This window comes from Hemicordylus capensis, chromosome 1, assembly GCF_027244095.1.
Source record: "Hemicordylus capensis ecotype Gifberg chromosome 1, rHemCap1.1.pri, whole genome shotgun sequence".
Classification (NCBI taxonomy): Eukaryota; Metazoa; Chordata; class Lepidosauria; order Squamata; family Cordylidae; genus Hemicordylus; species Hemicordylus capensis.
The window spans coordinates 289,025,937-289,098,025 of record NC_069657.1 but is presented as its reverse complement, the minus strand read 5'-3'; the positions used below and the strand labels follow the sequence as shown (position 1 = coordinate 289,098,025).

The window sequence follows — 72,089 nt, the reverse complement described above, 5'->3', positions numbered from 1 at the left end:
AGAATTTCAGTTGTGCAGCCCCAATGAACAAAACTAGACTGCTTCAATTTCATCTCTATATTTATTTAAATCAGAGGATTCTCATTGATCTGGGTTGTGTATTGGATTGATAATGTTCCAAACCTATGTCTACAGAAGGGCAACTCAGAACTCTTGCCTTGTCAATGGGTATGTGCGTATGCCCATCACAATTCTTAGCATTTGTTTCTTAACTGTTTTCATTGTTGTCTGTATACATTTAACTAAATATTTCCTGTGTTCTATCCTATCCAGGGGTGCAGCTATAATTGAGCAGTTGGGTTCAAGGAACCTGGTTCCCCAGCTCCTGAGGGGCCCCCAGCTCCACCCCTCCCTATTATCTTCGTTTTCTCCCTCACTCTGAGGGGCCGCTGGGGAGAGGAGTAAACATGGGCCCCCCTCTCCCCTAGATATGCCCCTGATGCTAGCTACACATTTGTTTTGCTTCTATTCCAGTTTAACTGTCATACCGTCCCCCAAAGAATACTGGGAAGTCTGTGAATGAATGCAAGTCATTCTGTTAGAGATTTCTAGGCCAGTTTCCAATTTTTCTTAGGAGGAAGAAACGACTCTTAAACATCCTTCCATCTGTGATATAGATATGTCCTCTGCCTTTGAGTCTCGGAAGTACTGCAGGCTGCCTCACAGGAAAAAATGGGACTTAAAAGTATTTGGGGCCAAATCACTTGATATTAAACATGTTGTTGACTATAGATGGTCTCCATTTTTTTCTTTAACCAATAGCAGCTGATGTGGAAGGGAAGCACTGGCACCAAAGAGAGCTTTCCTTCTAGGGCAGATAGCAGTTGTGGGGGTGGGCAGATTGGGATCATAATGGGGCCCAAGGGCTAATGTTCTTACCCCAGCACTGCTGTCCCAATCTGGAGCAGGTCCCCCATGGCTACTATTGACTAAAGAAGAATGAAGCCTATCAGGGCCAATGATGCATTAAATGTCTTCCTTTGTCTCTTCCCTTCCATCCCTTCCCTTCCCTTCCTTCCTTTTCCTTCCCCTTCTTCTCTTCCTTTCCCTTCCCTTTCTTCCCCCCTCCCTCCCCCTCCCTCCCTCCCTCCCTCCCTTAGATTTAGCTGAATTGTGTACTAACTAAGGGCTGGTTTGAATGATACATCCCCACCCCACATACTTAAAAGGGGGAACGTGCCAAGTGTGCACTCATCGTGACATCTTCCACAGATGTCCTGACACCTACCCAGGGCATATCTTTATCACCTGGGGTGACTATTAATCTGAATGGCCCCTATGCACACACTCCAAATATTTGGAGTGCATGTGGATATGTATGTGGAGCGCATGCAGAGCTGCAGCCCCTCTCACATGCGATAAAGGATCACAGAGGGAGGACGTCAGAATGTCTGCGGAAGATGTCACAATAGATATGCACTAAGCATGCCCCCCTTTTAATGGTATAAGCCAGGGAGGAATCGTCTGGACAGGCCCTGAACATCCTTTGAGCTGTAAACCGAACACTATGTAAATGTACACAGTGTAAGTGTAGAAATTTCATTTCCGTTTTAATGCATTTTTTTTTAAACCATAAGGTGAGCATTATTTACTGTTAATAATACTAAATGCCTTAGACAGTCTGTCAGCATGGTGAACTGACGGCTTATATTTCCTGTATTCACTCATGCCATCCCAGCCATTTGGGTAGGAGGAGGAAGCATTTGTCCTTAGAGCACGGACAGACTCCAGACCTCCCAACGAGAGAAGAATCTCCTCTTATATTTCAGCTCCACTAAGCTTTGTTTTGTAAACACGAAGACCTCAATAGGTAGTGTGTGTTGGGAATGAGGAAAAATGTGTACCAGTGAGTAGTAAAGAGGAGGCTGATTGTTGAATTGTGTATGTGAGGGGGAGGAATAGAACAATAGTAGAGCAAAGGCAGCTGCCTTTGGGGCCGTGACATTTAGGAGAACATTCATCTAACAAATAACATTTCACAGGATTCAGAGGGCAGCATTACAGGGGAACAGGTGAGCTTGTCACCTGCTTGCCTTGTTCCAGTTAAGCATCTGCCACTATGTTTTGTACCGGTTTTGTGTTGGTATCACTATCAAATAATGGAACTCACTAACTTAATCAATTTAGCACAATGCTATGTTATTTGTTGTAAGATACATAGGTGCGTGCGCGCGCGCACACACACACACACACACACACACACCACATACTGGTTTTATACTAGTTTAAGAGTGATGGCTTCCCCAAAGAATACTGGGAATTATAGTGAGGATGACAAGAGCTGAGAATGCGGTGACATTGTTGTAGGGCTCACTATCATTCTTCACAGATCTGCAGCTCTCCAGATTCTCTTGGGGGAGAGAATGAGCCTCTTCTCACATGCAGCCTAACCCAGGCTAGGGAAACCCAACCTGAGTTAGGTTGTGCATGAGAACTGCTGGCATCGGGTCTGATATCGGTGGGGCAGCGCTGCCTAGCCCAGTTTTTAAACCTGGCTTTTAGCCAGGGTTAAAGGCACAGGTAAGCCCTTAACCCAGGCTCTGGGATAGTGTGTCCGCTGAGGCTGAATTCAGCCCCAGCAGACACAGAGGTGGGTGCCTAGAGCACACATCTCCTGGGAGAACTCCCCCCCACCAATGCACCACACATGTTGCACAGTGCATTGTGGGATATCCAGAGGCCAAGACATGTTGTCCTGGCCTCTGGAGTGCCATGCAGTGCAGAGCAGCATGAATCATCTGGGAATGTAGTCCCCGCATAGTCCACACTCTCAGCAGCATCTCCTTGCATGTCTGGGAGGAAGGTAAGCTGGAGCATCCTTCCCTCCCAACACTCACCCCCCCATCCCCCAACATCCTCCCAACACTCACCCCCAATGACTATTAAGCTAATCTAAAGCTAGTGTGTATGTCACATACCTGATCCATGATCAGATCTCTCAAAGTAATTTTAATATGAAAGGAAAGGCAATTTCAATCAGGGATGTGCAGCTAAAGGTGGGAGGGTTAACTCTTTCCCCTTTAGATTTTCCCAATCTAAATAGTAGTGGTGAGTCCGAACTGGTCCGGCAGCAATTCTAAGGAATGGCCGAACTGCCGGACCGGTTCGGCTCTTGGTGGTCCGGGTCCGGGTGGGGGGTATGACTTTAAGGGCGGGAGGGCTTGCTTACCCCTCCCGCCTCTTCGGCCCCCTCCAGTGCCAGTATTTAACTTAAAAGCGGGGCGCTGGAAACCAGCTGCCCCCGCCGCCGCTACCGCCGCCCCCCCCGAGCAGATTAACAATTAAGGGTGCCCCTGCCGTCGCCCGCCCGCCAGCCAGCCAGCCCTCCCTCCCAGCTGCCCGCCCGCCCGAGTGTGTCCTTACCCAATGCTTGAAGTAAACGAGAGGAGCTACCAAACGGAGCTCCTCTCGTTAGCAAGGCCTCCAGAAGACTGAAGGCGCTTTGTGCGCGCGCGCATGCACACGCCACAAAGGACGCCGGAGGCCCGGTCTACCCGCCGGGAAATGGCCGGGTAGACTGGGCCTCCGATTGCCTCATTTCCCGACCGGGCCTCCTTTCCCGGCAGGTAGACCGGGCCTCCGATCGCCGGAGGCCCGTTCTACCCTGCCAGGCCGGGTAGACCGGGCCTCCGGTGATCGGAGGCCCGGTCTACCCGCCGGGAAAGGGCCGGGTAGACCGGGCCTCCAATTGCCGGAGGCCTGGTCTACCCGGCCCGGCAGGGTAGACCGGGCCTCCGGCGATCGGAGGCCCGGTCTACCCGGCCTTTTCCCGGCAGGTAGACCAGGCCTCCGGCGTCCTTTGTGGTGCGCGCATGCGCGCGCGCACGCAAAGCACCTTCAGTCTTCTGGAGGCCTTGCGAACGAGAGGAGCTCTGTTTGGTAGCTCCTCTCATTTACTTCAAGCATTGGGTAAGGACACACTCGGGCGGGCGGGCAGCTGGGAGGGAGGGCTGGCTGGCTGGCTGGCTGGCGGGCGACGGCAGGGGCACCCTTAATTGTTAATCTGCTCGGGGGGGGCGGCGGTAGCGGCGGCGGGGGCGGCTGGTTTCCAGCGCCCCGCTTTTAAGTTAAATACGGGCGCTGGAGGGGGCCGAAGAGGCGGGAGGGGTAAGCAAGCCCTCCCGCCCTAAAAGAAAGGGCCCCCCGTCGGTGCCGGTCCAGACTGGGCCGGACCGTGCACATCCCTACTAAATAGCCCTTTCCCCAAACGAACAGCAGCTGGAGAGGGCAATTTAGATCAAGAAAATGGCCAAGGGGAAATAGGTTATACCCTTCTCCCCAATTGCCACTGTCCCGATCCAGTTCAAATGCCCCACAATGGCTGCTTTTATTAAAATTAGGACATCTGATCACAGACAATCCTTATCTCATCTGTATATATGTCTTTAGGGAAGTGTTTCTCAAATTTGTTGCACTTGGATTTCCCTTCTGAATTTATTTTTCCTTGGTGACCTCCCAACCCAGCACCAACTATCTTTTAAGGCAGCATGTGAAGTTGCAGGCAACCTACTCCTATATGTGAGAACCTGTGCAGGACTAGCTTCAGGTTTAAGGACACAGAAAAAGCAAAATGCTCTGCATGCAGATCCTCCCACCTGGGTGGGACCCAAGAGAGTCGCTCTGCTAACACTAGGAGTGTGTGAGCCGGCTTGATTCGAACTCTGTTTTGAATTGAACTGGCCCAGTTTGGGCGGTCCGAGTTTGAACTGGCCCGGCCCCCCCTTACTGGATTCCCCTTTACCAGTATACCCCTGAATCAGTCCGGAGATCAAACTGAACCAGGTTTGGTTCAACTGGAAACAGAACTGAACTGGACTGGTTTGAATCCAGTTTGGCTTTGAACTTAACTGGCAAAACCAATTTTGTGCACACCCCTAGCCACCACCTCATGAAGACTATGGACACAGGGGTGAGGCTCAGCAGTGGACCATTCTAAAGACTTCAGGCTCTCAGCAGCTGTCCAGCATTATCTATCTCTGACAGTGGCCCTGGATCTATGCGTTGGGGTAATAGCTCAGTGCTGGCATTAGAATGGGATATCTTCAACCTCCTCCTAAAACTAAACACAGGGGTACATTGGTAGTGCAAAGCAATTTCTGAGCTACCTTCTTCTCAGATCAGGATAGAATGATGGAGCAGTGAGGATGTTTTCAGCCCACAAGTCCAATTTATTTATTATTATTATTTATTTACACAGTCAGACAGATGTTATTGACTGGTTTCTTTTATCCAGACATCGAGTCCTTCCCAAGGACCTGGGATGGCTGAATATTATTGTCAATGTTGTTGCTGTTGTTATTACAGATATCGTCGCAGAATATAGGCTGTTCCCAGTAAAGCTGCTTTTTGTAATTGGCTGATGGTGATTTCTGTGGCCCCTATGGTGTTGAGGTGCTCTTCAAGGTCTTTTGGAACTGCATCCAGGGCGCCAATTACCACTGGGATTATTTTGGCCTTTTTCTGCCACAGCCTTTCAATTTCAGTTTGTAGATCTTTGTATTTGGTGATTTTTTCTATTTCTTTTTCTTCTATTCTGCTATCCCCTGGTATTGCTATGTCGATTATTTTGACTTGTTTTTCTTTCTTCTCGACTACAGTTATATCTGGTGTATTGTGTGGCAGATATTTGTCTGTTTGTAGTCGGAAGTCCCATAATATTTTTACATCTTCATTTTAAACCACTTTTTTAATGGTATGGTCCCACCAATCTTTGGCTACAGGTAGCTTGTATTTTTTGCAGATGTTCCAGTGTATCATCCCTGCTACCTTGTAGTGCCTTTGTTTGTAGCCAGTCTGTGCGATCTTCTTACAACAGCTGATCAGGTGGTCCACTGTTTCATCTGCTTCTTTGCAAAGGTGGCACTTGCTGTTTGTTGTGGATTTTTTGACTTTTGCTCTTATTGCATTTGTTCTTAGTGCCTATTCTTGTGCAGCCAGTATTAAACCCTCTGTTTCTTTCTTCAAGTTGCCATTCTTAAGCCATTGCCAGGTCTTGGTGATGTTTGATTTTCTACTTTCACTGCGGGGGTGCAGAGCATGATTGATGGTCATTATTTTCCTGGTCTTACGATCTAGCGTCTCTAGCTCTGCCTGGGTCCAGTCTATTATTCCTGCAGTGTATCTGATAACAGGTATAGCCCAGGTGTTTATGGCTTGTATGGTGTTCCCGCCATTGAGTTTGGACTTGAGGATTTTTCGAACTCTCCTGATGTATTCACTTCCTATTTTTCTTTTAACTTCAGTGTGTGCGATGTTATCAGCCTGGAGAATGCCCAAGTATTTGTAAGGTTCTTTCTCTTCCAGGTTCTTGATCTTGCTTCCATTGGGCAGTTCTATTCCTTCTGTTTTTGTTATTTTCCCTCTGTTCATTATTAATGCAGCACACTTGTCTAGTCCAAACTCCATTGCTATATCGCTACTGAATATACGGACAGTGTTTAGCAGTGATTCGATTTCTGACTGGGACTTTCCATACAACTTCAGATCGTCCATGTACAGCAGATGGTTGATTTGACTTGATGTTTTAGATGTTGGGTATCCGAGGCCTGTTTTGTTTAGTATTTGTGAAAGTGGGGTCATGGCGATTACAAACAACAGAGGGGATAGTGAGTCCCCTTGGAAAATGCCTCTTCTATTGCTAACCTGTCCAAGTGTCTCGCCATTGATTGTTAACTGTGTACTCCACATGCTCATTGCTTTTTTAAAATAAATATCTGAATGTTTTTGCTGATACCAGTTGTTTCTAAACATTTTAGTATCCATGTGTGAGGCAATGAGTCGAAGGCTTTCTTGTAGTCAATCCATGCAACACTTAGATTGGTTTTTCTTCTCTTGCAATTTTCTAAAATCATTTTGTCAATCAGCAACTGGTCTTTTGTGCCTATGGTGTTCGGGCAATTTCCTTTCTGTTCAACTGGAAGCTGTTTGTTAGTTAGTAAGTGTTGCATCACTTCATCTGCTATTATTCCAGTTAATAATTTGAACATGGTTGGCAGACAGGTTATTGGTCTATAATTACTTGGAACTGCACCTTTTGCTGGGTCTTTCATGATGAGATGAGTTTTCCCAGTTGTTAGCCATTGTTCAATATCACCTCCTTGCAAAATGTGATTGAACTGTTTTGATAGTTGTTTATGAAGGCTTATTATTATTATTATTATTATTATTATTATTATTATTATTAGATGATGATGATGATGATGATGATGATGATAATGTGTATCAGTGAGGGCCCTCTGCAAGGGAACCTGAAATTCACTCAGGTCTCAGCTAATGAGGTAGGAGTCTCCATCTGTCTCAGGATGTGTCCTTCCCTGAAACTTCATCCTCTCCCTTTTTAGGTGTCCTACGCCTCCCCAAGAGAGCCAGCCCCACAGTTTGAAAGTCACAGAAGCTATTCTCACAACCAGGCAGGTGAGTGTAAAGGCTGGGTGGAAACTACCTCTCCCCCAGACGATCCCCAACATCTTCTTTGGTGCACTGCCACATGCCCACATGTTCAGTGCGGATCTCTGGAGGCCAGGAATCTTTGTCCCCAGCCTCCAGTAATCCCACAAGGCACTGCACGATGAGCATGGTGCATGCAGCCCAAACACCCACATAACCCCCGTACATAATCCTGTGCCTGCACCATTTAGAATCCGGGCTTGCGGGGGAGGCAGCACCAGGATCAGGTGACAACCCGGCATTGCACACGAGCAGTCCCACCCAAGCTGGGCTTCCTTAACCTGAGTAGGGCTGCTTGTCTGCACAGCCTTACTGACTTAGAGCCTTTTTCTGCAACTCAGTCGTCTCCAACTGCAGTGATAGGACAGGACAAAGCAAAGGAGTAGCCCCTTTCTTTGTTTATCACTAAGGCTGCCTTCATACAAACACAGGGATCCTAATTAAATAGTTAATTAGGATTGCTGAGCCCTGTTGTGCTGATTGTGAGAAGCCAGAATTTCCAGGCAATCCTGGTCAAACCATTGAGGTTAAACCACTTTTGACTAGGTTAGATGACCCGGGCACTTTCCAGGTTAGCTGCTCAACAGCAGCAAAATGCTTCTGATTAGGGAAATTGCTTTCAAAACATAAACAGCAGGGAGAGCAGTCTCGCAGAAACTAACAACCCGGGAAAACAGCAACTTTTTTACGCTGGATATACGACGTCTTAGCACTATATCTCAGTGATTAAATTTCAAACAAGGCATTGGAAATCTGAACTGCACCCTGCTGTCAGCGTAGGGACTGCGGTGTCACAACACAGGGAGTGCGGAAGCACACACCAGAGATTTGTCATGACCCTGTTGCAGGGTTTAATCTGGAAAGTGCCTAAGATCACATCTTTTGACCTGGAATGCATCTTTTAAGGCAGATAAGGATTTTTTTTTTAAAGCATACTTTTAATAGCTCCCCCCTCTCATTCAATTTTCAGACAGAAGAAGCAAACACACAAAATTAAGTATCACTTGTAAAAAAATGTAGTTACTATCCTCTGCCATATCCTGGCATATGTAATTATTATATAAAATGCAAGAATCTGGGACCACAAAGAACTCCTTGTATTCAAATCCCATGACTATAAGCCAAAGGGACAAGCTGGTTCAATAAAAGAAACCATGTTTTAATTTAAGGAGCTGGCTTTAGTGCTGAAATAACTGTCTACAGTTCCCAATGGAAGCAACGTTTCTTTCCCCCCAGATGTCAGATCTGGATTAGGTTTCAAGTTCTTTTGTAATGACTTCTGAGTAATTTGGACCTTGCATACGGACTCTGTGTATCCTGCTTGGTAGGAGATTATTAACCTCTTTTCTTCTCCTCTGATTGAAGAGGATGAATTGGTTCAATAGGATGATTTCCCCTCCATTCTGTTCATAAATTGATTATAATGAGAGGACCTGGGCTTGAACTGGAAGATTTGAAGGAGAATGAATAAATGTTCTCTATAGAGAAATACTGGGCATTTTAAACTTTTAAAAATAAAAGATGGATTCAGCCAACCACTGCAGACAATTTCAGACTGCTGAAGGATATCTATGGCTGTTAGATAGACTGACTGCACACTGCACTGAGCTGGGGCACCCTAAAACTTAGAAGCTGCCTGAAGAAAGCAGAACTTAAGACAGATGACAGTTTTTGTAGAGACGTGAAGGTAGCACGATAGGGTCATTCTTGTCCATAGCAGGGTTTCTCAACGTGTGGGTCCCCAGATGTTATTGGACTTCAACTCCCATAATTCCCAGCCCCAGTGGCCTTTGGTTGGGAATTATGGGAGTTGAAGTCCAATTACATCTGGGGACCCACACGCTGAGAATCTCTGGTCCATAGCACGTGTGCTCATCCTTCTATTGCCTAGGGTGTGTTGCAGGGAGTGTGGTGCTATCAAAACCAACACAACCTGTTTGACCAGAGGACATAAGACATGCATGTTTACATGGGCAACTGTCACGCCATCTTCAGTTCTTTTCAGTTCAGTTCATCTGAGGGTGCCGGCTCGCCTGATGGCAACTCAGAGGCCATCCTTCTCTGTAGTTGCCCCAGAGCTGTGGAACGCACTTCCTGCTGAGATTAGAGCTGCTCCATCTCTGTTGGCTTTTAGGAAACAACTAAGGGACACATCTCTTCAGCCAGGCCTTTTAGCGATTTGGTAGATTTTAATAGGTATTTTAATTTGATCTTTTTATATGTTGTAACTGTTAAAGTTTATTGGTTTGTTTTATTGTTGTAAACCACCTAGAGACTTTGTTAGTGGGTGTTATACAAATGTGTTAAATAAATAAATTAAAACTCTTGCTTCCAGCCAGGACTGGGACAGGGCCTTCTCTGTTGCTGCCCCCAGACTTTGGAATGCTCTCCCAGTGGCTATTTGCTCCTCGGTCTCTATCATGGCTTTTAGAAAACATGTGAAGACTTGGCTTTTTACTCAGGCTTTTATGTGATCGTCTCCATTGCTGCTTCTTTGTATATTGTATGGTTATTTCTATGTATGTTGTTTTTTTTTAAAAAAATTATTAGATCTGTTTTTATATTTTAGCACAATATTTTAATCGTGTAATTTTTATAGCCTTGTTTTAACTTTTTCTATGTGAACCACCTTGTGATTGTTTTAATGAAAGCCAGTATATAAATTTAACAGTAAAATAAAATAAAATAAAATAAAATAAAATAATGACTTGGAAGGGTTCTCAATCATTGTCCTTCTGCTCCTAAGTGTTCTTTGAAATGTTCTTCTTGGGCCAGTCTACTAGAACTTCCTCCCCACAGTCTGTTTCCTTGATTTAAATGGCCACTGTGAATCTGTGATTAGTGATACAGCATGGGGAAAGACAGGTACTTTAATTCAGGGGGAGACTTAAGTTGAGGAAATAGGATGGTGAAAATCATGGTCTAAACTGGGGTCGCCTTCAGTGTTCCCTCTAACAGGGTTTCCCAGATGTTGTTGACTACAACTCCCAGAATCCCCAGCTGCAATCACTTTTGCTTGGGGATTCTGGGAGTTGTAGTCAACAACATCTGGGAATCCCTGTTAGAGGGAACACTGGTCCCCTTTTAGCTGCTTATAATAAGAGAAAACACTGTCAGAAGATCTGATCACGGAGCACCATGTGTTGTTTGCCCTGCAAATGAAAATGCCTTAATGGCTGAGATATCAAATTAATCCAAGCTTTAGTCATTGTTCTGATTGTAGATAAAGGTTCATTTGGAGCAATCAAATGTGAACATGACAAACAGAAAGATAGAGATGAGATGAGAAAGCTGCTGCAGCTGTCTGCTAACAGTACATGCTGTGAAAAACCAGGGTTGCTCTCACATAATGCAGGGATTTTCAGCCTTGTGTCTCCAGATGTTGTTGGACTATAACTCCCATCATCATTGTAGTCCAAAAATATCTGGAGACTCAAGGTTGGGAATCCCTGACATAGGCTCCCATTTGCACATAATGGGAAACTGTAGTTGGAGGGACCAGAGGTTGCCAATCCTGAATGAAGTCATTCTCACGATCACTGAAAAGCGGGCTAAGGGAGTTCAGCCCGCTTTCTAGGGATCGTGGGAAACACCGGGCTCGCAGGTGAGCCCAGTGCTCCCAAGGCGGCTAGCCCACCTAATTACTCCCCCCCTTAGACGAGGTTAATAGAGTAAGTGCTCCGTTAACCTCATCTTTTTGCTTGTGTGCCGCCGCAGCATGTGGCAACACACGAGTAGAACCCCAACCGCAGCCTCCTGGGCTTGGGGGGTCTCTCCAGGATGCCCAGCGTGCTTGCGCAGGGCTTCTTGAACTTCCGGGGGCCATGCGGGCCCCGATCCCTGCAGCCCCCACTGGCTCCATGACGGAGCCGGCAGTTGTGTGCTCGGCCAATCCAGCCTGCCAGGGCTGCCTCTTGATCATCTGCTCAGCCCGCTCTCCTTTGGTCCTGTACGGAGAGTGACTTGAAGTTATACTCACCAAACTCCAATTTGAAACCTTGGCTTGTAGTGAGTTCCACTGCTTGTACCTGAGGTTTCCAGCTGCCTGCAGTAAATCTGAATCTGGAACTGCAGCTGGACTGGCTAAAACTGGATTTGAGGGAGGGAGCTCCTCCCTCTCTCCAGCTGTGATTGGCTGTGCGGGCTGTCCTTCATGCAAGGAGGAAGTCCACCCAGCCAGTTCCCTCTCCTAGCTTCCTGTCCGTGGCAGGATGCATAATGCATGAAATTATCCTGAAATCAAAGAATGGCCAGGAAGCTTTTTATTCACATTCTGGATGAATTATATTCACAAAAATGCCAGTCATTTTCCTCCCAGGTGATTGTAAATTGAATTGTGCAATTGCTGTGGCTGATTAGCTTGTATGAAAAATAAACCTGAATGCCACTGCCCATGGTTGAGCAATGAAAACTTATCGTAGCTCTTGAAAGTGGATGAAGGTAGGGAGGAGCTTATGCATTCCAGTAAACTAGCAGTTTGGCAGAAGCAAATAATCCCATAACAAAAAGGGGCTGAATTCACAAAAGTAGGCAACTCAATTTCCTTTGAGCAGCCACATCTCTTGCTACATTGGCATTTATAAAACTCACCATTCAGCTTACCAGACACTCCCTTAAATTTACTTCTAGATTACCAATTCAATGAAAGATCATAAAAAGAACACTATGAGGACAGATTAATAATTAACTAAGGCCGGCATCCTGCTTTCAACTGCAGCTAAAAGTGAATGAAAGAATAGCCTACTAATAAAATATGTTCCCTGTAATTCACAATGAGCTTCCTGAATTTCTCGCTTGAGGATGCGCTGACTTGATCATCTTAGTTACCTGCCAACTATACCACTTCCATGATACCAGAGGCTGACCTTCAGGAAGTAGAAATTGTAATTGATCAATGTTTATTGTTCATTGTTCTAAGATAACAATGCCATACCATCTATGGTTACTACTGGCTAATATCCAGACTAATGCTTATTTGCATATAAATGTTGTGAGGAAGTTACACTAGCTAGTTTTGCCAAGTTTGGAGTTTGCTTTTTGGTCTCATGTTGCATTGCACAATGCTGTTGCTTTGGCACAAGGCTACTGAAAGGAGTGTCTGTTTCAGACTAGTCTTTGTGTTAGTGGAAAATATAGACATGTTGTACAATGTGTTGCACAACAGGCTGCATAACTTTGCACTACATATGGCCTGGAGAAGGGCTTCCACTAGTGGTTGTGCAACATCACAGAGTACCACAACTTTGTGCAGCACTGCAAACTTCTTAAGGGTGCACAAGTTATCCCATTGGTATTAGCACAATACTTGTCTGGATGTCAGCCCCTGTTCCCTTATCGTTATTGTGCAAGGGCAAGCTCGCACAAGTGGAATGACAGTGCAAGAGACTGAAAATTTTTGAGCATCTGCACACCAATACAACCTTTTTGCACATGCACAAGTTTGTTTGTTGAACTAGCACAGGATTAGTTTGGATGTCAGTAACTATTTTGCATTATTATTATTTCTTGTTTACACAGTCAGACAGGTGTTATTGACTGGTTTGTTTTATCCAGACTTTGAGTCCTTCCCAAGGACCTGGGATGGCTGAATTTTATTATCAATATGGTTGCTATTATTGAAGATATCGTCTCAGAATATAGGCTGTTGCCAGTAAAGTTGCTTTTTGTAATTGGCTGAAGGTGATTTCTGTGGCCCCTATGGTGGTAAGGTGTTTTTTAAGATGTTTTAGAATTGCACCTAGGGCGCCAATTACTACTGGAATTATTTTGGTCTTCTTCTGCCACAGCCTTTCAATTTCAATTTGTATATCTTTGTATTTTGTTATTTTTTCTATTCCTTCTTTTCCATTATTGTTGTTGTTTACACAGTCAGACAGGAGTTATTGACTGGTTTGTTTTATCCAGACATTGAGTCCTTCCCAAGGACCTGGGATGCCTGAATTTTATTATCAATGTTGTTGCTGTTTCTGGTCTTATGATCTAGCGTCTCTAGCTCTGCCTGGGTCCAGTCTATTATTCCTGCAGTGTATCTGATAAGAGGTATAGCCCAGCTGTTTCTGGCTTGTATGGTGTTCCCGCCATTGAGTTTGGACTTGAGGATTTTTCTAACTCTCCTGATGTACTCACTTCCAATTTTTCTTTTAACTTCAGTATGTGCAACGTTATCAGCCTGGAGAATGCCCAGGTATTTGTAATGTTCTTTCTCTTCCAGGTTTTTGATGTTGCTTCCATTGGGCAGTTCTATTCCTTCTGTTTTTCTTATTTTTCCTCTGTTCATTAGTAATACAGCACACTTGTCTAGTCCAAACTCCATTGTTTGGACTATATAAGCTACTGAATATATGGACTGTGTTTATCAGTGATTCAATTTCTGACTGGGACTTTCCATACAACTTCAGATTGTCCATGTAGACCAGATGGTTTATTTTATTTGATATTTTAGAAGTTTGGTATCCGAGGCCTGTTTTGTTTAGTATTTGTGAAAGTGGAGTCATGGCGATTACCAACAACAGAGGGGATAGTAAGTCCCCTTGGAAAATATCTCTTCTAATGCTAACCTGTCCAAGTGTCTCGCCATTGATTGTTAACTATGTACGCCACATGCTCATTGCTTTTTAAAAAATAAATATCTGAATGTTTTTGCTGATACCAGTTGTTTCTAAACATTTTAGTATCCATGTATGAGGCAATGAGTCGAAGGCCTTCTTGTAATCAATCCATGCAACACTTAGATTGGTTTTTCTTCTCTTGCAATTTTCTAAAATCATTTTGTCAATCAGCAGCTGGTCTTTTGTGCCTCTGGTGTTCGGGCAATTTCCTTTCTGTTCAACTGGAAGCTGCTTATTAGTTAATAAGTGTTGCATCATTTCATCTGCTATTATTCCAGTTAATAATTTGGCAGGAAGGTTATTGGTCTATAATTACTTGGAACTGCACCTTTTGCTGGATCTTTCATTATGAGATGAGTTATCCCCATTGTTAGCCATTGTTCACTATCACCTCCTTGCAAAATGTGATTGAACTGTTTTGATAGTTGTTTATGTAGGCTTGTTAGGTGTTTAAGCCAAAAGCGATGCAATTCCTTGTTGCCTGGTGCAGTCCAATTTTTAATTTTCTTTCCTCTTTCACTTATTAATTCTGGTGATATTATTAGATCTTGCATTTGTTGGTTACATTTTTTGACCTCTTTCATCCAGCCTGCTTTTTTATTATAATCTATTTGAATGTCCAATAATTTCCCCCAGAATTGCACTGTTTCTTCTTTATTTGGTGTTCCTACATTTCTTGCAGTTTCTCCTTCTATGCTTTGGTAGAAACGTCTCTGATTCGACTGGAATTGGAGATTATTCCTGTTTTGTGTAATTCTGGCTTCATATCTGCTAGTCTTCTTTGACACTGCTGTTATTTGCTGCTTTATTATTTCCAGGACTTCTCTAATTTTCCTTGATTCTAGGTGGTATTTTTGGATCAGATACTGTTTGGTGTTTTCTTTCTTCAGCTCCTTGTCTTTCATATCTTTCAGTTTACTAGCATCTGATCTAAGCCTGGCGATTTTATTTTCTAATCTGATCTTCCATTTAGGTGATGTCCTACTTTCTTTTTTTACAGGTCCATTGATCTTATATCCAAGCTCTTGTGTTGTTATTGTTGCTGCACTGTATATTATTTGGTTTGTTTCTTGCAAATTATTGGTTGTTATTTCTGCAAGTGCAGCATTGACATCTTTTAATGCCTGAGCAAGTTGTTTTTTGGCAACTGTTTTTAGAGCTGGAAGTCAAACCCTGGTGGTTGTTTGGTTCATGTGCTCAGTTATTTTTTGCTTTAGTTCTTGTTGCTTTTCTGTTAAACAGCATTCAGGATTTTGAGGTGAAGGCAAAGGGGAGGTTTCCTGGTTTTGATTTTGAAACAGTTCAGCAACGGTGGTATCCTCTATTTTTGACACCTCCCCCACCTGAGCCTGAGCAACTGCTTCAGTTGGTGGTAATTCTTCTTCCATATCTTGAGCCTGTGTTGCTCTTTGCAGTTCTTTCAGCTCAGCTTCTATGAATACTTTATTTCTGATTATGAATCTTCTCTGGTCTGCTAGCCTTTGTTCTGTTATTTCTGTATGTGGGTGCTTCTCTTTCCAAATTTGGTACATTCTTTTTAAATAACCTCTTCTAGTTGGACTAGACTTGTAATAGCAGATCATTATTTCCTTGTTGGCATTTTTCGCATATTTTTTTCGGTTAAGCGACGTTTCTTCCAGTAACTTTACAGTCTCCAGCCCTGGTTGCTCAACTGAAGATCCTGAGTCCTGTAGCCCACTTGCCACCAGATGTCCAGATTATTATTGTTGTTGTTTTTGAGAGAACCCAAAGGGCTGCGGGTTCTCTCCTTTCATGTCATAATCATGTGAGACAGAGACAATAACTGACCCAAAGTCACCCAGTACATTTTCTGGCTGCGCAGGGATTTGAAGCCAGGTATTTCTGGTCATAGCCTGACACTGTAAGCACTACACTATTATTATTTATTTTATTATTTATCCTATTTGTATACCACCTGATATGTCCATCTCTAGGTGGTGTACAAAATTTAAAACAATATAACAAGTCACAGATTAAAATCCACAAAACACAATAAAAACAATAGCATAGAACAGTTATAAAAACAAATTCTTAAAATTAATTCTAATTTAAAACCTGCAAGAACAGGTGAGGGTCTTCCTGAAAACAAACAGAGAGGGAGATACTCTTATTTCAGTCGGGAGCACATTCCAAAGCCTGGGGAGCAGCCAAAGAGAAAACGCAGTCCCAGGTTGCTACCAGATGAGCTAACCCTAACCAGACCTCTCCAGAAGATAGTAACAGGTGGCAGTGTTCATGACAAAGAAGACGCCCTCTTAGGGATTTATAGGTAATAAGTCCTCTTTATGGAATACCTTGCCTCCTGAGATTCATAATGCCCCCTCCCTGTTGCCCTTTATGAAGCTTCTGAAAACTTATCTATTCTGCCAGGCTTTTGGTTTTGTGTGGGTGTGGGTTGTTGTTGTTTTCTTTCTCCCCACTTTCCTTCCTTCCTTCTTCCTTCCTTCCTTCCTCTTCCTTCGTTCCTTCCTTCCCCCCTCCCTCTCTATCTCCTTCCTTCCTTCCTTTTCTCTCCGCTGCTGTTGTTTTAATTTATGCAAACTAATTCTAGTCTAAGGAAGTTAGAGGGCAATAAATTTGTTAAACAAACAAACAAACAAACAAACAAACAAACACTTTGTATTTTGCCTGGTAACATATTGTCAGCCAGTGCAGTTCTTTTAAAAATGGTGTTATGTGGTCCCCTCATGTTGTCCTGGAGACCAATCTGGCTGCTGCATTCTGTACCACTATGCTAGCTCTTTTATGTTATCGTCATACTTTTTATGTTTCAGACTCTCAATTCTTTATTACATCCACAGAAAGCAATGAGACATACCAGTTCCCTATTAGGGCTGTAAAGCTAAGCAAACTTACTAGGGAGAAAGTTTCAGTGAATTCAGTGGGACTTGTTTCTGAGGATCACACTTGTTTAGGATCATCCTTGTTTAGGATCACAAAGGTAAAGTGTGCTGTCAAGTCGATTTCAACTCCTGGCGCCTACAGAGAGAGCCCTGTGGTGTTCTTTGGTAGAATACAGGAGAGGTTTACCATTGCCTCCTTCCGCGCAGTATGAGATGATGCCTTTCAGCGTTTTCGGATCATAGTGCACAATTATTTACAGCATGTGAGTGAAACAGAATTTGCCCAGGAGTTAATCACACATTTTCATGGTTCAACAGTGGACAATTGCATCCACATTTCTCTCTCTTACAACCTAATTCAACATTACACAACCAAATTTTATATTCTCCAAACGTCCAGGAGCAAATTTATTTTCTCCAAAAGATTTGTAACAAATGCAACCTGAATATGAGCCAAATTACTTGTAATGTGAGAGATCTGTGACTGGATCCCTTGATGTCCTTACAAAAAAATGCAGTCATGGGAGGCAGTACAATTTGGATCAGGACAACAATGTAGCCAGTTCCGCAGTGCAGATCACCCGCCCTCCCTCAGATCTATTAGCCGCAGAGGGAAAACGTGTATGTCTTCTCCTTTGCAGCTAATGGATTGAGCGGTGACAGATTTAAATCAGGGAGTTGACACAGGAGAATGGTATAGCCCCACTTCCCCCACACCACAGCCCAATTCAAACTGGGCTATGCCTGCAGCTGCTTTTAGGAAAATAAAAATATATGTTAGGAGGTCCAGTAATGGGCCACCTGTAGTTTGGCCTTAAGAAAAATGACTGACCTTTGGAGAATAATTAGCATGTTTCCCAAACCCAAGCACTGGAGCCTTGTAGGGCATTACTATCAATAGTTGCTCATGTTTGTACTCATCTAAGTGTGTCATTTATCATTGACATAGGAGAACTCGTTTGCCCAGTAGGTAAGATAAGAACAGCCCTGCTAGATCAGGCCCAAGGCCTATCTATTCCAGCATCCTGTTTCACACAGTGGCCCACCAGATGCCTCAGAGAAGTCCACAGGCAAGAGGAGAGGCTTGCTGTAACTGTTATTTAGAGGCACTGTGTTGCCTTCCCTGCAACTGGTATTTAGAGGCATCTTGCCTCTGAGGCTGGAGGTGGCTTATAGCCACCAGACTAGTAGCAACTGAAAGACATGCCCCCCATGAATTTACTTAAACCCCTCTTAAAGCCATCTACGGTGGTGGCTGTCACATCTTGTGGCAGAGAATTCCATAAGTAAATTATGTGTTGTGTGAAAAACGACTTCCTTTTGTCAGTCCTAAATTTCTTGGCAATCAGTTTCATGGGATGACCCCTGGTTCTAGTGGTATGAGAAAGGGAATTTTTAAAAAATCTCTATCCACTTTCTCCACACCACACATGATTTATAGACCTCTATCATGTCTCTTCTCAGTCTGTCTTTTTTATCTCAGTCTTCTCCTCTCAGTTGTCGGGGCTACAAGCCCCAGGTGTTGTAGCCTTGCCTCATAAGGAAGGTGCTCTAGGCCCCTGATCATTTTGGTTGCCTTCTTCTGCACCTTCTTCAGTTCTACAAAGTCCTTCCTAAGATACGGTGACCAGAACTGAACACAGTACTCCAAATGTGGCCACAACATAGATTTCAAAAAGGGCATTATGATATTAGCATTTATATTTTCAATCCCCTTCCTTATGATTCCAAGCATGGAACTGGCCTTTTTCACAGCTGCCACACATTAACTTGACACTTTCAATGAGCTGTCCACCACGGCCCCAAGATCCCTTTCCTGGTCAGTCACTGACAGCTTAGACTCCATCAGTGTATATGTGTAGCTGGGTTTTTTTGCCCCTTTATGCATCACTTCACATTCGCTAACATTGAACTAACATTGAACATTGAACGCTAACATTGTAAACTGCCCAGAGATGAAAGTTTGGGGCGGTATACAAATTTGATGAATAAACAAACAAACTGCTTTCGCCATTTTGTCACCCACTCCCCCAGTTTGGAGAGATCTTTTTACAGCTCCTCACAATCTGTTTTGTATTTCACTACGCTAAATAGTTTGGTGTCTTCAGCAAATTTGGCCACTTCGCTGCTTACCCCAACTTTTAGATCATTTATGAACAAGTTAAAGAGCACCGGTCCCAGTATAGATCCCTAGGGGACTCCACTTCTTCCTTCCCTCCATTTAGAGAACTGTCCATTTATTCCCAATCTCTGTTTCCTATTTGTCAACCAGTTACCAAGTCACACATGAGCCTGTCCCCTTATGAAGTAGTAAGCAGGCAGAAATCTGCACAACCTGTCCCCCAACCAACAGCAATAGGATAAACATCAAGCAATTGTAAAGGAAGAAAACAAATTGTGTGTGTGTGTTTATTTATTTTATATACAAATAGAATATTTTTTTTCTGAACAAAACCATGCAAACATGAATTCCAGTCAGAACCATACCACATGCTGCCCGCAGAGAAATGTGCAAGAAAATGCATGCTGGAAAATAAATCGCTAAAGGCGTGTAATTCTACTCATCTCATCTGTGGCTAACTTTTCCTCAGGAGCGCATAGATGTATATCCCTTTCAAAAACCTTTACTAGCCAGTAAGGCTCTCCACATGAGCAGCGTGGAGAGTCGTGAGGGGGTTTGTGGGGAGAGCGGGCTTGGCACACTAGTAGTCAGCTCGCCCTGGGCAGCCCAATCAGCCGCCCACATGATTACTGGCTCCATCACGGAGCTGGTTGGGGTTGGGGCGGCGGGAATCAGGGACCTCTCGGCCCCCGGAAGTACCAGAATGACCCGCGAGAGTGTGCGGGGCATTCTGGGGAGCCCCCGATACTGGGAGGCTTGGTGTAGCTGCCCGGTCGGGGGTCTCCTCATGAGTCGCTGCAGCACAGAGCCACACCACGGTGACTCACGATCACAAAAATGGAAGCTTGCTCCACTAAACCTAGTGTGGGGGGTGCATTTTAGAGGCCACACGGCTCCGGTGGTGGCACACAACCAGGCAAAACAGGGCTGGGCTCCCTTAGCCCACTTTTGGCTGGTCCTGGGAATAGCCTCAATATGTAACAATCCTCACATGAATCCCTGAGCCTTTCCAGACAGGGCTTTTACCGCGAATCTCCACCAGAAGGGAGTGTGTGCATTCAAATCTGGGAATTCAGCCAGATTTACCCCAAATTCCATGCAAGATCTTTGGGAGCACTTCATACAGAATCCAGGCTTTCCCTTCCGAGTTTCAGCTCATCCTGATTTATGTCTGAGTTTTTAAAATCCTGTATTTTAATGGAGCTTTCTGGATAAACCAGAGGGGCTGCAGCAAGGTGCTGACGTAAATGGTAAAGTGTGCCATCAAGTCGGTGTTGACTCTTGGTGCCCACAGAGCCCTGTGGTTTTATTTGGTAGAATACAGGAGGGGTTTACCCAGGGGCATAACAAGGCTGGAGTGGGCCCAGAGACAAAATTTTAAAATGGGCCCCTCGCTGATACACACACATACACTTCACAATATATAGTCATGTGACTTGCTTCATGTGACTTGCCTCTGGGGGGCCCCTCGAGGCGTGGGGGGCCCCCAGGCAGCCGCCTCCCCTTGCCTAATGGTAGTTACATCCCTGGGTTTACCATTGCCTCCTCCCATGCAATATGAGAGCATGCCTTTCAGCATCTTCCTATATCGCTGCTGCCTGTTATTGTACCAGCGGGGAATCGAACCAGCAACCTCTGGCTTGGTAATCAAGTCATTTCCCCGCTGCCCCATTAGGTGGTAGAGTCTTCACATTAACATGGTAAGAGCAAGTCAAATGCAAATAGGGAAGCTGCCTTGCCTTCACCCAGAGTCAGAGTATAGAAAAACCTGTTTTCAGGCAGCATCGCAACCTTTTTGCTCTTTGAAAGTTTTTGGAGGGGGGAGATTGGGAGGAGAGAGGATTTGCAGAGGGCTCTCCTTGAAGAAATTGAGCATGCAATCCAAGCTGGGAAGTGGGCTGCAAAAGCAGAGGTGACACTGCAGGAGAACTGACACATACACGTGTGTGTATGCCTGTCTGTGTGTTGGCGTCATGGTGGTGGTGGTGGAGTAGAAAGACAAGGCTGTTTTAATGACTAAACCCTTGGGGGAAAGGGAGGTGTGGCATCCTGTCTCCTCTAAGAAGTCATTGGCCACACGCAACCCAGAAGCAAGCAATGTGAACTTACACACACACACAAACTTGGAGAAGAGAGAGGAAGGGCTGCTTCGCTAATGCTGTGAGTCTAATTCGCCTTAGCTCGTTGGATATGCTGAGAGCAGAAAGCCCTGTCTGGAAAGGCTCCCTGTAATCATTACTTACGTTATATTGTATGGGACATAATCTGCACCCAATGCTTTTATTGCAAGAAGAATGAGGTCATTCACACAATCAAAAACTGTGCCAGGCTTGGGAGCTGTGTGTGTTCCCAATTTTCAGTTGTGTTGCAGCAATGTAAGAGGAAAACCTACCCAGGCTTTCTTCCTAGCTTGCTTTCACACAACCAAAAATTGGGAGCACACACAGCTCCCAAACCTGGGTAGAACACAGTTTTTGATTGTGTGAATGGCCTTACTATGTGCAGAGTGAACATGTATGGGTGGGGCTGGGATCAAACCCAAATGGCACTGCCTCCAGTATAGATGTGTTCAGTACATCATATGAACATATCTGATGTGTGTGCAAACTGGACCTAGGGCTTGTCTGCATGACTGGAAACCCTGGTTGGTTGGTTGGTTTTCATTCAATAGATCTTGGTAGGCGTGAACAGTCAATTCACAAATTATACTGAAAGTGTGCAGACTTGGCTGAAACCAGTGGGTTCAGTCCTGATCCATATATTCACTCTTCAGCATATCATATTATGTGATAGACTATCTTACGTTGTGGAAAGGCTAGGACTATTTCTGAATACGTTGTTCAAAGGAACCCATGGATTTTCAGACACAGGTTTGTCACATTCAGACCTTATGTTGTTAGATGGACACATGAAACACCTCACATATATGTACAACTAAAAATATAGTGTGGGAATCAGCCATATTTCTTACAGTTTAAAAAGAGAAACCCTTTTGTCATTTGCTTTTTACGAAAACCTAAATAATTGACTTCTCTGCAAAGTGTGTTCTTAAACAGGGACTTATATTTCTAGATTATCATCCCAGAAAGTGCAATTCGCGAGGGGGGGGGGGGAAGCCAGCATACCAGTGGGTATCTTACATATTAAGAGTATTCTCTTACCATATTAATAATAATAACATAGTAATCCCTCATCATACTAAGAGTTTTGGGAGGGGGTAGGAATCACTCATGATGATGTTAAAAAAAAAAATCTTACTAGAGAGGAAGAACACATTTGTTTCACAAAGCACAGAATAGAACACAGTACACATTTTGAAAGCTTCCTCTTGGCCAGGAGAAATACTTTCAAACTACACCACTTATATACATTTTTAAAAGACCATTTAATTAGACACATAATGAAGCTATTCACACGCGCAGGCAAAACTGGGCTAAGGAAGCCCAGCCCGGTTTTGCCTGCCCATGTGTACGGCCAGGACCGGGCCCGATCCCAGGGGCACCTCAGCAGCAAACCCATCTCCGCAGCCACCCTGTGAAATGAGGTTAGGAGAGTGAGCGCTCTCCTTAGCCTGTTCTTCTGATTGTCTGCCAGCTGCGGCTGCTTGCAGCCATGGCTGGCAGACTGGGAGATCCCAGCCAGCTCCGGGGAGGGGGATCCCCAACATACTCGTGCAGTGCATTATGGGCACTCCGGGTGGCGAAGCAACATGGGACGATGAGTCAAGGCAACCCGAGCCCCCTAAGCTATGCGGCAGCAGCCAGTAATTGTCTGGCGGACGCTCTGCCTGCCAAAGAGGCAGCCCTCGATCACCTGCGGGGAGGTAAGCTTTTTAAGGCTTCCTCCCTGCTAACCCTCTTGCCCATCTCTCACTGCTCGTGAGAAAAGCTCAATGTGAAACAAGCAGGGCTGCAGTTCTTGCAGGCAGAGCTTCTACCTAGTGACTCATAACTGCGTATAAGACTGTGCTTGTTAATCAACATTTGTAGGGTTGGTTTAGCTTCCCGACATTAGAATAAATTAAAATATGAATTATTTCATCCTTACCATCATGCAGACAGTCCTGCACTACAGAGTTTCCACACATGTGCATGTGAAAAATGGTTCCCACCAATTTCAGTGGTGGGAGATGCTCTTCTATTGTACAGACATATGCATAAGAGAATGCAGGATCAGAGCAGTGGAATCTACTGTACAAGAACCCTCTTTAAATTCCTGCATCAGGAACAGATGATGGGATTTGGGAAGCAGGATGATGTGAACAAAGTATCTCATTCAACACATTTGATTATCTTATTTTCTATAATGAAAAAGATTTTACAGGACTAACAAAAGTTATACAAAAGTGCTCATTAGGTGCTTTTCACTGTCTGCATTTCAGTAAATTTAGCTTTTCTTTGGTGCAACATGGCAAGTAACTGGAAAGAGCTCTCTCCTTATTGGACTCTAACAGGAATTTAAAAAACAAATTCTACTTTAATCCATGAGTTACTATACTTGTCTGAGAGCCAGTGTTGTGAAAAAAATCCCCAGCAGTCCACTAAGGCTTTCATCTTGGAGACAGTGTCCTTTCTCCCATTATAACAAGAACTGCAGATTAACATGGATTGTCAAAAGAGAGTGAAGCTTCTCCACAATTCAAATGATTTGCCACTGCCTTGGAAATAAACACTGCCCCGAAGGTCATCTCTGACTAAAACAGAGATTGAAGAATGCCCAAGTCATAGGTGCTGGAGCAACGTTTTAACAACTAGTCATAGGAGTGATGGTCTGTTTGGAATAGGGCCACTGTTATGTTTCATGGAGCAGAGAGGTTTGGGCACTAGCAGTCTCCTTTTAGAATAAAACACATTTTTAAAACATCTAGCAGCCATCCTAATCCAAAGGCCTCAAGCCACACTTTAAACTTTCACTGACAAGGATTATGAATAAGAGACCAACTTTTTTTCCTGATCTTGTGATGGCGTATCCATTTGTCATGCCTGCAGCGTGAACTTTGTTTGGTGTTTCCAGTCGATGCCTGTCAAGCTCGGACTTCCTGGCTGGATCATCCAAGGAATGTTCAGACCTGTTCCTTTTGGAGCTGGTCTGAAATTCGATGGTATACCAAAATGTCAATTAATCCAGCAATTTTGACTGTAGCAAGTTGGGTTACAAAACATTTTTTTTTTAAAGGAGGGGGGAGAAAAACAAATCCAAATGCCAATGCTTTCAATTTTCCAACAGTAAAAATTCATGTTGTGGATTTGTGTTGCATTAGGGAGTGCCAGGAAAGGTGTGTGTGCATAAGATATAACAGGGGAAGACACGTTTGCACTTGCTTGCTGTTGCAAAAATGACAACCGCTCCCAAGTGGCAAAGAAGCAGAGCAGACCCAGTTTGGAAAACCATAGTCAGAAGCTATCTTCTCTCAGACACTGTAACTACCCCAGACAGCTGTGTGCCTGCAGTCCTGTCTAGACCACACATTTTACTTTGCAGCCTAGCTGTGCTATTAAAAGCCTTCTCTAATAACGAGGTGCACTTACATTATGTCTGAAGTACCATTTAGAACCATGTCAAGACCTATGGCTAGGATCCAAAGAACCCTGTGTATAAGAAGTGCTTCCACCCAAGCATGGCAGGACGGATCTTGCCAATTTCCCTGTTTAGTGCAGGGCTAAACAACTTCAACCCTCCAGCTCTTGTTGGACTCCAACTCCCATCATCACTGACTTTTGGCTGTTGTGGCTAGGTATGATAGAAATTGTAGACTGCTAAGAGCTGGAAGGCTGAATTTGTGCATCCCTGCTTTTATGTCACCATCTCTGACTTTCAAGAGTAGCTTTTCATGGGTGCAAGGAAATTGAAGTTGGAAGGGGTGCTGGAAAGATGGAGCCTGGCTTATGTCTACACCTAACCCTTCCCAATCCCAGTGCATTTTTCTGCTATTCATAATAGGCCCCCTTTTGTACAAATCTCTCTGCATGGATCTGGAATAATAGATAAACCATATACACCCAACATTAATATAATTGTCTTGGGAAGTAGTGAAAGCTCTGTCATAGGACATTCCAACCTCAAGGCCACTTCATACAAAATGCCACTCCCTTGTAAGACAAATCCATAAACAGAGTTAATGGGAGGCAATCATACACTTCTATTTTGCTGTACATACACAAGGGGCATATGCTCCTTCCCACTACATGTCCACATAGCAAAAGAGAAACATACATTTGCGACACAGGCAAGTAGTATCCTTCTGGGAAACCATCTTCTATCGCCAAGCATCAGAGGTAATTATAATAGGATTTCTGCTTTGCAGAATCATAATCAGAAAAATTGAGGTGTTCAACCAGCTGTCTCCTTCAGTTTGTTAATGACTGCATTATGGGGCAATGACTTCTCCACCCACTTCAGCATGGTAGTTCCTTCTTCCCCAGTAACTGTGATTGATGCCCAACTTCAGTCTGCCGTTTCAGTCCTTAATGTAGTATCATTGTGTTCCAGGTCACACTTGCGCAGGTGTAGAGGAGGGACAGGAATGGCTGCTGCAAGTCCACAGTCAGTTTTGCTCGCTTCTCTCTCAGTAAACACCTCAGTTCTACAAAAAGAGAATAATGTGTTATTGAAATACGATGAAGCACTTCACACTGTCATTGAGCTAATATTTTATTCACCACATAATGGGATATTTTATTCACTGCATAATGGACATTTTAGAAGCATTTTTTAGGGCTTGCCTGCATTGATGGTCTACCAGGAGTCCCTGCCACTTTGATGCCTCCTTAATTCAAGTGTTAAGCTGACTGGAGCTATAGCTGCAAATAGGAACAAGTGCAGAGTTTTCTCCTGCATTGTGAGCTCACCTCCACCACCACCTTTCCTCACTTTCACTTTGCAAAGGAAAATATACAACCACCAGATCCAGTGCTGATTGACACTGCAAAACAAAAATCCAGATTCCAGCCCTCTTTGTGCCAAAGCTCCCCTACCAGGGAAGGAACTGAAGTTTCAAACTCTGTTCCTGAAGAGAGAGAAATTACTTTTCCCAATGGCAGTGAGACTACATTCCTAGTCACACATTATGTTCAGTACACATACAATCTATGTACAGTATATGCACATGATAAGGTTCCCTATAACCGGAGATTATGTCCATGTTTGGCAGGAGAAGTGGAATCTACCGAGCATATATTGTTGAAATGTAGTTTCTATAGGGATCTCAGAGAAGAGTTAATTACCCCTGTATTAAGTCAGTGTGGGTCAGCTTCAGAGCAAGTGAAAGTAGATTTTTTATTGGCGGATTTGAACGATTCTATTTCCTTGAGAGTTGCAAAGTTCTGCTTTATAGCAGGCAAACTACGGCAGAGAAGGGTCGAAAGGAGTGATGCAGGGTTTGAGTAGCAGAAACTTGGTGAAGTTTTACTGTATTAGTATTTGCTTTCTTTTTGTTTTATTGTATTATTATCTGCTTTTACTCTGTAACCTGATTGTATTATTCTGTAGTTGTTTTGTTTTATTTGGCCGTTGGCCGTAATAAAGTGGATGGATGGATGGACAGTATATGCACATGCAGAGCTAAGTTATTCAAACATTATGCTGAATGCCTGCACAGCAGTACATTTCCTACCTTTATGTATCTGAGAAAGTCTGTCTAGGACCACTTTTAAACTTATTGCATGTACCATCATTCAAACAAAAATATGTACATGTGTACAGACACCTGAATGCACACACAACATTAAGTTTAAAGAGGGCGATAAGAGTCACACAATCAGAGCTTTGCACAGTCCTCTTGGCTGCAGAATGGGAGAAGAAATTTCTCCAAGTTCAGTGTGGGCAGCAAAGTTGCACATCTGATCCAAACACGGTGAGTGTGCCCCCACAGCAGAATCACAACGAACAGGATGGACATCCGTTCATACTCTTAGTCTCTTACACTTACATCTCACTCTTTTTCTAAGGAGCTCAGAGCCATAGCCAAATCACACATTATTTTCAATGTGCAATGATATGCCGAATATTTCTTTAGTGTATAGCTGCTGCAGAGGCTCAGTCTAGATTGGGACCGTAGCGTGGGGAAGGAACCATTTACCCTTTGCTCCCCTGGCTCACCCAGATTCTTCTCCCTGTCTCCCATGGCTGCTATTTGCATTCCCATGAGCTCCAGTAAGAACTTTGCTGCTGGTGCAAATAGCGGTCATGGGGCTGGAGTGTGAGGTGGGGTCCTAATCTAGACTGGAACTGTGGAGAAGAGATTTTGGCAGTGCCAAATGGTGGAGGGGGCAGTTAGGTCATGACGATGCTCCCAGTAAGAATAAGGATGTAACAACTTACACAAATTCCCTATTTGTATAGAAAATGTTGGTGGGGGGGGTTGCTGTGTTCAGATGCAAATGGTAACAATCAGCCCTCAGAGGTGTGTGTGTGGGAGGAGCTGGAGCCCCTCCTAAGGTTGGTGGGAGGGGGATGTTGAACCTCTAAACTTACGGAAACTGGGCAGGATGAGGGGGGGAATTAGACCATATGAGGCTGTTCTCACAAGCAGCCAAGACCAGGCTAGGGCAGCTAAGCCTGGGCTTGACTGCCTGTGGGAACAGCCAGGAGCCGCACGTTCCTAGTGGTGCCTTGGCATCAAATCGACTGTTAAACGAGGATAAGGGAGTGAGTGTGGTGCAGTGGTTAGAGTGCTGGACTAGGACCGGGGAGACCTGAGTACAAATCCCACTCAGCCAAGAAACTCACTGGGTTACTCTAGGCCAGTCATGCATCTTTCAGCCTAACCTACCTCACAGGGTTGTTGTGAGGACAAACATAACCATGTACACTGCTCTAGGCTCCTTGGAGGAAGAGTAGGATATAAATGTAGTAAATAAACAAACAAATAAAATTATCATGTGTCAGTGCTGGCTGCTTTCAGCCATCACTGAAATACTGATGGGTGCTCACCTGTTGCTGGAGAGATCCCCACAATGCATCACACACTCACGTGGTGCATTGTGGGATTTCCAGGGCTGGGACAATGTGTCCCCAACTCTGCATTGTCTGTGGCAGCCGCAGACCATCTGGGTGCACAATTTACATGTCCAGCAACTCCACATGGATCATCTGTGGGGAAACCGAGCTTTTGCTGCCTTCCCTGCCACCTGCTCTCAAGCCTTCTCACTCGATCATGAGAAAGGGCTCTATATCTTTTTTTCTTCTATGCACATCTCCTCCCTTTCCATTAGAGATGAGTATCTTGCATAGTTTCTAACAGAGGCATGTTACCCACTTGGTTTTTTGGGTGTTTTTTTTACTTGAGGTTTATTTTTACTTGGATTTACTCAGGTTTATTTTTATTTTGTTTACTTTGCTTTTCTTCTTAAAGAGTGATAGTCTCTCTTGCTTCCATCCAATCTGCAGACAGCACAGCTTATGCAGCACTGTCTGAGCCCAGAATTATTTACTTAATTGATAGTCTATTCATTCTTACAAGGCAATATGCCCCAGGGTTCAAATTATGGGAGAAAAGGAAGAGAAGCATTTAAAGAAATCCAGAGGCCTCACCCTCACCTTCTATTATATTTATTTATTTATTATTATTATTATTTACTCAGTCAGACAGGTGTTATTGACTGGTTTGTTTTATCCAGACATCGAGTCCTTCCCAAGGACCTGGGATGGCTGAATTTCATTATCAATGTTGTTGCTGTTATTATTAGAGATATCGTCGCAGAATATAGGCTGTTGCCAGTAATATTGCTTTTTGTAATTGGTGGGTGGTGATTTCTGTGGCCCCTATGGTGTTGAGGTGCTCTTCAAGGTGTTTTGGAATTTATTATTATTATTATTAGATTTCAAATTATTTGATATTATTATTTGATTGAAATAAGATGGATCCCTGTCCTCAAAGGGCTCACAATCGAAAAAGAAACATAAGATAGACACCAGCAACAGTCATTGGAGGTACTGTGCTGGGTGTGGATAGGGCCAGTTATTCTCCCCCTGCTAAATAAAGAGAATCACCACATTAAAAAGTGCCTTTTTGCCAAGTTAGCAGGGGTTCCTGGTGGTTCCCACAGGCAACCAAGCCCAGACTTAGCTGACTTAACCTGGTCTTGGCTGCTCGTGAGAACTGCCTCGTACAGTCTAATTTCCCCCCTCACCCTGCCCAGTTTCCTTAAGTTTAGAGGTGTCCACCCCCCTGCCGGAGCACCTTGTCCTCCCCCCCCCACTTAAGTTTTTAGTGTATGCTTGCAGGAGTATTTCTAACTCACAAAATGTGAGGACTTAACTGTGAGCACCAGGATTGTTCTTGTTGAATGGCTGGCTGATGTATCTTTGGAGTAAAGCTGTTTTTGTCTTTAGTACAGCTTAGCTGGCTGAGTGGCTGATGCTGCAAAAGCTGAATGTTGCTGCTTGTTCTTTATGAGTGCAAAGGTTCTTTACCCCATCCCATCTCCTTTCAAAAAGGGATCATGTAAGAATATATTTGTTGCTTTCTGAAAAATTGAAATTGTGTAACAAAATCCCCTTAATTTTTTGCTATTTTGCTTTTGCTAGCCCTAATCTATGCTATCCATGCTCTTTTTTCTTGGTTTCTACCTTGTAGGACTGTAGACAGTAACCTTTATTTCTGAGGAAACAAATAGGATGATGTATTTTTCTTACCTTTGTGTTTTGTAAATTGTCAGGAAGTGTATAACAATATATTATCCATTAAACAGATCATTACAACTTTTTTGTTGCAGCAACAGTTGATTTTAGCCTTACTTTTTCATACAAATTTCAAGGGAAAAAAAGATGTTTTGATTGCTGTCAGAATTTCATCTTGGATATGAATAGTATCCTGTCACTGAATTCGAAAAGAGTCCTCTATTTTTAATTTGACCAATTACTAATTCTTAGATTCTTAGAATTCTTTTTTTATTCATATGTACATATGATTGCAATAAACTCATTATAGTAATACTGAAAGTGATAATAAAGGTATAAGTCATTTAAATTGCAATCATAAGAACATAAGAAGAGTTGTGCAGGGTCAAGCCCAAGGAATATTTAGTCCAGCATCCAACTTAAAGCTATCAAAGCTGGTGGCCATTGCCACATCCTATGGCAGAGAATTCAATTCCACTTATGTGCTGTGTGAAAAGGTACTTCCTTTTGTCAGTCCTAAATTTCCTGGTAATCAGTTCCATTGGTTCTATTGTTGTGAAGGAGAAGAATTTCTCCCTACCCACTCTCTCCACAATCCTAAGTGTGAATAGAATTGTAGACTCAAGAAGCAGATGTAAAAAGTAGGCAACCATTATCATGTCCTGACTGCCTTGACTCCCTACTCCACCTCCAACACACTTCCAGGCTCCCTGATGGTGACAACAATCCGGTACTACTACTACAACTACTACTACAAATATTTATATACTGCTTTTCAACAAAAGTTCCCAAAGCGGTTACATAAAGAAATATACAAAATGAAATAAAATAAAGATGGTTCCCTGTCCCCAAAGAGCTCACATTCTAAAAAGACACATAAGATAGACACCAGCAACACAGTCACTGGAAAGATGCTGTGCTGGGGATGGATAGGGCCAGTTGCTCTCCCCCTGCTAAATAAAGAGATTCATCACTTTAAAAAGGTACCTCTTGTGCTCAGTCAGCAGGGGATCTCAGGTAGTGGTAAGCAAGAACAATATCAATTTTAGAGTTTCCCGCTCCACACTGTTCCTGCTCCATACAGGTGCACTTTGGGTGCTCTGCTCATGCTCACACTTTCTCCCACCTTCCAATCAGGGGTGCAGACAGGGAGAAAACGTGAGGAGCAATTCTGCATACATTTCTGAAGGGCAGAAAATACTTTTCTGGGAGTGGGTGGATATGGGCTATTAGGCTGGGGGCGTCATTAAAATGATGGAGGACTCCTCAACTGCTTAGGGCAGGAGCTACATCCCCCTTCCCAATGCAATGAGGTCATTCACCGAGTCATAAACTGTGTTCTACCCTAGGTTTGGGACCTGTGTGTGCTTCCAGTTTTTGGTTCTGTGGAAGCAAGGTAGAAGGAAAAGCTGGGTAGAAGTGACTGTGTGGAAACAAGGTAGAAGGGAAACCTAGGTAGCTTTTCCTCCTACCTTGCTTTCACACATTCACTTCTACCCAGGTTTTCCTTAGGAGATGGGGCTGCACTCCGTATGGTATGTTATGAACATTTCCCAGTGTAGTTGTGTATATGCAGCCTTAGGATACATCCTGTTGTATGGATTTGGATCTTGGATTTGTGCTTTACAAATATATCAATGATGTCATTGAGGAAGACCTGGAGGCATATTGTACCTGAAGATCATGCATTCAAAGCTAGGGCATTGATAGGTTGTTGTGAGATCAGATGTTCCTGATCCACTGGGGGAAAAAAAATCTTATGTAAGTTATTATTATTATGTATGGAGTACCATCAGTGTATATAGAACTTTATGGAAAAAACACAAGTACATGTCCCTACCTGAAATAATTTGGCATCTAAAGTTTTGACAGGAGAGGAGATTTGATGTGCTTTTAGCCCAGAATTCTCTCTTCATTAGAGTAATGTGTGACAAAACTTAACAGAAAGCAAAAGAACTACAATGTATTAGACACTTTGATCAAGATAATCATTAATCTCACTTTACACTCTGCATATCAAGACAAAATATATCTCATTTGTTTAAAAAAACAAAAACCTAAAGTCTTAAATGATGAAAAATGGCCCCTTAATTATCATCTTCTTCTTGAATTGAATAGCTTTCCAGTGTTGCAAGAATCCATTTTATTTATTCATGCAGTGTTTTACAAGTCATAATAGAATTCCATGAAAAATTAAGCTGGGAATATAAAAGATTCATGGCTAAGCTTCTGACCCATTAAAAGCTCAGAGTGTTGTAAAAAGCTATTCTCTCTGGGAACCTTAGCATAGCGAAGAAAACGCACACACACAAACCCGGCTCTCTTTCCTGTGTCCAATAAAGTACAATAAGCATTGCCAGGCAATGTCATTTGGAGCGGTCACTGTGCCCTGGCTATCAAGCACTGAACAAAGGAAGACCAATCAGGCAGGCTGCTGACATGCAGTGGTCTTCTTTGCCCATGGAGTGGATGCAAGTCCACAGCCCACAAACAAATATCCACCTCAAAGCCAAGGAAAGCTGAAGGGGTTGCCTGATGTTCTCAGCATGTCTGTCTCCTTTTGACCTGCATTAGCCCTGCTCTTTTTTTGAGCAAATGTTTAGACAACAAACATGACAGCCAGATTAAGGGCAGCACTGAAGGGAGTGGGGGGGGGGAGCAGTGTGAATCAAGGCTCACATGAAACACATACTTTGGAACCGCAGGGCAATTCCCAGTGATAATTGCTGTCAACTAAAATTCAGCCTTATGGGGTATAGGGAAGCTCCTCTAACTACAGGTTATTAGAGCCCTTGCAAATAGAGGCTTAGTATCTGTGTGGGTGGGATGTGCCTAGATTTTCAGCAATTATGGATTCTATTCCCAGCAGGTGCAACAAAGCAACCTACCTCAGTATAAATACCCAGAACTCCTCTTGAGGATAATTTATACCAGCTGAAAGCCTGAACATTTAGCATTAACATTGTACCAGCGTGGTATAGTGGCTAGAGTGCTGGACTAGGACCAGAGAGACCTGAGTTCAAATCCCCATTCAGCCATGAAACTAGCTGGGTGACTCTGGGCCAGTCACTTCTCTCTCAGCCTAACCTACTTCACAGGGTTGTTGTGAGGAGAAACTCAAGTATGTAGTACACCGCTCTGGGCTACTTGGAGGAAGAGCGGGATATAAATGCAAAATAATAATAATACTTGTATGAAGATGCTGTTTCTTGAATTGTGACACTTAGTAGCATTTTATTGTGCAAAATGATTGTAAAATTACTTCTACCTGGCAAGGATTCTGTGCCTCTAAAGAGCTGTGCAAGAGGCAGGGATAGAACAGGTGCAGCTTTTCTTATCATAGTATTTAGCCTCGCCAGGAGATAGATGGCAACTCTTATCTGCTTTTCTGAATTGTATTTTCCAAGTGTCAACTTACCTCAAGATGTATGTAGCAATGAGGAAATCTGTTCTCCTTTGACAGAGATACATCACATGGATAATTTCTCAATTTTTTTAACATATCCAGAACTCATCAGAAGTCAAGAGCAACAGCAGTGAAGTAACATTCACTGTCAAGTCAAGGGCAGCAGCAGTGCAGTAAAAAGCAACATGCTGGCTTACCAACTGGTTGCATACTCATTGTAGTAAGTTACCACTCAATAAGTGGTTGTCTGCAGGGCTGAGGAAATCCACTAGTCTACTAGTCTGTGAGAAGTGAAAAATGATGCCTGATGAACGAAAAAAGTCCTGATGAGTAATGTACCAGCTTCAGGAACCATTCTGATGAGTAAAATATTTTGTCTGGTTGAGAAACTGAGCCAACATTTCTTCATCCCTGGTTGTCTGTATTTACCCATAATGCAGCTTCAAAGCCTTTTGCTGCTGAAAATGTAACACTGCTGACCTCTTACTCATAGTCAAAAGACTGAGTGGGCTGCAGGCTCCCATCCCTTGTCAGTATTAACCACAATGCAGTGTTATGTATGCTAGAGGTGTGCAAATCGATTTGGGTACAAATCCAAATCTAGTTTATTCAGGTGATTTGGAGACAGGACAAATCACCCCTGTGGTCCATTGGCTAGATTTGGGTCCAAATTAAGTTGTGCCAGATTCAGTTCAAATCAATTTGAGATTTGCATTCCTCCTAGTAATTCCACCAGATAACACCACTTCTACAAGGGCTGGAGCTTAGCTTTTTTTTTTTTTTTTAATGAAAGCTGGGGATCCATGTTAGGGTTAGGATAGGGTGACTTCGAATCCCCATTATTTCCTATGGTGGAAATATACAAAATCATTAAAAGCTAAATAAAATCATTAAAATGGCCCCTCTGCCTTCAAATTTGGGTGGTAGGTGGCACCCATGGGGACCTACCCACCATCCAAATTTGGTGCCTTTAGGCCATTTATAAATGGTCCAAATCGATCCAAATCCAAACTGAATTGAATCAAATCCAAGTAGAATCTGGGGTTATTTGGGGGGACAGATTCAGGCACAAAACAAATCAGGGATGATTCCATTTGGGCACAAAACAAATTTAAAAAAATTAATTCGTGCACATCCCTAATGTATGCACCACTAGCAATCATAATAATGTTAATCAGGGTTAGCTTTAAGTAAGGTTGCAAACCAGCTTCCAACTCTAGTTTCAAATTCTGTTAAAAGCTAAACTTGGCTCATTGTGTGGCCAGGGCACGCCACTCTTTCTCACCTTTGTTCCTCCATCTGTAGACTACCATACAGTAAAGTTGCCAACCAGGAAAAGTGGCCCCGTCCTTAAGACTTGTCTTGACAAATATCTGTGTATGCTTGCCTAAGACTTTTGGCTTACAGTAGATGCCAGAAAGTTGTCTTTGTTTTGTTTGTTTAAATAGAGTTGGGATTTGGGAGGTAAAATCAACATCCCCATTTTCACTTAGCTTATGTGCCGTAGGTGGATATGACACAAGAGCATCATTTTGCAAACTGCTGCATGTGGCACTGCAAGGCACACCTGGAGGTTCTTCACAGTCACCTTTCCAGCCAATAAAGGCAGAGTGGATGGTGAGAGCAATATGACACTAGCTGTTATGAAGGTTGCTCTCTCATCTGCTTCCCTATATGGCCCTGCCCCAGGCACTAGATTTTTTTTTTAATCAAAGTTGGCAAACCTACCACACAGAGTTGTTATAAGGCTCACTTTTAGATGCAAAGTGCCTATCTTTGTGACATGCTTTTGGCTAATAAACAGTTCACGAGAACTGGGTCAGCGGGGCGCACAGTCTGTTTGGAGTGGTTCAGTCAAAATTCAGTTTGAATTTTGACCAAACCCTGTGAAAGCAAACTAGTTCAGTCGAACCGATTGGCTGGGCCAGTCAGTTCGATGAATCAGCTCAAACTGGTTTGAAGTGGTTCATGATTGAACAGCTTTTGGTTCACAGCGGCCTGGTTCACAAGCAAACTAGTTCTGCACATTCTTAAACTGGGCCACCAAATAGCAGTGATATTCAACAAAACAGAAGCATTAAAAGGGAATTCACTTCCTGGTCAGGGCCAACATAAATAATTCCATAGTGACACACATTAAGGGTATTCACATGTGAGCAGCCTAACCCCAAAGCACCAGGATCGAGCTCGATCCCAGTACTGCTGCCGTGCCAAGCCCAAATTTTTAACCTGGTGTTTAGCAGAGCTTAAGAGAATTGATGGTTTGCTTCACCTTGGTTGACAATTGTCTGGGTCACTACCTCCAGGTTAAACTGCACCCCCCCCCCGGCCTGCCACCATTTTCAGCAGTGAGTCAGGGTGAAGGAGCAGTCTCACTGAGTGCGGCAGTAGCTCTAATGAGAGCAGCTGCTACACTTGTGCCCAGGGGCGCCCTCGGATGCGGGAGGGGGGGAGTCTTCCCTCTCCCTGCATCTCCCTCTGCTGCACCACCAGTCGTGTGGGCATGCAGTGTGGTGGAGGGGAGGATGGTGGCTGCTTGTCTGTCAGGGAAGGCAGGCAGCTGAGCTCCTGCCTTCCCTGCAGCCCTCCCCCCCTCTCCAGTGAGGCTGTGTGAAAGACCTCACTCTTTTAAAAAAAGGATTTACCAGTTGAACTCTATTTGTGTGCAAGCTTCCTGCCCATGCTTCTGTTCTCCAAATCTCAATTTCATAAAGTTGCTGTTTGTCCGTTGCCAAATTAAAAAAACCACTTTCATTTATCAGAATGCTCTGGAGAGCTCTTGTTTTCATAGACTAAACTAGGAAGCGGCTCTCACGGCCGGTCTAACCCTGCATGGGCTGCCCCAAGCAGGGTAGTCTGGTCATGAGAAGTGGCGGGATCCCCGCAGATCCCTCTGCTCCCTGCCTGCGTAACCCCCTCAACAGACCTGGCTTTTAGCTGAGGTTAAGGGTGCTTTTGCACCGTCACCCCAGCTACCTGGTATTGTGTGATTCTTTGGGCTGCGTGCAGCCTGAGGAATCACAGAGATGGGTGCATAAAGCACCCATCTGATGGGGGAACCCCCTATGCAACAAGCATGCTGCATGTTGCATTGAGGGATGCCGGGAGGCCGAAACAACAAGTTCTGGTCCCAGATCCCTCCACCCTGCTCCGTGCTTCATGGAGCTGCATGAAGCAGGGCTGTCCGTGTGGGCATGTGGGAGGCACAACGAAGCTGACCTGCTCGGTCTTCTGGTGGGAAGGTAAGTGGAAAGCAACGTTCCCCAGCGCTCCCTCCCTGCCCTACCGAGGGCAATCATGTGAATGGTCTCTATGAATTACAGCGATTCTCTTTGCAACAAAAGGTGGGATGTTTTGCTGGTCATGAGAAGTGGTCTATCATCAGCTACTAGTCGGAGGGCTATAGGCCACCTCCAGCCTCAAAGGCAGGATGCCTCTGAGTACCAGTTGCAGGGGAGTAACAGCAGGAGAGAGGGCACACCCTCAACTCCTGCCTATGGGCTTCCCAGCAGCATCTGGTGGGCCACTGTGTGAAACAGGATGCTGGACTAGATGGGCCTTGGGCCTGATCCAGCAGGGCTGTTTTTATGTTCTTAATTTCTCTCAACCCCTACAGAAAGAAGCACAAGTGTGGTTTATTAGAGCACTGTAATAACATCTTTAGTTAATTAAAAAAGCATGATTCTTGAAACTCTTAACAAGCTAATTATATTACCTATCCAGCACATCTAGAACAAAGCAGTTGTTTGCAAAGCAGTTCCACTGGCATCATTGTAGCAACTGAGGCACACGAGTACACCTTTTTAGAAGTGAGGCCAAACTTTTGCTGTGAAAGTTAATGAAATCTAATTAGTGTGCTGTTTTTGCATATGCTTCAACGATCCCTATTTATTAGGTACAGTAAATCCCCAGAACAGATTCCTTTGGGGAGATGCCTTTAAAAATGTGTTTGTGTGCATATGCGCCCACTAGATGAGGAGCAGATGGGTAGCTCAGCCCCCTCCCATTGCTGAATCCTAAACTGGAAACTTACAGCACAGCCAGAGTAATTGTCCCAATTCAACCTGCTGCCGCTGCCTCCATCCAGTGGCTGTTGCCGATACCTCCCTTGTGTTTCCGTTTAGATTATGAGTCTCTTTAGGATAGGGAGCCATCTTCTCAGTCCTTTTGCTGTGTAAACCACTTTGGGGACTTTTGTGTTGGAAAGCAGTAGATCAACCTTCAAATTAGGACACTTTAGACTTAGAGAGGAGAGCTGGTCTGGAGAGGAGAGCTGGTCTTTTGGTAGCAAGCACGAAGCAGGGTCTGCCCTGGTTGCATATGTATGGGAGACTAGAAGTGTGAGCACTGGAAGATATTGCCCTTAGGGGATGGAGCTGCTCTGGGAAGAGCATTTAGGTTCCAAGTTCCCTCCCTGGCATCTCCAAGATGAGAGAGATTCCTGCCTGCAACCTTGGAGAAGCCACTGCCGGTCTGTGTAGACAATACTGAGCAAGATGGACCTATGGTCTGACTCAGTATATGGCAGCTTCCTATGTTCCTAGACTTCAGACCCACCTAAGCAGAAGTAAAATTGACAATCCTATGCACATTTGTTTGGGAATGAGCCCCATTGAATCAAGTATTATTATTATATAAATATTTCAGTACTGATATTGCTTTATTTTAAATCCATGTAGGAATTATTTAAATATTAAATATCTATGTTTATAGATATATTTAATATCTATTAAATATACTGTTTTAGGATGATTGTCACACTAACATACCCTGCTTCTGAAAGAAGAGCAGGAAATTGTACATCAGGCATGGCGGAGGGGTGGCTTCAGTAATTGTGGAAGGTATAGGAGAGAGATCACTGCTCAATATCTCTCCTGAACCTTACACAATTGCTGAAGTTTTCTTCTGTGGCCTGAAAATTAGGTTATTATAAGTACACAAGGGTGTTCCTGTTTTCTTCTGTGAAATGTGGCAGAGCTTCTGCTCTGGAGGCTTTAATATGCACTCAGCTTTAGTCACAATGATGATCTTGTCTACTACTAGTTGTGCTGCTTTTAAAACTGTAGGGTCTGATAAAGCTGTTAACAGGTACAGGCATCTCTGTTTGCTCCTTGGACAAGAGCCAATATTTGCAGGAAGTCAGGATGTGTCATTTCACAGCAGGAAGTTCCCAGTATTACAAAAGTATGCCTGGATTACAGAGCTGCAGGTGTATGATTCATTTACCTCCCTAAATGGCTCACCCTGGTTCTAATCAATTATATAAATAAAATATGTGATGATAAATTGTATTTTGACATTTTGTAATTTAAATTAACAGAGATCATTGGCTAAAAGGTTGTGTGTGTCCTGCAAATATATTGTTCTCTTAATAGGAAAACCCATCTGTTTTTCTTTAATGAAAGCTTTTTTATGTTACTGAGAATCAGAAAAACTCTTTGCAGGCATATAATATAACATTTTACCATATGTGGGTACAGAATTCAAAACTAGTTGCCACGAATATTCACTCGATAATCTTATCTGAACAGTTCCATTGTCTGTCTTGGCTTCCAACGTGTCTTCACTATGATCTTCCTTCTGAGCCTTATAGGGGATTGCAAACGTGTAACTAGATAGGGCTTTACATTAATAGACTTCTTCACATGCCGCTCCGGGAAGTTGAACTATATGCTTACCAGTAAACTTGGGATTCCTAACCCCATTTCTGCTGCTGCTGCCATGCAAACTGGCGTGAGGGGAGAAAGAATTTAGGGAAGAAGCAGTCACTAGACGTATGTGTGTGTGTACACAAATATTTCTATAACACTTTTCAACAAAAGTTCCCAAAGTGGTTTACATAGATATAAATGAATTGTACTCATAGGTGGTGCTGGGAAGCAAAGCGGTAAGTGCCCCCAAGGAGGTAGTTTCTTCTCCTAATTTCAGAGAAGAGAAGTCTAACTCTTGGGTCAGAGCTCATCCTTCAAAAATGCACTATGCCCCACCGCCTTTCCTTCTCAACTCCTTCTTCCAGCTGCCTTTCCTTAGCCAGGAATCCTGAGACATCATTGCCAATTATTAATTAAATGGAGAAAAGCAACTGGGAGGAAGAGCTGCAGGGAGAAAGGGTTAAGCGCTTCCCATGCCCTGCTGCAAATGCTTCCCTGAGGTTGCTTTTCAGAACAGCGGAAACCACCTTTTTTAGTTGGGTGGGAAATGAGATTCCAGTACACGCAGCTTTTCTCACCCTGCAGCACTCCAACATGACAAGCTATACCTGAAGAAATGCCCTTTTCTGTGCAACTATGAAAGGCCCAGAACTCCTCATCTTTTGTATTGGTTGCTTACTAATTCCCTGAGGAAAAGAAAAATACAGACTAGCATTTCAGAATTTTTGGGAAAGAAAAAAGGAGGGGGGGATACACTTCCAAAACCAAACAAGGCTTTATGTTATGACTTGGCTGATCAAAGAGCAGCAAGCAAGCAAGCAAACACACACAGCCATCTGGCTTTGTAGCAAGGAGTTGCTGGTCTAGTCTGGGAGGAGAAAGCTGGTGTGATGCAGTTCCTGTCTTCAGAGCTGCCTCCTTCACAGCTTTCCCTCCGCTTCCTTTTATGTTGCTTTGCATTCACTAAGAAGTGCCCCAAGGAATGGAGCATCTGTCTCCTTCAAAAGGATTTCACAAGGTTTCAAGGCCAAGGGTGTGCTCCACCTCACCATATTGGCCAAACAGACTGAACTCTCCCGTCTATTTTATCAAATATCTAAAGGACTGTTGCAGAGAAGAAGGGGTGGAATAGTTCTCTGTTGCTCCTGCACATAGGACTAGACTCAGTGGGTTGAAACTGCTAGGAAGCAGACATAGGCTAGACAGTAGATGGACTTCCTTGAGGGTAAGGGCTGTTTGACAGGGGAACAGTCTGTCTCATGCAGTGATGAGCTCTCCTCTGGAGTTTTCCCAGCTGAATGGACCAGCCAACAGGAGTAGGCAACGTGTAGCTCTCCGGAGGTTGCTGAACTACAACTCCCATCATCCCCAACTAAAATAAATAGTGCAGATTCCTGCACTAAGCAGAGGGTTGAGCTAGAAGATCTCCAAGGTTCTTTCCAGCTTTAAAATTGTATGATTCTACTTCTCTCTCTCACCCCCTTTCCATGCAACTAGGCTTTCTGTATTGGATTAAAGGGTGGATGGGCTGGGGGCCTTATTCTGAACCCATGATGTGGCTTTGCTGCCTTTCTCTCATCTATCTGTACTCCCATAGTGAAAGCAACCCCTCCTCAGTGCACCAAACAAGCTCTGTTTGAAGGAAATATTGCTAACAATGCAGGAAGATTTTTCACATGGGGCTTTTGAAGCCCTTTAACTTGCATCTCCTCCAGAATGGAGGGGGGGCATTCACATATTGGCTAGAGTTCCCCCGAAGTCCCTGCACAGAGGGACACGTGTCTGGATGTGATGATCAGATTGCGGAGGCTTTGATCAGATTTGCAGGGGTACAAGACGTTGCTCCTTCCCAGCCTTACAGACATTTCTTGCTACAGAAGCCGGTACATTTTCTTCAGACGTGAGGCACACTATATGTCCCATCCCCTCCATTCTTCTAATTATACTTTCCCCCGACTCTGAATCCAGCACTGATTTCCAGCCCTCAATTTGCATATCTGGTTAAACTTTTATCAAGTGACTTTAAAAAAAAAGTCAAAGTCAATCTGCTTGTTTAAAAAAAGAACACCACCACCACTATCTTTAATCATTGATCTGGATGGGGAAAGGGAAGCTGAGATAGGTTGTATGCCTTATGAATCCAATTCCTCCTTCCCAACAAGCTTATTTTTGTCACATGTGTGCTGGCCTACATCTTTGTTTGTACAATTTCTTAGTCACTTTTCCATAGTGTGCTCACAGCAACGTAGAACTATGCAACAGAATAGCTTAGGCTGCTAGAGGATTTCCTGTGGAGGAGGCTAGAATTCATGCATTAGAAATGGGGAACTTAAGGCGCAAGAGTAGCCAGGATGAATGAGTACTTAACGGATGCTTAACTGTATACTGGATTCTGTCCCAAACTTCGGAAAGTTTGGATGTATAGCAGGCTATCATGAGTTGGATAACTGGACATATTTTCTTGTTAGCAACAGTGATGTAGTTGCAAATTCAGAAGAGGAGGCGCTCTCCATGACAGCCCCCATGCCCATGCCCACCCTAGCAGCCAGAGAAGCCCAGAAGTACCAGCACTCTGTCCTTGCGTGTCCCTCTCGCCTGCACTGCACCCCTGGTTAGCAAGTAAAAAGATCCCTTGCTTTGGATGTACTCATTTGACTCGAGGTCAGTTTGCACAGCCCATTTTACTGACAAATGAGAAGCCGAGGCCCATTTCTGGACACGTGGATGTCCATCATCACATGAGGAAATGTTAGTATGAACTGGGCTGAATACGGATAGAGACAGCGAACTATTTCTGCATCTCAGCAGTATTTTTCCAGCTATGTTGATCATGGAAATTGCTGCAGTGACATTGTCTGGCTCCCATTCTTGTTTCCCAACATGATTGTGGGTGCACATGTTGCTGAGGTCAGACTTCAGAGAAAAGGGGCCCTTTGTAAAATGGTGTGAGCAACGCGCAGGTCTGCAATGTGCAGGTCTGCATGAACCTTACCAGCAGAACAGGCCTTTCATATGTTTAAAAAGGGATTTCCTTTTAAAATCTCATGGCAGACCTACGCTGCAGTTACAAAACCAGGGGCGGAACCACATTTGGACAAATGGCCCCTGCGGGAGGGAGGCTTGCTGGCTGGGTGCCAGCTTCCTCTTTGCTCTTCCTCTTGTGGCTTTATGAAGAAGAAGGCATGGCGGGGCGGGGCGGGGTGGGGTGGGTGGGTGGGGGGAAGAGGCATATTCCCCCTTTTGCCCTAGGGCCCACTCCAACCTTGCTTCACTCTTGTTCTAAACCAAACCCTAGTCACAAACACATTTACTTGGGCATTAGTCTCATGGATTGCAGTGGAACCCTCTTGCAAAAAAGTGTGCTTAGGATCACATATTCCAATCTGATCCTAAGCATATTTCAATAGAAGTAAGTGCCCAGTGGCACATGCTGTACTTTCAAGTGAGATTGCAGAAGGTTGCAAGCCCCTAGTACAAAATCTGTTTTCTGCACAGGTGTAGCCATGTCGTCAAAATTCCACCAGTAAGAAGTAAAATGATTTAAATGAAACCAGGCAGCAAAAAGAAATCCTACATTGCACAAGATCAGATAATGTGAAATGCCAGGAAGTTGCTGGTGCAAACTACTATGGTGATAGGAGAGTGAGAGGAGCCATATCACTCTTCAGTTCAAGTGAAATGAAGTGTGGAAGAGGTAGAGAGACGGGACAAGCATTTAATTTACCACGGCTTGCTTGCATGTGCAAAGGAGGACTGATAAGGGAAAAGGTACAGGAAACAAAATGGACAGCTCCTAAACAGCAACGGTTTCAGTTTGCTTTGCTTCGGTTAATCCTAATTAGGTATAATTAAGGCTTGAGCAAATTTCTAGGTTTTCCATTTACATAGTACAGGCTGTTGTAAATAAGCCATTTGCCAAGCAGAAGGCTGCAGACATCAGACATGACGTGTAAACATTGACTTTAACTTTCTTCTGAGGCTGTGAGCCCATTGCATCAAAGTATACACTCTTTAAAAAGTTAGTTTGAAGCCTTAGAAGTCTTGATCAGGAGGGAAGCATAATTTCTGAGAGCCAGATAAAGTAATTTACCACTGAGGTTCATCATTTTGTTAGAAACCCAAACTACAACTGCTAAAGTTCATATCAAGACCAGCCTCATCCATAACCTTAGATTTTGTCAGCTTTATTTATGTCCTCGATTCTTTAGGTATGTATGCTTTAGTATTACAGTCATGTTATCCCCATACTCCAAAGTAATTAAAGAGGTCGGTGTGAGGAGGGGGTCTTCTCCCATATGCTAACGCAACACAGAATAATATAAAACTGGCATTGTTAAGCTTTACACACACACTTACCTGGCTACTCCATAGTTTCAAATGGGCAGTCCTCATGCAAACTCCTGTAGCACCTTGTTAGTCTCCTTGGCTTTCTTACATGTGTACAGCCATTTGATTATCCGAGCATTGCGTTCAATCACTGAGGTGCCAGTGGGGACCTGCTCCGTGAGTTCTTCTTCCAGTAGTCCATCATCACCACTGTGCCTCGTGAAGTCACTTTCTGAGGTTGCCACACTGATGCTGCGGATCCGGAAGGAGACGTTGTCAGAAGCCACAGAAAAGTTCTCTTGGCCAAGGTCTTCTATTACCTCAGGATCAAGGCCACAGTACTTAAAGAAAGTGTCAAATTCAGAGAAAGATTTTGAATATCGAGAACTAATGTCCGACTGGGATCGATGGAGACCTCTCCTTCGCACCTCTTTTACCTCATAAGGCACCGTGGTCAGATTTGAGGCATTCTCACATCTGCTGGTGAGAACAGCTGTTGGGCTTGTATTTGGGGATGTGTTTTGTCCTGCCACATCAGGCTTATTGCTTGCATCTTCAGTCAATCCAGCCCTTCCGGTCTCAGGTGCAATATCTTCCTTGAGGATGATTTTGGATGCCTCAGGGGCTAGCTGCTTTTCCTTGAAGGACCCCTGGAACAGTCTTCTGACCAAACTCCCACGAGCACTCTCATTGCATTGGCCTCTCACAAACTCACATTTCTGGCGATAGATCACTAAGGAATCGGGTCTGATCTGCCTCTTGGCACTGCTGCGCCTCACTATGGGAAGGCCATGCTCAAGGGCAAGCGGGCCAGAATCCCCTGCGTGAACCCTTTCCCCTTCACCCAAGTTCTTGCTGACGACTTTCTTGGCTTCCACAGAACAGCTCTCACTGCTGCTCTCAGAAGATGAGCTGAGTACAGTGACGGGCTCCTGGTTGGTGCTGATTACCTGCTGGCTTTTTACATACTTGGCCTTATCTGCCGCCAGTCGTTCCACAGCACTCTTCCTGCCAGGGGTTCCTGCCTCCATTTGCCTGCGAAGGTATTCTGGACCCTTGTTGAGAAGCCGCACTGTCAGCGAGGAATGGAAGCCGGAGATGGCATGCATTCTCACAGCGTGGGAGATTTCAGTTGGCATATCAGGTTCAGGTGTTCCACGCTGACTCGCAGTTCAGGAGAGAGAACTCAAGTTACACAACCTCCCCTCCTTGCTCCCTCCCTCTTCAGTCCCTACTCTCCATGCATCAGAAGTCCAGGGATCCTTTCCAGAACATCCAGCCCCTGCTGCTGGCTTGTTTTTATTTACTTCTGAAGGAAGCAAACTCCTGTGCCTTAGCAAAGCCCCACTGTCTGTGCCTGCTGCTGCTGCTGCTGCTGACACTCTGCCTGCACACACACCTCTGCACAGCTGCTTCCTTGCACATTCACCTTTCGGCTAAGCCAACCCCTGCAAGCCAGACCCAGCCAATCCCGTGGAAGTGCAGAAGACCTCTGACATCACCAGGGAGGGAGATGGCTCATTGACGTGAGAGGAGTGGCTCAGACCATCAACACGCCATTGCCTCTAGCAAGGACAAGCCCTAATGAAAGTGTTTGTTTAGCATATGCTTTCAGCTGTCTCCTCCTACAAGCAGCCGCCTCTGTGTGAGGAGTCGCAGCAAAAGCTGAGGTAGCTGGCATGCAGATGCCTGGGAGAGAAACTTCACACATTCATGGCTGCTGCCTTCTCCCTGACAGCACTAAGCTGAAGCACATGAAACCACAGCACAGAACATTGTCTCATACCATAGTCTGCACTTTGCCTGCACTTCTACATAAAGACACGGGGGTGGGGGAACAACCTGCCCTCATTTTACAAGTGCTTTCTTGTGTGGTATAATGTACTTAGGCATTCTGCTTCTTCAAAGTGAGAGAGCAAGATTTTGAATGCCCCTGTGATCACAGCTCCCTGGTCCTGTTGTGAGGAAAGTGCTGCCTTCCTGTGAATCTCAGGGAACTGTGTCTATAGACATGCAAATTGATGGGTTAGTAAAGATCCAGCATTCTGAATGGAGTTAACTGATCTGAATGGCGTGATCTGATGCTGATCTGATGTGATCTTTCTTCCAGCATCTTCTTGGTGTCAACTGGTCATCCTTAGTATTGCCAAGTTGCAACATAGAGAACTGGCTGGGCCCTCTTTAGCATCCTAGCAGTTGTGGCTTTTCTCACCCCTTTCCCTCTCTCGTCCCATCACCCACTCTCCCCTTTAGTCTGCTGAAGCATACAGAATACTTGTTCTGCCCTGTGTTGGGTAGGAGGATAGTGTGGACAACAGAACCAGACCAGAGGGAACAGCAAAGGTAGAAGATGCATCCTGTTGTTGTTTTGTTTTAGTTCTGGAGCTATTAGAACAGTGTGGTTCTCCTAGTTATGATGTGACCTGACATCCAGTTGTCTTTGGTACAAAGATACAGTTGTGCTCCAACTGCTCATTTCCACACTATCTTCTGTAGCATTTGATGATATGGAGTCTGGCCCTTACAATGGCATCACCTCACTCTCCTCTTTACACAGAGAGGAATTACCACATGTGCTGGGATTCTACTTTATAGAATACCCAATTTTCCAGTTAATCCAGCCCTGGTCTGTAATAAGGGGACAATTAGTGAGTTGTGCAGGGACTGTGGGTAGAAGTTGTACGCTTGAAAAATGATGACTGCCCCCCCCCACCAGTGATATTGTGAAACATTTTGTCCTGTGCAATTCAAAACCACCACCACCCTTCCTGTAAGATACAGACTCCAGGCATACCAACCATTTGGTAAACATAATGCCGTTCCTTCTTAACTTGGAATCAGTTCCCTGGGACCATTCATGCTATGACTAAAAGTGTCATTCACTGCAGTCTTGGCTGTTTACTCATGTAGGTCAATATTGTGGTGGTTGTTGCTGCTGCTGCAGTCTGTTAGTCATTTATAGGAGCAGAAATACTTTGGATGTTCAAACGAGGCGGACATTTAGAGACCTTGTAGTAGAAGAGCTGACATTTGGGGTGGTAGGTGGTGGTGGTAGGATTGGCAGGTCTTCAGACTTCCAGAAGAGTTTGAGAAGGGCAAAAGAGGAAACTTAAGCAGCAATAAGAGACACGATGTAACCGATATGCTATTTCTGAGACATTAGTTCTTGCTTTTTTTTTTTTTAATGCCACCCTTCAGAAACTCCAGGCAGAATACATGGGGTTTCCCCATATTGTCTTCATAATCATCCTTTGAGGCAGGTTAGACTGACAGTGAATGACTGGCAGGAAGTCACCAAGCAAGTGTCATGGCTGAATGGGAATTCAAACCCTGATCTCTCCAGTCCAAGGCTACTACTCTGTTGAGTCATACATTGACTCCCTATGACTTCTGAAAGTGAGCAGCAAAAATCTTAATTTTTTTTTATTGGCATGGTTTTAAGAGATGGGATTTTGGTCCTGGAGTTAGGTATCAACAGTATGCAGTCATGGAACCAAAAGCATTTATGTGTACTGCAAATGCAGCCATCCTTCCCCGCACCCATGTAAAATGCTGGCTAGCTGGTGACCCTAGATGTACGCAACTATGATTACTGTGGGCTGGTTCTCACAATCATTGAATGGTAGATTATCAGTAAATCTGAGATATTGAGCCACATGTGCTTCCGTGGAGCAAGTTGTCTAAACTCAGGGGTTTTTTTTTATCAATCCCAGAGCTGCACCATAACCAACCAACAAATAACTGGGATTTTTAATCTTAGACATGAGCTCAGATGGTCGATACTGGTTAAATGCTGGGCTTTTGCAGCAAGGATCTGAGATTGGAGAAAATATCTCCATTCCCACAACACACTCTGCAGAAGCGTGAATATCAGATTTACTGGAAATCTAACATTAAAATTGTTGTGAGAACCCCCCCCCCCTGTATGTGTGTACATCTGTGTCATGCTTCTTCCTGGATGCTGTGTTCCTGTTTAGAGCCATCAGTAATTGAACAAATAGCCTGTAGGAGAGGCTCAGCCATGTAGCTGAACAGGAAAAGGAAATGGAAGAAGCTGCCTGAGTAGAACTATAGGAAGGAGGCTTCTGCTCCTAAAGGCAAGTAGTCTTTATTCTTGACTCCTGCAGGAGAGAGAAACAAGGAGCTTTCATGCTGCTGCATTTGCTGTACGGTGCAATTTTTAAAAAAAGGTTACACATCCAAGAGTATTTTCGATATAATGGAATTGTTGACAATATTTTACTGTGGGCTAATAATTCCTGGCCAATTAACAACATTTCGTCATTTGACCAGCATCTCCACAGTTTCTTGCAGTCAAACACTGCAGTAATGGCTTGTAACTATGAGTCTCCAAACACATGACATGTATTGATGAAGCTAGCTGACAGCACCTTTGACTTCAGGTAGGAAATCTCTAGATAGACATTGCTTTACACAGCTCCAGGCTAAGCCACAGCAGCTGTTTAGCTGACTGATAGCTTAGGCAAGCGGAAGGCGGGGAGAGGCATTCAGGAGTAGGGGGAGGACCTGTAGCTCCATAGCAGAGCACTTGCTGTGCGTGAAGGTATTCTCAGGTTCGGTCTTGGCATTAAAAGAATCTTAAAGACAGGACTGGGAAAAAATTCTGCCTGAGATATTGGAGAACCAGTATTAGTGAGAATAGGAAATACTAGATTACATGGACCACAGGTCCAACTCCAAATAAAGCAGCTTCATATGAACTAAAAAGTGAACTTGAAATGTAGATGGAAAACCTGGAACTGGGCAATATTGTTTGATGGCTGGGATCAACTGTGCATGCGAAGGAAGGAAACGAGGGTTAAAAGGTACTGTGCAGTTATTTACGTTTGTTCTTTTAAATCAACATAATGTTGCACACTCTAAATCACCGGGGCGGAGCAAGATGCAAGGTTGAATAAATATGATGATTGGTTACAGTTTAAAACCAGCACAGCCAAGAAGATAGACAAAAGGTGTGAGAATCTGCAAGAGAAGAGACTTATCTTCTAAAGAGGCAGGCCAGGGTATGTGCAAGTAACAGTTTGCAGCATCATACAATGTAAAATATTCCTTAAATGTACCATATTAAAAATAGAAATTAAAACCTGCCCTGCAGAAAGAGAAACAACTTTCAAACAGCAGCTGCTTTACACCATTCATCTAATCTACAGCCATGGCCAGACTGGATAGATCCCAGGCTGAATTATCTCAAGCTCTATAATATTTTGAGATACTGTTTTACTTGTGGTGTTTTCCTTCTGGGTGCGTGCCTTACAGGCAAATGGTGTAGAGTTGTAGATATGCCTTACTTACTTACAGGGCTAACTACACATGGTGGGTGGTTGACTCTTATCAGACAGAAAAGTGGGGAGATTTAAAGCAGAAAAATGATGGGAGACCTGGCCTTGATCTGTATGCTGCTTGTTGTTTCAGCCCCTACTCCCCTAGGCCTTTTTATTCTGTTTGGCTCCAAGTAAGCCCTGCAACATGAAAATCAGCTGGGCTGGCAGAGAAAATGGTGAGAGGTAATCAGTAGGTAGGGGAAGGGTTCAGTGCATACATCATCTGCCATTACTGACCTTTAGATCATGCACTCTCATCACTGTTTTATACAGTTACAACACAACGAGGCTCTACACATGATCAGTGTAGAGCCTAATAGGGTTCTGCAGGGAGCCTGCAGATGATCAGGGGCTAGCCCTGAGCAGCTGGATTGGCTGCCCACATGATTACCGGCTCTGCCCCAGAAGTCCCAGAATGCCCCATGAGAGTGTGTGGGGCATTCTGGGGAGACCCCCGATGCAGGGAAGCTTGTTGTAGCCTCCCGGTTGTGGGGGTGTCCTCGTGAGGCGCCGCACTGTGGCAATTCATGATCACAGAAATGGGGTTAGTGGAGCACTCACTCCACTAACCTCATTTTAGGGGAGGGGTATGTAGGTCGGCTAGCTGCCACTGAACCACCAGGCTCACCTGGTGGTTCTCACGACTGCTCAAAAGCGGGCTGGGCTCCTCTTTCGAGCGATCGTGAGAATAGACTCAATCTCTAACACAGAGGTGAGGCCACCATCATACGTAGTTAGCCCCTAACTATTCTGTTTTCAAAATAAACAAGCTCCCTGTCCCCCTGTCCCATTTACTGCTTGACAGCTGTGTTCCCTCTAGCAGGGATTCCCAGATGTTGTTGACTGCAACTCCCAGAATCCCCAGCTGCAATGGCTTTTGCTTGGGAATTCTGGGAGTTGTAGTCAACAACATCTGGGAATCCCTGTTAGAGGGAACACTGCTTGACTGTTTATGGTATTTCCTAAGTGATTGCTTCAACTCATTTTTTCCATCTTGGTATTACATAGTAACAGAGGAAGCTACCTTATCCTGAGTCAGACCATTGGGCCATCTAGCTGAGTATTGTGTACTTTACACAGACTGGCAGTGACTTCTCCAAGGTTGCAGGCAGGAGTCCATCTCAGCCCTTTCTGGGGAGATGCCGGTGGGTGAACTTGGAACTTTCTGCTCTTCCAAGAGAGGCCCCATCCCCTAAGGAGAATATCTTACAGTAATCATATGCCGTCTCCCATTCAAATGCAAACCAGGGTGGACTCTACTTAGTAAAGGGGGCAATTCATGCTTGCAACCACAAGACCACCTCTCCTGGCTTGGAGCATTGCAACTTGAAAGAGGTGGGTAAATGCTGTGGAGTATTTAGTGGAGACAAGAAGATGCAGACAAGTAGTAACTGGCAGACATTCCATGCACAAAACGCGGGTAGTACAGACCATGCTGTGCACGTCTCCCAAAAAGAAAAGAAAAAGCCCACATTGCTACAGGAGAGGACTGGTGTGCTGCTACTTAACAGTGTGCATTCACAGATGTCTGATGCTATGTATGTCCATGGGAAGCAATGGTTGTAGCATCGGGCTAGTGTGGTAGCCACCTATGCTTAGATGTGCAGAATGTCAGCCACTGCAAACAACCACTGAAATAATTGTGTGACAAAAGGAAATGCAGAGTGAGGTCGACGGGAATCTTCCTTGGTTACCAAGCCTGAGAGTCTTTGATGACTCTGAAGTTTACTTTCTGCATTTAAAACTTCAGTGGATACAACCAAAGAGGTTGTTTTACTGTCTAGTCTAGTCTATGAATTTATCTGGGATAGTTTGTATGCTCCTAATGCCATTTTGGAGGGGCAATATATCAATCAATCTATCAATCAATTAATTTCAGGAAGGCACATGATTTTTGGTGTCCTTTTCCTCCCTTCATCTCCAAAGGGATTTCCAAAGGTGCTCATCAACAAAATGGTCTTTAGCTCATGGAAGGGCTGTCATACCTTGCGCCGGAATACTCTCATCCTGTTCCAACACAACTTTTTGTCATGCTGACATCAATTCCCAGATGTTTTTAGTATAGATGCTACAAGACAGCTTATTATATGGATTGATTTATTTACATTTATAGACTGCCCTTTGAACAAGATCCCAAGGTGATGCCCAAAACATTAAATATTCAATAAAACAACTTAAAACATGATAAAATTAGATCTGTATTAAAACACCAAAACAGCAAAAACTTTGTCACCCAGCAGCCATAAAAATCATAGATAAACACAGTTTACTCCTCACTTCTTCATGATAAAACCTTGGGGCCCTATTTTCTGCTTGCTTGTGAAAGTTCAATTTCTTGTTCTGCATTGCAAGATTTCATTTTGCATGTGATAACAGGCATCTGCTAATTAAATTAACTCTCAAGATTAAGTAATGCTGTGGATAACAAGGGTAAAATGGCTCAGCTCTTCACTATAATTATATCAATTCCAAAGCTATAAGCAACAAATCAGCTTAAATCTCTGCATTCAAGCTTTGTTGAGTTTATTTTGCAAAAGCTACACTAAACAAAATCACAAATGCAATCAGATCTTATCTTACTGAAGCCTAAGCAAATGCTTTGGATAGGATCAGGATGTTGTTTTTCAAAGAATTCATGGACTGATTTTCATTTTCTGAAAACAACTTTAAAATAATAATGATTGCACATGTCTTTGTTAGCTGGGAATCTGTTAGGATTGTCTGTCTTTGAAAAAAGCTGATGTCACCGAAGAGACGTGCAAATAGCTGACAAAATGGTAGAAAAGCCTCCCTAAGTTATGTCTACAGAATTTCAAAGCAACCCAACTGCTTTTCACTGAAAAGCTGAGACAGAGGGGGAGGCAACACCACTGGATTAAAGTTCACACAAAGTGCAACTCCAACAAGTTTTGAGCTGCCTGCATAATCCTTGGTCAAATGATTAAACTGTTAAGGCTTTGCATACAAATTTTGTTTCCTTGTTTGAGAAAAAGATGCCAATTGTGGATGGGGTGTGTGTGTAGTAATTCAGTCTTTTTTTTAGCATCATCATATTCAGAATTCATCTTTCAATAAGCCACTATGTGAAATTTCATGCACTTTTGATCCTTGGTCACCTCGTAAATGGTAGAACTAAAGGATACACACAGACACACTGCCACAGCAGTGCAATTGTGAACCTGAAATGTGGTGTAAAATTAGGGGTTTGATATAACTGAACAGTGTATTAAGTGAGGGTGAATATGTGGGATGCTGAGGCAGAACCCATGATGTAAGACAACAGGAAGGGAAGAAACAGAAGAGGGTGACCTCTTTCTTAAGCCAACTGTGATCAAGGGAAGTCTTTTTTCCATTGACTTCAAAGGGTTTGGGATTGGAGCTATTGATGACATCATTTTAAAAAAGAGAGAGAGGGCCAGGAGCTTGGAAAATGATTTGAGGACTGAGAGGTCTGGGCTGGAGTTACCAGTGGAAAGGTCTCAGATGTCAGCCTTGGGAGTCTGGTAAAGAAAGACCTGATAATGAGGTGAGATGAAGACTGTGTGAAAGGGAGGCTGTCTCCTAATCTTAATGGGCTCTGGTACAAGAGAAAGGCCCTCATGGGGTTGCCAATATCACATGTTTAACATTTATAGGGAGGGCCAGATTAAGAGTCTGTGCCTGTTTTTAGTGGCTGAGTTCAGCGGTGTGTCATGTTCAGTGATAAGAATGAGTGTCTCTGAACATGTGCAGAAGAATACCTCCCCCTCCTCACAGAGTAATGACAGCCTGCCTCCACAGATCTGGGATTGGGAGTGCAGGCTTCAAGCTCGGTGGATGCTGCTTACAAAACAACTTGAATCACACAATACCCTCCCACCTTCTAGAAATTAACTTATAGGGGCTTCACTTGCCGTAACTCTCTTTCGGCCTTTTTATTCTCACCTTCCGGTTGCTTTCTAGTGGCTGTTCACTTACAGCCGCATTGTTCACCTTTGCTTGTTACATCATGTCCAGCCTCTGTTATATTATCAAACCCCGTCCTTTCCCTCACACATAAACATGATTTATAGGGCTGCCTGATAATTGAAAGTGACTGCCTATAGGCCACAAATGACAAAAATAGCTGAGCACATTTTCATGACTAAGCTGCCATTTGTTCCGTTTGACCACCAGATCCTCAGAGATTTCATTATATATCATTGTATATAAGATGCAGGTTTGAGACTTTCTGTCTGACAAACTGTTTGAAAAAGCCTGGTATTGCGTTCTGTGTTAGATACAACCACTTCTCTAGCCCAGAACTTTCATTTTTGTCACCCTGGCACCTGGATGTTATGGGAACTGGCTCAAGAAGATATCCCTGGGAAAGTGTAGGAAATGAGAGGGTCTTTCCTTGCCCTCATTCTCAGCAGCTTCCTCTTGGAGGTGGTATACAGAACACTCAATTCAACAGAATGTTTGGGTGAGATAAGCATGATAAACATGACAGAGAAACATGACAGGTGATAAGCATGACAGAGAAACCCTATTCAGTTGAATGCTATGCACATACAGTCAATTGTGGAGTGGACCATTGGCTCCACCTCTGTCCTCCAGGCATTCATCTAACCTTATACAGAGAGAGCCTGTTCACATACCAATTGTACACATGTAGATTCTCTGCACAACATTACATTAACACATAGAAATCAGGGCAGAGCTAATGAGTATGATCCTGCATACTCCCTGCATATATTCAATAGGACTGATCATGGTGCTCATTTAAAAGCAAAGTGTGCCATCAAGTCGATCTTGACTCCTGACATCCACAGAGCCCTGTGGTTTTCTTTGGTAGAATACAGGAGGGGTTTACCATTGCCTCCTCCTGCGCAGTATAAGATGATGCCTTTCAGCATCTTCCTATATAGCTGCTGCCCGATATAGCACCAGCGGGAATTCAAACTGGCAACTTCTCATTTACAGCACCAGTAATGACCCAGTCCTGATAATGATCAAACTGTGCACCAGATATTGGTGGCGCCTCGAGGCAATACTTCAGTATCAGCTTGAGGCATCGGGCAGGGATGAGTGAGGGTCACCTTTCTTGACGATCCAGTGTTCCCTGAAGAAAGCTCAAAAAGCAGTGACAGCTATTCAAGTTGCCGCATTCTCATCCTAGAACACCCCAGGGCATTCTAGGATGAATGCCCTAAGAAGCAAAGTCATTACATTGCATAATTTTCCTATTGCATTATGGAGTTATTTATTGTTTGTTTGTTTGTTTGTTTGTTTGTTAAATTTATACCCCACCTTTCATTAAAAAAAATCCCAAGGCGGCTCACAATAAAATTTTAAAACAAGATTATAAAAAAGACACATTAAAATATTAAGCTAAAAAATATAAAAACAAATCTGATTTAAAAAAATTAAAACACAAGTATAAAAACAGTACAAAATACAAGAAGCAGCAATGGAGACAATCATATAAAAGCCTGGGTAAAAAGCCATGATTTGACATGCTTTCTAAAAACTGTGGTGGAGACCGAGGAGCGGATACCCACCAGGAGAGCATTCCAGAGACTGGGGGCAGCAACAGAGAAGGCCCTGTCCCACATGCACGACAACCGAACCTCCCTCATTGTTGGCACCCGGGGCAGATCCCCCTCAGATGACCTTGTCAAGCGGGCAGCAATTCTTGGGAGCAGGTGGTCCCTCAATAATTGGCAGCATTTTTTCTTAGTAATACACCAGGAAAAGGATACAATGTAATGATGTCAATTTAGCACTGATGAATTCAAGGGTGAAAAGATAGAGGAAAAGACAGCTACTGGGATTGCTGTAGCTGCAGCCTTTTGGGCAGCTCATTTCTTCAGGGAATATTGGTTTTTGAGTAAAGGTAAACCCTCCCTGATTCTCCAATAGGTTCATTGCAATGGTGATATGATGTGGCATTGCACTGAATCTATTTCTGATAGGACAGTTTTGATTGGAATCCATTTCAGTGAAAAATGCCCCAATATGGCTTGCATCATAACAGAACCTATTGTTCAGATTTGATACTCAGCCTCAACATTCAGTGACCATGGAAACATCCCATGAGTAGGAATAGTGCTTGTGTGTTTGTATGCTTCTCTGTGTCCATATCTGAATGTGAGTCTGATACAAAGATTTGTAGCAGCAGTAGCTACAATCTGATGTCCAGCAATCACCACTAGTTTTCTCCAATCCCTTCTGGGCCAAATTACACAGGCCATTACATCTGTTTTTGAAAGACAGGTATAGCCAAGAAGTAGACCAGAAGCAATCCATATAGGACTGTGACACACAGCAAGAGGGAGGGTTAACATATTTTCTCTCCACTGCTTTGCACTGAAAATAGCTCCCTAGCAAAAGCAACGATTGATAACAAAAAAGCTGCTCCAGGGACATAGTTTTTGGCACAGGCTGGATTTGGGACACAGGACCAACGACTTCTGATCCAATTCCTGGTTAACCTGCCAATGAAAGATGTTTTAATGTCACATGTAGGTTGTCCCTCAGTGTCAGGGACAGCTCTGCTTGGAGATGTGCAAAGATGTCATCAATGTTACAGAGAATGGGAATGCCATTGTGGAAAGGGACCCGGGTACAAAATGCCAGAGAGCCTGATATTCTTTACCAGTTGTGAAAAGCATGCTGCATTAGATCAATGCTTGGAAGCAGTGGCCCTGCAAAATTGGGTAACTTCTGAGGATTTTGAAGAGACATGTGTCCAAAGAGACATGAGATGTGATCTTCACAACTGCTGCTGCACTTTTGTATTTTGTCCCCAGGTACAAAAGTACCCAAATGCAACGTATCAAGTGGGAGGCAGCAGCGTTAAGAAAACAAAATAACTCTCCAAGATTTCACAAGTGCCGTGAAGGAAAGATGGAGACAGGATGTAGGTATGCATGTTTTTAAATTGTCCTTGCAAAATTAGGCTGCTATGTCAACTCCCAACATTGACATGGTAGGGCATCCAGCCTCTTTTACTGTGGGGAAGAGTAAGAATTGGCAAAGTCTCATTACCCAACAGAAGCCTGCTCTGAGAGTAGATGGGGTGATAAAACTGTTCCTTGAGGTTACCATTTCACACAGCACATGGGAGAATGCATGTTTGAATGTTCCTCACTATATACAGGTGAAACTCCAAAAATTAGAATATCGTGCAAAAGTTCATTAATTTCAGTAATGCAAATTAAAAGGTGAAACTGATATATGAGATAGACGCATTACATGCAAAGCGAGATAAGTCAAGCCTTAATTTGTTATAATTGTGATGATCATGGCGTACAGCTCATGAGAACCCCAAATCCACAATCCCAGAAAATTAGAATATTGTGAAAAGGTTCAACAGTCTAGGCTCCAGGTGTCCCACTCCAATCAGCTAATCAATCCATAACACCTGCAAAGGGTTCCTGAGCCTTTAAATGGTCTCTCAGTCTGGTTCATTAGGAATCACAATCATGGGAAAGACTGCTGACTTGACAGTTGTGCAGAAAACCATCATTGACACCCTCCATAAGGAGGGAAAGCCTCAAAAGGTAATTGCAAAAGAAGTTGGATGTTCCCAAAGTGCTGTATCAAAGCACATTAATAGAAAGTTATGTGGAAGGGAAAAGTGTGGAAGAAAAAGGTGCACAAGCAGCAGGGATGACCGCAGCCTGGAGAGGATTGTCAGGAAAAGGCCATTCAAAAGTGTTGGGGACTTTCACAAGGAGTGGACTGAGGCTGGAGTTAGTGCATCAAGGGCCACCACACACAGACACGTCCTGGACATGGGCTTCAAATGTCGTATTCCTCTTGTCAAGCCGCTCCTGAACAACAAAGAATGTCAGAAGCGTCTTACCTGGGCTCAAGAAAAAAAGAACTGGTCTGTTGCTCAGTGGTCCAAAGTCCTCTTTTCTGATGAGAGCAACTTTTGCATCTCATTTGGAAACCAAGGACCCAGAGTCTGGAGGAAGAATGGAGAGGCACACAATGCAAGATGCTTGAAGTCCAGTGTGAAGTTTCCACAGTCTGTGTTGATTTGGGGAGCCATGTCATCTGCTGGTGTTGGTCCACTGTGCTTCATTAAGTCCAGGGTCAACGCAGCCGTCTATCAGGAGATTTTGGAGCACTTCATGCTTCCTTCCGCAGATGAGCTGTATGGGGATGCTGACTTCATTTTCCAGCAGGACTTGGCACCTGCCCACACTGCCAAAAGTACCAAAACCTGGTTCAATGACCATGGGATTACTGTGCTTGATTGGCCAGCAAACTCGCCTGACCTGAACCCTATAGAGAATCTATGGGGCATTGCCAAGAGAAGGATGAGAGACATGAGACCAAACAATGCAGAATTGCTGAAGGCCGCTAATGAAGCATCCTGGTCTTCCATAATACCTCATCAGTGCCACAGGCTGATAGCATCCATGCCACGCCGCATTGAGGCAGTAATTGCTGCAAAAGGGGCCCAAACCAAGTACTGAATACATATGCATGCTTATACTTTTCAGAGGTCCGATATTGTTCTATTTTTCAATCCTTGTCTTCTTGGTTCCATGTAATATTCTAATTTTCTGAGATTGTGGATTTGGGGTTTTCATGAGCTGTACGCCATGATCATCACAATTATAACAAATTAAGGCTGGACTTATCTCGCTTTGCATGTAATGCGTCTGTCTCATATATCAGTTTCACCTTTTAATTTGCATTACTGAAATTAATGGACTTTTGCACGATATTCTAATTTTTCGAGTTTCACCTGTATATATATATGTGTGTGTGTGTGTGTGTGTGTGTATATATATATATATATATATATATATATATATATATATACCCTAATAGCTATAGAGAAGTATTCTTCTAACCTGTCTTCTCCTTGACATACTATACTAGTTTCCTGTGTAATAATTTTTATTTTTTCTGTGGATACAACTATTCAAACATAATCATTTGTGATTCCCCCCTCCCCCACACTGCTGCACTGCCCCTTGCTGCTTTTGTTATGGATTGGCACAGCCCAGGGACAGTTTTGCTAACTCAAATGATTGTGGGCCGGTTTGGATTTAAACAGGTATTATTTTGCAGCATGTGCAGAGGGGCTACTCAGATGAATATTCAGCCCCCACATATACAGTAAAGGTATGTGCTGCTGAGAGTGTGTCAGGGCATCTGCCAAGGTAACAAGAGGCGTGCCCCTTGGTGCAATCCCTTTCTTATTCTGTGTGCCATTGGCCATAATATCCGAACCAGCCTTCTGTAGGTCAAGCATTAGAACTACCATAATAGTGAGTAAATCCAGTCACATTTGAGCACACTCACGGCAGCATGAATTCTGTTTCCCATGGCAGGAGTAAAAGGGAAACTCGCACCATAATGCCACAATACATGGTGAGTGCACCAAATGTTATTGGGGTTGGTCAGGGGTGGGGGAAGAGCATACCCTGTGGATGCTTTGTTTTTTTGGCCGCATCCTTACAGTGCATGTAACATCTGTTCCATACTAAGATGGAAGCGGAGGAAGGAAGGAGGAGAAGGGAAGAAGTTGCACTTGACAACAAGTGTGATGCAGTGAATCCTGGAAGTCCCTCCTAGCCATGTGATGCTGTGAGTTTCAGAGCGCAAACACTTTCTTGTAACGTTCAGAGATTTTGTGGTAGGGTATTAAACAGATTCCCATTCAAGTGCTGACACTGAGAGCGCTTTTTGCAGTTGTGCTGGCACTTGCGGAGCCATCTGTGACTCACTTGACACTTGCACAGACTTGCCAAAAGAGAGCAAAGTCATCGCACAGAACAAAGGGTTCTAAACCTGCAGGAAACCGAACGAAGCTGACAGAGTGGGCAACCTTATCGTGGAGGTCCCTTAGGACTTTCAGCCACGCAGCACCTTTTCCTTCTGAGCCATAAGTGCAGAACACAGCTTGCCCGGCTTCATTACCAAAGGATCTCCACACCAAACATGTTTTGGCCTGCACGGTGATCACAAATCATAACCCATCAATGAGGAATATGATAATATAGTCAAACTTTGAAAAGTGGTAAAACCAGTCAGAGCCTGTGTAAGGGGAAATGTTCTACTGCCTGCCTGCCTGCAACTAACCACATAGGAGTTGGTGTAGTGGTCTGTATGCACTTACTCCTGAGTTGGGGGAAGAAGTAAAGGTAAAGTGTGCCGGCAAGTTGGTGTCGACTCCTGGCAACCACAGAGCTCTGTGGCTGTCTTTGGTAGAATACAGGAGGGGTTTACCATTGCCTCTCTTGCGCAGTATGAGATGATGCCTTTCAGCATCTTCCTATATCGCTGCTGCCCCAGCATGGTGAGCCAGCGTGGTGTAGTGGCTAGAGTGCTGGACTAGGACTGGGGAGAACCAAGTTCAAATTCGCATTCAGCCATGAAACTAGCTGGGTGACTCTGGGCCAGTCACTTCTCTCTCAGCCTAACCTACTTCACAGGGTTGTTGTGAAAGAGAAACTCAAGTATGTAGTACACCGCTCTGGGCTCCTTGGAGGAAGAGTGGGATATAAATGTAAAATAACAACAACAACAATATTGGTGTTTCCCATAGTCTGAGGAAAATACCAGCAGGGATTCAAACCAGCAACCTCTGGCTTGCTAGTCAAGCCATTTCCCCACTGTGCCATTAGGTGGCTAGGGGGAAAAGGGGTGTAGCTTATTCAGTGCAGGTGCTACAACATTGTGTCTGATCCAAAAATGTCAACTACCCAAGTAACAGCATGGATGTTTTCAGCCCTACATAAGCTTCTGTGCATGCTCAGGATTACAGTTGCTGTGCTCTGCAATGTCCTTTCTTTCCTCAGCTGCAGCTCAACAGTGTTTGTCCTGGAGGGCCACATACACCACCTGGTGGGAAAACCATTAGATAAAACACTCCAAGGGCTTAGGATACACAGATTCTGGAAAGAGGCAGGCTAGGCTTCACACTAATCCAGCCTAATCTTGAGTTATAAATATAAGAATAAAGTATTTGCCTCCCTAGCAAAGCTTTACAAATTTAGCATGAGTGAAATTAATTTTACAATGTCTTTTATTATCAGCTTTCATAAGCTTAAGTGACCTTGCTTCTCCTTATTTGTGAGGGTGGCCTCAGACAAATCTTTTCAACGTCTTGTTTTGACTCTGGAAGTAGACATAGCAAACTCCCAACTACATGATGATCCTTTGGTAAATCTGTGGTCTCCTTTTACATTGCTCTGAACAGCAATGAAAGAAATAGACTCTTCAGATGTCTTCAGACACATGTTATTGGCTCAAACCACAAGATAAATGCGACAACTTCAGAGCTTTATCAATACTTATTTATCACTCTGTGTGTGCATGACATATTTTAGTTCTGCCTTGTAATGAATTTGCTTTTCATTCCCTCAAAGGCCTGTGAAGGGAAATATATACACCACAAACTAGTCACTTCATAATTCTGTGGGAATGTCAAAGTGCATTCTGACATATCAACTACCAAAAACTGATACATCTGCCAAAACAGTGGATGTAGTAAACCACTGCTACTTCATTATTGTCAGATTAAAATGATGCCTCAAATAGCCACTAGAATTTAACGGCTGCCTTCATTTCAATTTTACAGCGAAGGAGATTTTACTGCCACTTTATCAATATGCAGAAATTACAACTGTGTGTGGTGGGGAAAATATGAATCCAGTAAAGCATGGCTGGCTCCAGGTTTTAGGAAACTGCCCTCTGTCAGCCCTTTCTACCTGGGTGGGCTTGGAAACAGTCACTCCACCACCACCACCACTGCCAGAGGAAGGCTGTGGGCCCAGAGGTGGTCTCAGGGATCAGCAGTGGGTTCTTCTTAGGGCCCTGTGCCCTTAGCAGCTGCCTAGTAATGCTGACTCAAGATGCAAGTTCTGAGATCAGGAAAGAGGGTAACGCATAGTGGATCAAAAGGAAACTCTTTATAAACCAGAACCATACCTGGATGAAATGAAACAAGCTGCAGTCTGGTCAGAGCCAAATAGTGTTTTAGAGTAGGATTTTAATTTTTAGAGAGTGCATGCCTCCTTTCAAGTCAATGGCAGCTCGAACTGACTTGCAACAACAACACTTGGCAAAATAATCAGTTAACAACATCAAACAAAGCTGAAACTGGAGGGGGGGGGGGAACAGCCCTCCCTGGAGAAAAGCACCAAACAACAAGAATGGCTGTCAAGAAATGGGAAAGGGGAAAAAACCCCACACAACTGTCTCAAATAACTAATTACAGATCTTAATAATTTAGTGTAAGCACTGTGCACTGAGGTTTGGAGCAGGCCTTCCATGAGGATGGGTGAGGTGGTCATCTCAGGTGCAGGCGAGGGGAGGGGCACAAGGGGCAACAAGTGCTCAGCTTCACCCACTCACTTCACCACTCTTCCTTCTCCTCCTTCCCTTCCTCACCTGCTGGGTGGGCTGCTTGCCTTTCCCTCCCTCTCCCCGACTTAAGCTAGGAACACCCCAGCACCTACCACTGCTTGGCTTGGTGGCATAGTCCAAGACTGTTCATATGTCATTGCCGCCTTAGTAGCATGGTCTGAGCATTCACCCATGGATGCAGGGGGAGTCATATTATCCTTCACCTCAGGCAGCAAAATATCTTTTACATTTCCTGCTGAACTGCTAATATTTGAACCATCCCTATTTTAATGTGAATGTGAGCACTGAGATGTTGCCAGTAGAGATGTGCAAATCTATTCATGTCTGAATCGATTCGACTTGAATCTGGTTGATTCGAGCGATTAGGACACAAAACAAATCTCCCTGGGGGCAAGTGGCTAGATTCAAGATTGAATCAAATCGCCCTGATTCGAGCTCGAATCAATTTGTGGATTCGAGTAGCTATTTTGTGTGCCTGTTTCCTTAAGTCTCTATTTTGTGTCTCTGAAAAAATTATCCCCTCCGAGCTTCTCTGACACTCTGGTTGGTCAGTTTGCAGGGTGAAATGATTGGCTGTTGATCCCCCTTGCTTCTTGGTTGGCTTGTTATCATTCAAATCTTGTGTTGCCTGCGGGAACTATACCAGCATTGGTTAGCGGGGCGGGGGAGGGACTGGTGGCGCAGTGGTAAAACTGCTGCCCTGTAACCAGAAGGTTACAAATTCGATCCTGACCAGGGGCTCAAGGTTGACTCAGCCTTCCATCCTTCCGAGGTCGGTAAAATGAGTACCCAGAATGTTGGGGGCAATATGCTAAATCATTGTAAACCGCTTAGAGAGCTTCGGCTATAGAGCGGTATATAAATGTAAGTGCTATTGCTATTGCTATTGCTCTGAGGCTGGAGGTGGCCTATAGTCCTCCGACTAGTAGCCGTTGATAGACCTCTCCTCCATGTTCCCTCTAGTTCTAAGCAGACCCCAGAAGTTAACTGAAGCAGGTTAATTCTCTGTTGAGGCCACTCTGCACTCAGGGTGAACTGCCTCGTTTTTCCCCTTCTTCCACAAAAAGGATAACAGTCAGCTAATGGGCCAATTAGCTCAATAGGAAGAACATAGAACTGGAGTACCAGTTGCAGGGGAGTGACAGCAGGAGAGAGGGCATGCCCTCAACGCCTGCCTGTGGCTTCCAGCGGCATCTGGTGGGCCACTGTGCAAAACAGGATGCTGGACTAGATGGGCCGTGGGCCTGATCCAACAGGGATGTTCTTACGTTCTTAAATTCCCCACATGAGCCCAAAAGGTAGATTTTGGGGTGTTTGCCAATCACCCCTGAGTAGTTTCACTAACAGAGGGTAGGCGGTAGAGGTAGAGCACTAGGCAGAGGGAGGGGTGATGCTGGTCACTGTAGGGTAGGGATGGTTCGAAGGTTCATTTGAACTTGGACTAAGCAGGGCATTGAATTGGCAATGCTGGTCCGAGTTTGCACCAAACAGAGCCTGATTCTATTAGAACTGATACAAAGAGGCTTGAAGGTACGAGCCTCCATTTTAGGTGCAGGTGGCCATTTTGTTACTGTTCTGTCACTTGCTGTGATTTGCCGAGCTCCTGCTTCCCTGATTGGCCAGATGTGTTTGACCCTGTGGTAGGCTTTGCAGTGGTGCCAGGCCTGAAGAAATGGCACCCTATTGGCCCTGGAGGAAGGACAAAGGTAGGAGCTCCAAAAGGAGAGAGATTCAAATTCTACTTAAAGGCAGCACCTGGGCTTACAAAATCACTCTTTGCTGAGGTGAGAGAGAGAGGGCTATGGCTACTGCTGCTGCTAATTTTCTGTCTCTGTCTCTCTGGTCTGGTCTCTGGCTGCTTGGTGAGGTCTGTCCTACTTGCTTGCATTTTTTGGCTCCCCCCACCCAACTCCCCTTCTTTTTAAAAGTAATTTTTCCTGGCTGTGTGGCTGCGGTATGTTTTCCCATTTGGATTTTTCTCCCCTGCAGTGTGTGAGTGTCGCCTCCTGCTCTGCCCAGCTAGCCATTGAGATAAAATCTACACATTGTGAACTTGCTGTGACCTTTGAACTTTGTGTGGATGCTTGCTTTCTATCAATGGGACACTCGTTCATAGAAGAGAGAACTGGCTAAAAACTTTAAAAAAACAACAACCCAAAAAACTCACCACCATGAACCCCACTGGCTTGGGGCTTCCAGTGGGAGTTGTGGCCCTATGTGTCTTGCCCCCAAAGGGGGCAGATGGGGCTGCCTCAAACTCCCGTTATTCCCTATGGAAAAATGCAAAAAAACCTTCAGAAAATCATTAAAAATCTCAGGATTGTCCGATTGCTTTGGGGTTTGTGTGGTAGTTGGCACCCATGGGTGCCTACCACTCACCCTTGTTTTTTGACCTTAGGTGCTCTGCATAGGGAATAATGGGTCAGTTCAAGTCCCCATTGTACCCTATGTAGTACAGTATCTTTTAGAACCGGTTCAAGTTGCACTCGAATTTGAAGCAAACCAGCTGGGGGCAGAGGGGTTCGAGCAAAACCAAAACCAAACCTGCCCACCCTGGTTCGAGGCTGGTTCAAATTTGAACTGAACCATCCAAACCGATTTTGTGCACACCCCTGCTTGCTCCCCAAATTGCCCCCATTCCTGCTTTTGAGCACAGGCTAGACTTTGCAGTTTTGTGTGGTCTGGCACCATGCAGAAGTTAGCCTGCTTTTGTGCGCAGACTTGCAGGTTTGCATGGTTTGTGGCCGGGCAGAGTTAGGGGGGAGGGCCTCCCCTCTCAAGGAAGAAGCTCTTTCCATTCCAGCTATGGAGAAAGTGCAGATAGAGCCAGCTTCCAGTCCAGCCAGATCCATCTCACCATCCTCCCCAAAGTCCTCTGGGTGGGGTGGAGCCCCATGCTGTGTCTGAGGAAAGCCAGGAAGTAATCATGCTTCCTACCCCTGTAATCATGCTTCCTGCCCCCCCCCCGGCCAGCTCTGAGGGCAGTGGTGGTGGTGTGCCCCAGAAGCAACCAGCAGACCCACCACCACCAAAGCAGCCATGTGCTGGAGCATCCAGTGATAGCATGGTATGGGATCAGTTTGAGTTTTGCCCTGGTGATCTCACCCATGCTGCCTGCACTCAGTGCAGGGCACAGGTGAGCAGGGGCAAGGATTCTAAGTATTTCACAATGTCCGGTATGCTGTTGCACCTGCAGCGACATCACCCAGAGGTGAAAATCACCCAGAGGTCCTTGCCCCTGCTGGCAGCACTAGGTTGAATGTGCCCTTGGCTAGCAGTGGCAAGTCAGTGACTCCAGCTCCTATGAAGGAAAAACTGACTGTGTGGTGGATGCAGTCTCTGGAGAAGTGGTCTGATCGTCTGAAGGCACATCTCATAACTTGGGTCATTGGGGAGATGATGACTTTGGATGATCAACCATTTCAGATGGTGGAGAATGCCAGCTTCTTCCGGCTGCTCACCCCAGAGTACAAGTTCCCCTCATGCACCACCTTCAGTAAGAGGGTGCAGCCCTCCCTGTACTGTGCGTGAGGTCGTGTTGGCTTGGCTGTGTGCAGCAGGGCTCAACCTCAGTGTGCATTTCACTGCAGATCTCTGGACAAACCACAGTGAGCTGCACACTGACTTCATGTCCCTGACAGCCCACTGGTGGGGGCATGAGGGTGAGGGGAATCTGGCGCTGCTAGCACTGTATCCACCTTCTCCCATGCAAGCAAGCCCAATTGGGCAGTGTTGCATGTCGAGGCAATGGATACAGACCACAAGTCAGATTACTTGCCAATGGTCATTAACAGGCAGGAGGATGCTTGTCTTGCTTCCAGTCTTACGTTGAGACTTCATGGTCACTGACACCATTTGTGCACATTCATTGCACGGCACACGCACGGCACACACTTTGAATCTGGTTGTTCACAATGCATTTGGACTTAAGGAGGTGAAGTCCAAGCGTGAGAGAATAGCTCCCCCCACAGGTCCTGCTGCTTCTGTGGCCGCTTTTGTTTAACAGTGCTGCAAACTCACTGGCCACTTTCACCAGAGTGAAAAGGCAAAGTACCTGCTCAAGGAGAAGCACCTTGAGTTACGCCTGCCTGAACACCTTATCCCTCAGGATGTTCCCACCCAGAGGAACTCCACCTTTCTCTTACTCCAGCGCCTACAGGAGCCAGCGGGAGCCAGCCACAGCCTGGCATAGTGGCTTGGAGGTGTGTGACTGTCCAACACAAACTGGCAGCTCCTGTCCAAGCTCATCTTGGTACTTGAGCCATTCTATGTTGCCCAAAACAGCTTGTATACCAAGGCAGCTATGCTGAGACAAGCTTTGTCTGTCACTCTCCTCCTTGATGGGTGAGCTTCAGACCACTGGGAACGCAATTGCCCTGATGGTTGGCTGAGGAATGGAGTAGTGAAATGGCTCGGCCAGCCCTTTAGTGCATCTGCATGGCATGTTCTGACATGCATCTGTGACCCGAGGATGAAGGGCAAAGCTGTCACCCCTGTCTAGCTGCCCAGGTGGAGGGACCTCCTGGTGCAACATGTTAGGCATGCTGAGGAGAAGAGGCTAGGTCAAAGACAGGAGGAGGGGGCTGGTGCACCTACCAGTGTGCAGTCTACCCCCAGCGACACTGTCGCCACCACTTCCAAGTCCAGCAGGCTGGTCTTTCTGGAAGCGGCAGCAACAGAACAGCCAGTGCTACCTCCGCATTCCACCATCCGGTGGTTCACAGAGGGCTTCCTTGGTGCCTTGCCAGGGGATGGGAGGAGCTGACTCAACCTGCAGCTATGCTGAGCATTCTGCAGTATCTGCAAGAGCTGGTGGAAGGCCAGGAGATGGAGCTGTACCAGTTTTGGCCAGAGCTGGCGTCCGTTGCTGGATGGTTCCTCTCATACCCTGCAACCAGTGTCCAGAGTGAGAGGTGGTTTTCTATGGCCGGGGATGTGGTGAGGACATGGCAAACAGCAAACAAAACCCTATGGAAGCATACACAGCACATACAGGTTTTAATTTTATTTTTCTTCTTCTCCTTCACTGTATTGTAGTGTGTGTATATTTTAATTTAAGTTCTTTAGTTGTTTATTCAACCTTAGACCTGTATTTCAGATAACCTCATTCAGCATTCTGCTCACGACTAGGCATAGGTTCTGTGTAATTTTATTTTTTAAAGCAGATGACAAAGTCATGGTCAAGGGCTCCATATTGTCTCTGATGTTGTTTAACATCTACATGAAACCTCTGGGAGAGATCATCAGGGGGATTTGGTGCAGGGTGTTATCAGTATGCTGATGACACCCAACTCTTTTCTCCATGTCAACATCGTTAGGAGAAGGCATAACTTCCCTAAATGCCTGCCTGGAGGCAGTGATGGGCTGGATGAGAGGTAACAGGCTGAGGCTGAATCCAGGTAAGACGGAGGTTCTTATTGTGCGGGGTCAGAACTTGGGAGATGATTTTGATCTGCCAGTTCTGGATGCAGTCACACTTCCCCAGAAGGAACAGGTACATACGTAGTTGGGGGGTGCTTCTGGACACAAAACTCTCCCTGGTGTCCCAGGTTGAGGCAGTGGCCAGATGTGCTTTTTAATAGCTTCGGCAGATACACCAGCTGCATCTGTTTCTTGAGATAAATGACCTCAGAATAGTAGTACATCTGCTGGTCACCTTCAGACTTTATTACTGCAATGTATGTGGGGCTGCCTTTGTACCTAGTCCGGAAACTGCAGTTAGTTTAGAATCTGGCAGCCAGGTTGGTCTCTGGGTCATCTCGGAGAGACCATTTCACTCTTATCTTAAAAGATTTACACTGGCTGCTGATAAGTTTCTGGGCAATTTACAAGGTTTTGGTTATCCTCTATAATAAAGCCCTAGAGTGTAATCCCGTGTCCCTGCCCGTGTCTTTCTCGGCCATCCGAGAAAGATACGGCCACAGGGACATGGGCGGCCATGTCGGAAGGAAGGCCGGAGGCGGTGGCCACGGCGGGGTGACTGACCCCGATGGCGGCCGCGACGGCAGTGCCGGCGAGGCGGCGGTGGCCGCGGCGGGCCAGCTGGCCCCGCAGGCAGCAGCCGTCGTGGCGGGGCGACTGGCCCTGATGGTGGCGGCAGTGGCCACAAGGAGACTGGGCCCGCTAGCGGCAGCCGCCATGGTGGGAGACTGGGCTTGGTGGTGGCCGCCGCGGGAAGCCCGGAGGCGGCGGCGGCGGAACCGGACCGGCCGTGGGGAGGGTAAGGGAGCCCTGGGGTGGCGGGGGGCCTGAGGTGGCTGGGGGCCTGGCCTGGCTGGGGAGGCCGGCGGCGGCCCCGAATGGCGCCGGCCCTGGCCGAAGAAGGCAGTGGGCCCGGGTGGGAGGAGGCAGTGGTTGAGGGCGCAGACTAGCGCCTGTTAAATTAACAGGCTGAAAAATACTTGTAACCTATAAAGCCCTAAACAGCTTGGGCCCTGGGTATTTAAGAGAACAGCTTCTTTGCTATGAACCACACCACCCATTGAGATCATCTGGAGAAGTTCGTCTGCAGTTGCCACCGGCTCGTCTGGTGGCTACTCAGGGACAGGCCTTCTCCATTGTTTCCCCGAGGCTTTGGTACACACTTTCTACTGAAATAAGAGACTCCTCATCTCTTACAACTTTTAAAAAGGCAGTCAAGACACATTTGTTCACCCAGCCTTTTAATTAGATATTGTTTTAATTGTGTTTTTAATAGTTTTAACATTTTAAATTTTAATTATTGAAATTTGTTAATCTTTTTATTGGTTGTTTTTATTGTCTTGTAAACTGCCCAGAGAACTTGCATTTTGGGCGGTATAAAAATGTGTTAAATAAATAAATTAGCAAGCCTCAATTTTATTCAAACTACAAATTTACAATAGGTTGACACACACCTCTTCATTCTGTTGTGGATGTTTTTGTTGCAATCATGCTGTTGTCATCATTCTTCTGCTTTTGCAGGGAGGAACTTTGTTGTAACTATAGGTTCTCTATGTTTTGGATTCAAATTAAGTAATTCTGCAACCTAATGGTGCAGCAGGGGGATGACTTGACTTAGCACTCTAGAGGTTGCTGGTTTGAATCCCCACAAACACCTATATCGGGCGCAGTGATATAGGAAGATGCTAAAAAGGCATCATCACATACTGCGCGGGAGATGGCAATCATAAACCCCTTCTGTATTCTACCAAAGAAAACCACAGGGCTCTTGGGTCGCCAGAAGTCGACATTGACTCGATGGCACACTTTACCTTACCTAATTCTGCAATGAGTTGTCACTTCTGGGGGCAGTAACAACAGTTATCTTTCTGTGCTGTGGATTTCTGCAATGTGTTGACATGTGGGGTTTTTTTTGGGGGGGGGAGTTGATGTTATTCCTGTGGATTTCACGTTACAATGCTTGTTATCCTGTGTGGGGGATGGGGGAATTAATGCTTCTGGATGCAGTGGATTTCATTGTGTAATGTGTGCTATGCTGTTGTCATTCTGTGTGGGGGAAGAGGGACACAGGGAGGGTGTGCGCGCAGCACCATTCCACATGTATAGGGGCAGGGACACAAAGCAGCCCATTGTAACCTTTGAGTGGCTCCTAGGGGGTGCCACAGGGGGTTGGGTGGTAGAGCCCCATGGGTGCCTATACCACCCAACCCCCAAAGGAATCAGGCAAATGGGTGATTTTTAAAGAAATTTTTGAGTGTTTTTATTTTTTTTCTGCCATAGGGAATGGTGGGGATTCAAAGTGACCCCATTACTCTCTGTGGATAGCACCAAGGTAGTCCAAAGTGGGTTAGGGGATGGAGCACATTGGGTGTCAACCACCACCCAACCCACAAGCTAGTGGGGTACTGGTTTTTTTTAAAGGAATTTTGAAGTGTTTACACTCTTTGGTGTGTAATGAATCCTCATAAGGATTCATTAGAAATAGTCATTACACACCAAAGTCTAAACACTTCAGAAATTCCTTTTAAAAAACCCTGAGTACCCCACTGCCTTGCAGGTTGGGAGGTAGTTGGCACCCATTGTGCCCTACCCCTACCCACTTTGGATCACCCTGGCACTACCCACAAGGAGTAATGGGGCCACTTTGAATCCCCATTAATCCACACAGCAGAAAAAAATAAAACCACTCCAAATGGAAAAATTCCTTTTAAAATATCACCCCTTTGTCCAATTTCTGTGGGGTTTGGATGGTAGTTGCCACCCACTGGGCACTACCACCCTACCTTCTCTGGTGCCCCCTGGCCCTTTACATTTCCCCCAAATTGATTCAAAATCAAATCAAATTTGAATAGAATCTGAGCTGATTCGAGGGGGGTTGGTTCCAGGTTGAATCAAATGGCAAAAAATTTATTTGTGCTCCTCTCTAGTTGCCAACCAGTGAAAGGGAAGTGTGCTTAAGGATTCATCAACGATTCATAGTTTTTATCCAGGCAGTTTATTGCATTGTCCTTCTCCTACCCCCATCATTGACTACACTTGCACATTCTTCCCATCCTCCTTCTTTAAGTTTAATAGGCTTGGTCTTTTTCTTATTCTGCCTTGGCAGATCATGGCCTGATGGGAGCTATAGCCATCAACCTAACTCCATCCAGATGGGACCCTGGCACAATCTGTGGGGTTTGTACATTTATAAGGAGAGCAGATGGCAGTGGTTCTGCTCACCCACTGAGAACAGCTGGTGGCGGTCACAGCAGCAGCAAAATACAGTCACAGTTGATAATGAACTTCCCAAATAATTCACCTCCTTGCACTCCATACACACAAGCAAATGCCATTTGGAGTGACAGTCTTGACATCTTGAACAAAATATATATCTCAAATAAAGATTTTTGGAGGAGGGGGAGGTAAAGTTGAATTTCATTTTTATCTCAATAATCATTGACAAGCCAGGTAAATCCAGTTTTAAAATGGAGCTGGACATGTATGGAGCAAAGGGAATATGAAGACTCACCACACAATAAATATCAAACGATTCTGCTTATATGTATCTGGAAGAACAATATGTATCCAACATTTCACCAATTAAAAGAGGGATATGCCCGTAAACAGGGGCGTAGCCAGGTTGGAGTGGGCCCAGAGACAAGATTTTAAACTGAAGCTCAGCTCATGAAGTGAAGAAATCTTAAATTAGGCTGAATAGTGGTAACAAAAAGCATAGTAAAAATTTACACACACACACACACACACACACACACACACACACACACACACACACCCCTATCTGCCACAACAGAGCACCATCCTAAATTATTTTTTTTTAAGGTTTTGTAAATTGTGGACGATGCAAGTCATTTAATGGTACTAGAGAAAGACATGCTGTTCTGGTAGCTCCAGGTCTTAACACTCACATCAATTTTGGAGGATGAATACAACTGAAGGAAGCCTGGGCGGGTGTGCGACTGGGGGAGCCAGTCATGTGACTTGCCTCGGGGGGGGCTCCCCAAGGCAGTGGGCCCCCAGACAACTGTCTCCCCTTGCCCTATTATAGTTACGCCCCTGCCTGTGAATGTGCAGGGGGCATGGACAAGCACCCTGGGAAGTGAAACATAGAAAGTAATAAAATGCATGCAGAGTACATTATTTCAGATTACCCTCCAATATTTCACAGATGAAAATAGGGATATACTTGTAACAATCAATTCTCATACCAAGGAACATGCCCAAGCCTTTCACCCATTATTACACTTTGCTGAAGACTGCATTCCACTTGCTATTTGCTGTGCACAATATAGTGCTTTAGTGTTCTGCATCCATTTACATGAGGTGTACTAGAGACATAATGCATCTACCCACCGGCTTGGAGATTTAATTTCTAGAGACTCTGGAAAGGGAGCCGAATCCTAAATGATTACTTCTAGCAACTCACATATAAATAAATTGAATAATAATAGGGACAGTGATTTACCAGGGATAGATTCCAGGGGCGGGGGGAAGGAACTGTACCTGGTAAATGGGGAGATTTGGAGCCTATGTAGATATGACTGTGCCCAGAGAAGGCAATTATAAGATTAATAACAAGATTGATTAATTTATTCTGATTAATGACAAGATTGGCTTTTGATGGTCAGGGCATGGCACGGGGGAGGGGGAATATTACACTGAGGAGAGACAGCTTCAATAATATATTTACTTAAGGGACATAGGAGCCTAATTACATGTTACTGCATATATGTGTATGGCCAAATTTTAAAAAACAAAAGCAGCTTCAGGAAGAGGAGATTTGGTACACTCCAGCTAGGGATATCACAGAACCGGGCAGGGGTGGTTCGAAGGGGTGGAGGGTTGGACTTTAAGGGGGGGGAGGGTGCCCTTACCCCTCCCCCTGATTTTCCACTGGCGCTCAGTTCCTGTAAAATCCTTCAGGGAGGCAGCGTACCTCCCTGCTGCCCATTCCCCTCTTTGGCCGGAAGTACTGAGCATGCGCACGTGCACCAGGTACCTCCGGCTGAAGAGAGGAAGAGGTGGCAGGAAGTTATGTTGCTGCCCTGGATCTTACAGGAACCGAGCACCGGTGGGGGGAAAGCGGGGGGAGGGGTAAGTACACCCTCCTCCACCCTTAAAGTCCGACCCCGACCCCCCCACTGCCAAACATTTGAACCAGCCAGTGTTCAAACCTGTCCGGAGGCCCATAAAAGGGCCTCCAAACAGGTTTGTGCACATCTTTAACTCCAGCACCAAGCAGAGCGGGTGCTGGAAAGCCTGCTCTGTCCCCATTCTAAATCACCCCTTCTGAAAACTGGTTTTTAGCAGAATAAAAAAATATATCAGGAAGCAGGGGAGAGTTGACCAGACATAGGGGTGGCTGGAAGAAGGTAGGCAAACAGGGTTGTGGAGAGGAGGCAGCTGTTTTGAAAGCGGAGGCAACGACGAAGGCAAAAGCAGCAGCAATAGGAGGTGATGCTACCTCACTGTTCTAATATCAACAGGCAGGTATAAAGCTTGTAAATACATAATTTAAAATGCATAAATCAGTTAAATGAGGCTATAATCCAGAACACATTTACTAGGGGATAAGGTCCCACAGAGTTCATTGGAACTTGCTTTTCTGTATAGGGCTAGGCATTTATTATTATGCATATACTTGGGCTGTTAAGACGTTTTGTTGCAGGATGTGCAAAAGCTTAGGTAGACCTGGATCACATTGCCACTTTCTTTTTGGAAATATCCAAAACAGGTACAGGGCACGTTGGCTGTTGCAGTGGGTGTTCAGACCCCCCTAGAACATTCTGGGCAGGCCCTGACTGCTATACTGCTGCCACCACCTGCTCACAACCTGGGAAGCCTTTTTATGTCCCTTTCCCCCACCCGCAAGAGGGTATACCAGACTGGGTTGTCTCCTTCACAGTTTCACAACAGACCTGAA

At 44.7% G+C, this 72,089-nt stretch overlaps 1 protein-coding gene across 3 annotated transcripts; it reads right to left on the bottom strand.

The window, feature by feature from the left end:
- Positions 1 to 22,083: 22,083 nt before the first annotated feature.
- On the bottom strand, positions 22,084 to 44,481 carry FAM110C (family with sequence similarity 110 member C). Of its 3 annotated transcripts, none has more exons than XM_053294454.1 (2): positions 43,074 to 44,481; positions 22,084 to 25,623 (listed from the first exon to the last, which is right to left on the bottom strand). In XM_053294454.1, exon 1 carries the CDS (start codon positions 44,180 to 44,182, stop codon positions 43,106 to 43,108), a length of 1,077 nt encoding a protein of 358 aa, XP_053150429.1. In that variant the 5' UTR covers positions 44,183 to 44,481; the 3' UTR covers positions 22,084 to 25,623; positions 43,074 to 43,105. The 3 variants fall into 3 exon arrangements, with proteins under 3 accessions (XP_053150429.1, XP_053150442.1, XP_053150435.1); XM_053294467.1 differs by lacking the exon at positions 22,084 to 25,623 and adding an exon at positions 36,686 to 36,892; XM_053294460.1 differs by lacking the exon at positions 22,084 to 25,623 and adding an exon at positions 38,499 to 38,794.
- Between the last annotated feature and the right edge of the window lie 27,608 nt (positions 44,482 to 72,089).

Bases quoted from the DNA above. Each gene is read 5' to 3' on its own strand.
- FAM110C (XM_053294454.1), bottom strand. From the start codon at position 44,182: ATGCCAACTGAAATCTCCCACGCTGTGAGAATGCATGCCATCTCCGGC.